Source organism: Varanus komodoensis, unplaced genomic scaffold (assembly GCF_004798865.1).
Source record: "Varanus komodoensis strain SLA01 unplaced genomic scaffold, ASM479886v1 scaffold41, whole genome shotgun sequence".
Taxonomy (NCBI): Eukaryota; Metazoa; Chordata; class Lepidosauria; order Squamata; family Varanidae; genus Varanus; species Varanus komodoensis.
Window position 1 is genome coordinate 3,107,360 of NW_025335954.1, and position 71,075 is coordinate 3,178,434.

The window sequence follows — 71,075 nt, forward strand, 5'->3', positions numbered from 1 at the left end:
TGTCATCCTGCAGCCCCCAGCATCAGGAGTTAGTCAGGAATGGACATGCTGGCTCCTAACAACCCCCTGATGGATGGTGCAGGGGGAGCGATATTGATCAACCCTCATTAGAAAAGCTTTTTCATCACCCAGGCAAAGTGTTTCTCTGCTCCCCTGACAAATAGGGGTGTCACAGGGCACTGACGACATCATATATCCTTTCCTCTCGCAGCCATTCACCCTCCCACCTTAGACAGCCAGGCTTTGGGAAGCAAACAAGGCGCAAGGGGGAAAAATCCAAGTGCATTTGGACAGGTGAAGGCTCAGAGGAGAGGGAACACAGCGAGGAGTGGGGATCCTGCCGGATAGAGGGTGAAACTAAAGCAGTAGCAGAGGAAATCACAGCACAAATTTGGCTTGGCTTGCCATTCAGCAGCGACAGAGGGATGGAAGAAAATCTTCCAGGATTCATTGGAGGACGGATGTGCTGATCTTACTTTGCTTTGGGAAGAGCCTGCAGATGGCCGACTGGAAAGGTGTTAGCGGGGTAGGTGGGGAATAGATGAGATATGAAACAGACAAGCCGCAGTGTAACATCTGCATGGCTGTACGGCTCCGTGTAAACAAAGAAAATGCACTTTTCTCACATGTATTTCTCCACGGGAGTCAATGCAAATGTGCTCCTGGACAGAAGACTATTATGTCAAAGCTGGTCTTTAGAAAGATCTCAAGGGGAGCTCCACATATAAACACAGAAATTAGACAGATGGGGACAAATGGCCAGCCAGTCCGGACATTCCTGTAGGAGCATGCACAGTCCACATTTCAATGTGCCACAGCGCGACAGCAGGTGCCTGCGGGGCTGGATTAAGCGCCGGCATTGTCAGGAATGTGCTCCTGGCCCACCGACAAGCCCCTGGAGTGATTCTCCATCCACGTGCAGACTGCAGCCTGCTCGCTCTCCAGCCTCTTGCTCCGGCTCAGGTGATGGTGAGGGGAGAAATGGGAGATGCCCTGTCCTCCTCGGCTCTGCTCCTGCCAAGTAGGCAGGCGTTAGCAGTGATGGGGAAGAAGAGGCAGCACGAGACCAGCTGGTGGCAACACTGGTGAGAAGAGAGGCTTCCTGAGCCAGTCGGCCACTGGACGTGTCTTGCCCAAGAGCCCACGAACTGCGGAACTGGCACTGCCTGCAGTACCAAGTTCTGGATGTCTCAATCGAACGTGGTTTGTTGTTACGTGCCGTCTTCGACCTATGGCAACCCCATGAATGACAGCCCTCCAAAATGTCCTAAATAAATAAAATAAGTGAGCCAAGTCAAATACTAAAAAGAAAAGTTATCCTCTCATTTTGCCTCATCTCAAGGTTTTATTGGAAGGAAGCTCTTTCTGATTTTAGGAGTAGTGACGAGTGAGGGGCTGTGTTAGTGAGCCCATCCACCTAAAAGTCCAGATAGAACCGTCACTGGGTCAAGAGTCTTGGCTGCCTGGCGATTCTTTGTTTGCGCCAGTTCCAGATGCATCTGTCTGGCCCAGGGAAATTGGAGTGCATTGGCAGAATCGGGCCTCCGCTACATACACAGCAGGATGAGGCACTGGGACACAAAAGGCAACCATCCCAGTGCTGAATGCTCCTTTGTGTTAAAAGGCTCTCTGTGAACAGGAAACCAGCACAGCAGGGGACATACTGGGCTAGAACCGCTTCTCTTGGGGCTCTCACTTTCTGTTTGCAGGGGGTGGCCGTTGTTTGTTTATGCTTTACAGGTGGGGAGCATTCAAAATTGGTCTTATGCTTGTGCCCTGCTCTCAGGGTTCTTCTACTTCCTTTTGTTGCTTGTGCTGATCCAGTCTTCAAATCAGGGGTGCACAACTTGTGGCTCTCCAGGAGTGTTGGCCAACAACCCTCATCATCCCTTACTGTTCCTTGTGCTGGTTAGGGCTGATAGAAATCGTTGGCCAAAATCTGTGGAGGGCCACAAGGCCTCCACTTCAGCTTTAATGGATCTCTCTTTGGGAATATGAATTGGAGGCATGCTTTCTTGATCTGGAGAAGGACTGCAACATGTGGTGGAGGTGGGGGATGCAAAATTAGGACTGTAACTGAAGATTAAGTTAACAAAAATGATGACTACAGAAGAACTGGCAAAACTTTGATGTCAACAATGAAAAAATTGAAATTGTAAAAGATTTTGCATACCTTGGATTGATTATCAATGCAAAGGGAGACTGCAGCCTTTGGAAGGGAGGATGGAAGAAAGGAAGCTTGCAAGGAAGCAAGGACCTAGAAAAGATGATCAAATATATTTTATTTATTTATTTATATTTATTTAAACAACTTATATGTCTCCCCATCGCATGAGCCTCGGGGCGGCTTACAAAATAAAGATGTTTCACTGAAAACCAAGGCCAAGCTTATCCACACTATTGTGTTCTGGGTATGAAAAGTAGACAGTGAAGAAAGCTAAAAAAATTGATGCATTTGAAACATGGTGCTGGAGAAGAGCTTTGCAAACATCTTGGACTAACAGAAAGATGAACATGTGTGTCCTAGATCAAATCAAGCCAGAACTTTCCCTGAAAGCAAAAATGATGAAACCTTTGGGCTCATCATAAGAAGGCAAGAGTCACTGGAGAAGTCAATAATGCCAGGGAAAGTGGAAGGCAGAAGAAGAGGAAGATCAGTTGAGATGGATTCATTGGACTGATTCCATTAAGGAAGCCCCAGTCTTGAGTTCACTAGAACTGAGCAGGGCTCTGAAGGAAAGCCATGAAAAATGGGTCTCTTCTTGGTGGATTTCTTTGTAAAGTCTGGGTGGGGCTCCTGGATCTGTCGGCATGCTGTTGCACTACAGCTCCCATCACCTTGGACCATTGGCCATGCTGGTGAGGGCTGAGGAGTGTTCGAACCGAACAGGATCCAGAGGGCTGATGTCTCCACAGCTCTGCAGTAAAGAGAAATGGCCACGCACTGCAGTTCTGCTGCTTCTAACCCGCTAGCCTACAAGGAAAGGTATTCTCTGAATGCCAAGATCAGGGCAAGGGGGCATTTTTTTTCTAGCATCAACAAGCAGCAACAGAGTTTAACCATATTTATGTTGCATATATACTGGAGAACTAATTTATGTGGCGCTGGCTTCAACCGTACCATGTTTTCACATGGGGAAGTTTGGAATTACCTCTGTGTGGAAACTTTCCAAAATTTTATATCACAGCAAATGTGCATTTTAATGGTTCTCCCCCCCCAACCTTCTGCACACTGAACTCCTATCAATGTGGTAACTTTACAGCATCAAAATAAATGTGAGAATTGGCCCAAGGTACCATAATTTCAACAATAACAACTCTGTCTGGGATAAATTGTCTTTGCTTTCTGCCCAAGAGATACGAGTTCAAACTTTACTTTGAGTTTCCAGTCTAAATGTGCTAGTAGCTAGTTTTCAGATCAGCCCTGATTGTCACAGTCATCTCTGAGCCCACCTCCATTTCTCTGCTTTGCTACTTCCAATGATACCGTTGTTGAAGGCCATCTAAATCCCCATACTTAGCTCCACCCCTCAACAGTCCCAGTACCACCTTATGCATGTCTACTCAGAAGTCAGTCCTAAGTAAATAGATATAGGGTTGCAGATTAAATTCTTCCAGTATTTTCTCCATAGTTTCGGCCATCCGGCTAACTGGTTTAGCTGTTCTTTGTACTTTGTTTAATCTGCTTCTCATTTCTTGAACATGGCCAGTGAAAATTCAACACGGTGCTTCAGATGTGTTCTCACCAGTGCCATGTAAGAGTATATGAATAGCTCCAGTGGAAATGCCTTGGGTTGGAGCCAGCCTTAGCCATGTTCAGAGTGGATCTCTTGAAATCAGTGGAGCCAGTAAGCCATGAATAACAGAGTTGACTCATTGGTTTCAGTGGGATTTCTCTGAACATGATTGGATTGTCAATCCAATCTTTTACATTAAAAAAGAGCACTCATCTTCTTTGTAGCTCACATCTGTGATAAACCTGTCCTCATTCAGGGAATGCATGAGATGACATTCCAGGAATTAGGGGAGCCTAGACTACCAGGTAATTACCAGCACTCAGTTATCTCCAGCAGAAGATGCCACTAGGAAATACAGGTTATTATTGACTTCTAGTATTAGATGCACCAAATTTTAGCTCAGTAACAATTCTCTGACTTCTTTTTTTCTTTCTGATATTTTCTGATCCCAGGACTTATTTCTTATATGTCAGTTTCAGCTGACTCCCTTGCTGCTAACAATTAGATCTGCTAGTAAGCTGCAAATGTGTGTATTTATCAGAGGTGCAGAACAAACATTATTAACTCTTTGTTTCTGATGCTTGCTTTCTGAATTTTGGAAAACCACCTTAGTTGGTTCCAGAAAGGCAATATTGAAATGCAGCAAATAGATACACACCACACACACACACACACACACACTTTTTTTGAACATTCAAACAATGTTATAAACATTATCTCAAGAATCCTTTCAAACACTGCTACGAAGTTAGCCGTTATAGATTTGGGATCTTACAGAAGACGGGAGAAAAGCAGTTTGCTTAAGGCCGCCTTCTTATACTTCCACAACTGGGAATAATCCTATTACATTCAGTGAGACTCACATTTGAGCAGATATGGATAGGATTACACTGTAAGTTTATCAATGCCTTGAGTCAAGGGACTCTTGATTCTCACATCTCACCCTCTGAACCCTGACAATAAAGAAGCAGAAGATCAATTACAACTGAGACATGTGTCATTTATATTTTATATAAAACAAGATATAATTCTATCTATAAGCATAATTGTACATATAGTATTATCAACAAAGAGAGACCAAATATCCATGCATTTATCCATTGGTGTGTTGTACCTAAAAGCCACCTGGTCAAAAATTGAAAGTATTGTTCAGTCCTCAATCTGTTGCAGTTTGGAGGTGCATGATTGACCCGCCAATATTGTAATATCAGTCTTCGAGCAATCGAAAGACCACAGAAAATGTATATCTGTTGCCTTGGAAGTTAACACAAGAAGTTAAGGCTGCTATTTCTCTTACTGATACGGCTGTTACTCTGTTTTTACAGAGTATGAGTATGTGGCCACAATCCAACATTGGTGCTAAGTGTGCCTGAAATCAATAGACTTTGTGGCACCTAAACGCCTTATCTCACCCAGCAAATTTACCCAGTGCTACATTATTATTAAGCTATGTTTCTGTTGTTTATTTTCATACACATTACATATAGATATCTTTATTGAATTCTTGCCACAAAAGGTTCTGCAGTTCAACTGGTCAGGCAGGCTTGTTTTTCTGAGTAGCCCTTTAAAAAAAGCTGGGATCCCACTCTTCGACTTCCCACAAAGCGGGGAGTGTGGGTCCGGATTCACCTCCTGCAGCCATGTCCTCACAAAAATGGGAGATGACCATGCAGCAGGGTGGCCATTTGCAGATCGCCAGAAAAGAGAAAATGCAACACCAGAATGACATAAAGTAGCACAAAAATTGCATTGGCTAATGTATAAATATAGGTGCTCCTTTAGAAGAAATTGCTATATTTGCAAAAAAGACCCCTGTGGGGAAGGCTGTGACCACATGAGCTGGGTCTGCTGCCCTGGTGTTCACTGTGGCTGGGCAGCATCAAGGCCTGCTCTCCTTTCTTAGGTTCTTTCTGTCTCTAAACCAGACTTGCACGAGTGAACGCTTCATATATGGGATATCTTCACATAGAGGACTGTCCTCTGTAAAATAGGACACCAGGCCACTGAGCAATGCCACTCCAGCGGCTTCTTTGCTGGCACAAGAATGGAAACCTGTAGCCATCCAGGCATTGTTAGAGTACAACTTCCATCAGTCCTGACCACTGGCTATGATGGCCGGGGCTCATGGGAGCTGGTGTCAGACAACATTTGACCCTGCAGATTGCTCATGCCTGCAAGTGAGTATTAAGAGAGATGCCTGCCCGAATCATGGGCATTTCAAGATAAAACACACTGACATCAGTGTAAGGGCAGTAGCACATCTAGCAGCTTCTTCTGGTGTTTCATTTGGACAGCACATTTTAAAAGGGACCTGTTGCTCTCCAGGGTCTTTCCCAGAGAGCAAAGTGCAGGGCAGACACTGGTATACAAGAGAGGAACTATGAAAGCATAAGGTGGCCAGGGACCCTCTTTTACAGGGGCACGTCTATTGTTGGAAGGGCTGTCCTAACACCAAGTTAGAGAGAGGGAACCAGAAGAATCTTTGCTCGTTGCCACCCGTTGGTACCTGGTTGATCAACCTGGTTAAAGTCAGTCTCCTGTTCTCAGGGCTTCCATAGCTGGTGAGATACACTGTTTGTATGTCTATTTGAACCGGAAACATCATTCCTGAATTTGCATCTGTGTACAGAAATCAGTGCATGCAAATCTTAGGGAAATCAGTCCTCTGTTCTGCAGATTCATGAGTGGCCACCCTAAAGAAAATCCTGTAAGGGGCTGGTTTGATTTCACCCATCCTAGTCCCCAAAGGTGCGTGTGTGTGCGTTGGGGTCTGCAGTGGGGGTAGACCCAGCCAAGAAGATAGAAACAGAGGAGGGTCTAAGTGGAGCTTGACAAGAAAATTTGGAGCTGATTTATTTTTCAAACCATGGTGCTGATTCCCTGACGAAGCAGAGGAACAGGGATAGCTAAGAGGCAGGCTAGGCTGAGCTTCCCCGCATGGAAGTCACTGCCATTTGCTTGCACAAGATTTTGTTTTAATCTGGTGCACCCAATGCTTTCATGCATCCCCTTGTTCCTTATCTCACCACCTTAGCCCAGCAGCACTGAGCCAGGCCCACCATCCCCTGCTTGAACCCTCTATAGTTCAGCACCTGGTCTCTTTTAAGCCGAGTGCCCCTCCCGCTCTGCTGCGTTTCCATCTTATTCACCCTGGATAATTGCAGCAGCCGTGCGTCAGGTTGTATTAATGATCTATAGATCCCAGGTCACCCATTGCGCTTAAGACTTGGATTGCAACACTCCATTACTATTGGCTATACAAGGGCAAAGCCTCCATCCGTACAGCCGTAAATCCGGCCTCGTTGGGCCATCACTCAGCACTGCTCCGCCTGTCCATCTTCACCTGCCTGCAGGTCTTTTGTATTTTACATTTCTAATTAAATAAAATTACACACACAGACACCCGAGACATACACACACTGGGAGAGAAAGAGAGAAGGGGGGGAATAATGAATTCCTCAATGATTTGCTGTTATATTTTAAAGGGTCCATAAAAGCCAAGGGTGATAAAAATTGATTTTGTCGTTATCTGCTCTAGTGCTGGAACAGGGAGAGCGATTCTCTCCTTCCCAGGCACGCTGGCTTCCCCAGCTTGGGTTTGGGCTTGCTGGGGTGGTTCCATGGGATGGGACGGGGCGTGAAAGAACGGGGGGACCTGGAGGCTGAAAGAAGCACGTGTGACCACTGGCAGCAGTGCAATTGTTCAGGTGACTTCCTTGCCCCATGTGCCAGTTGAGACGATGGGACTCAATGCCACTGTTTATTTCTGAGATGAAGGGATGGCGTGGCAAAGTTGGCCAAAGCCAATATGCTAGCAAGGTTCCTAAACCTGTCTACTCCTACTAAATGCACCTCTGGCATGTGTCTCAGGGTAAAACCTCACATGGTGCTTACAAATATAAGCAGCACAACAGACGGTTAAAATAAACCCACATCTAAATTAGTAACAGGCTTACTGAAAGCCTTTCCCAGCCTGGAGCCCTCCAGGTAGTTTGCATGAGAACTGCCATCGTTCTCAAAGGTGAGCCATGCTGGCCAGGGCTGCTGGGATAGTCGTGCAGCTTAGCCAAACTGCTGCTTTTGAACAGCGGAAGGAGCGGGACCAGGGCTTGAGGCACACGTTGGCTCCAGATCTTGGGAAGCCCTTCCTTGGGCAAGAGTCCCTCCGTGCTGCCCCACCAACCGCAAGGCGGTGCCCTCGCGTGTCCGCATCACCCTAGCTTGCCTTCTCTCTGTGAGCCCAGCCCACAGTGCGGCCCAGGCGGGGCAGAGCAAATGGAGGCTTGCTTTCGCTGTTGCTTCTGCTCAAGCACCTGAAGACTGCAGGCAGCAAACACAACAGAAGGGCAGAGCAGAGGGCTTGCGGGGTGGGGGTCAGCAGTGGGCCTCCAGATGAGTTGGGGGCTGTGGCAGGCACCCAACAATGCCAGTTCTGATTGTAGGGCAATCCTTCCCTATGTCAAGAATCCGCCGTACGTCGATTTTCTGGGTGTGGAGTGGATGCGGACTAAGGGGATGTAACGGCAGGACCGACTGCACATGCTCAGCTACAAGCTCAGCGGCCCTCCTGTTTGGCAGGAAGTACTTTCATCAGATGCACGGTGAGGAAGCCAGGGGGTCTCAGCCCGGAACGCAGCCCCAAATTTGGACCTTCTTTCTTGAGAAAGTTACTAATAGCTCACGGGTGTTTTGGAGGGGCGCCTCATAGCTGTGGAATGGGACTGCTTCCTTTGGTACAAGCTCACCTTCACCCCATGATGTTCATTCTCTTTGCTTGGTTGGGATATGCAGTAATGGCATCCCCTTTGGAGATGGGGAGAAGAGCAGCCCACATGATTTTCACTATCTATTAGCTGGCAAAGGGACCTTTCCCCTTTCCCTTCAGAATGTAGGGCAGGGTCTCGAACCAATTCCAGCCCCACTCCTATTTTGGAAAAGTCTTCAGGGCACATTCCAGGGGTGGGTGCAAACCGCCAGGACAATTTCACCTCGGGCTCTTACTACCAGTAATGAGGCCTTCAGGGTGGCATTTCAGTTTTTTAGGAGGCGAGGGAATGGATCTCCCTCTGGCCAGTTTGCCCAGGCAGGCCAGTAACAACAGGATGCAATCCTTCGGTTTTCCCTTCACAGCCAAAGGGCTTATTCCGTAGAGAAGAAATGCTCTCCTTTTGCCCCCGTTGCATGTCAACACAGCTTTCCCTTTCTGGAAACCCGGATGTTGTGCAAGATGTAGACCTGAAGATCAGCCCACCGCCTTTGGTCCGGCCACTTGCCTCTCCTGCTCAGACAAACAGATGAAGTCCCTTTCAGCTCCTGCAGCCAGGCGGAGCAGGCCGACTGCAGAGCAGGACAAGGCAGCCGAAGGGATGGCGGGCAGGCGCCTTGTGCCATCACCCCCCACCCCCAGATATTCAAAAGACAGGGAGGCAGGTTGTTGCAGAAAGACTGCTTTTTATTAGAATAGCTGCAACATGTCATATAAATATAAATATAAATATATATATGTACACCCTATACATAGACTTGGGGGCGTGTCAGGATTGGGGAGTGGAAGGAGGATTATTGCTCTGAGCTTGTGTTGCTGACTCGTGTATTCAGTAAAAGTGGGGTTTCGTGGGGTGGGGGGTATAAAGAGACAGGTAAGGTGAACTCAGAACTGCGGCGGCACATGCTGGAAAGTTCCCACGCAAGGAGAGGCGTTGCGGCCTCTCCAAAAGGCACAGTCATTAGAGAGTCAGTCTCTCTCTCTCTCTCTCCCCACACACACACACACACACACTTGCTTAAGCTGAAGGTGGGTCTCACATCCTCCTCTCAGAGCCCAGCAAATACACCAAGAGGCAGAAAAAGAGAACAAGCCGCAACCAAGGGATTGGTTGGAAGCGAGGCCAAAGCTCCATCCAGAGTGGGGGTGCCAGGGATCTGTACAGCAGGGCGTAGGGGTGGGAACGGAAACAGCATGATCGGCCAAGCACAGTGGCAACCCATGTGAGATACGAGGCGAGGCGAAGCGGTCCAAGGGAGAGGCTAGCGGCTGCGGTCGTGGGGTGGGGAGCTGAGGAGGTGGCGACAGATGCAGGAGCATGCTGAGAAAGGGCTACTTTAAAACAACAACAAAACAGGTGAGGCGGGGAACCAAGTCTACTCAAGGAAGTATGGCTGGTAAAGGGCCACCATCTCATTTCCCCCCTTTTCCTTGCCGTGATCACCAAATCATTTGAAAGTGTCAGTCTGCGATCATCGGTCATCACGCAAGGAATCGCCCTTGCCTCTCACGACTCTCAGGGCCCCTTTACCGGTGCAGCAGAACCAAGCCAAGGGAGCTTTTCCCGGATTGGGCCAGGGAGCACTGCAGGAGGGGCATCGCAGGTTCAAGGGCTCCCTCCAGGTCTGCACACATCGCAACCAGTGCATCAGAGGCAAGGCTAGCAAGGAACCCATTCCCTTTCCCGTGTGTGCACACATGTGCACATGCAAGGAGCTCTGTTCATGGAGGAAGCACTTGCACCTGGGACCCACCAGCTGCACCACGAGATCATGCTGCACATGTGGACAGGCTGGCGGGGAATTGCCCAACAATGGGAGCCAGGCTGTCAGAGGAAAAAATAATGAGTGGGCTCCTAGTCCCTAACATTGACTATCGCTGCAACTGGATGTGCAAACACATCTTGAGGTTCACATCCAGGGCAATTCAGCTCCTGCGTCCGCCGAGGCCGAAGGTCCTATGGAATAACCATTGAATCAGCAATGAGGCAACCCACTCCTAGCGGCTCCCCACTGCACTGAAAATACCCCTAACCCCGACAGCAGTAAAGGTGGATATTTGCTGGGTGCACACTGCCAGTCCTGCATTTGTCCTATCCGTGCAGGCTGGTGAGTGTGCACGTGATGTTCATATATCATTAGGGGCCTGTTGCTGGTGCTCAAATATGCCAAGTGACCGAACTGGGTTTGCTCCCTATGAGAAGTTAGAATTAGACCCATTCAATGCGCATCATGGCTGAGCTCACTGTGTATGCTACACAACAGCAGTTCCCAGCTCAACATTATATATCCTCAGGTTTTAAAAAGCAACCAAAAATCAAAAATCTCTCCCTATTTCTAGTCTTTAAGATGCCAACTATGGGGCGAAGAATTTCTTTGGGGCTGGCAAGGGCAACCTTTGGGTCTCAATGGTGGTGGTGGGGAGGTCTGTGCCCTCCACAACTTCTCTCTCCCCTTTGGTTTGTGTCGGCTGAATCCACCCACTCCCAAATATCTCTGCCTGACCTTCTCACCTCTTCCAAAAGATCCTATACAGCTTTGGTGCAATGTTTGCTGAAATGAGCTACATGCTATGAAAATTCATTCTACAGTAAATTAGTTACTAGGGTGCCACAGAACTCTCTCCTTCTCCCTCTCAGTAGTCTAGAGCGTCTCCTCTTGATACGTGCTACACTTCCCTACCCTTCTTTTGGAAGCATACTTCAGTGCTATGTGAACAGTGCTATTCATATCAATGCAGCTTACATAACTCCATGTTATCTTCTCAACAATCGCCCTGTGAGGTAGGTTAGGCTGAGAGGGAGTGGCTCCCAGTGAGCACTATGGCTGAGCGGGGACTAGAACTCAGGTCTCCCAGCTCCCCAGTCCGGCGCTCCAGCCATCACACCATGCTGGCTCTCATAACTGACATGCTTTCTGCATTCATTCTGGAAGCGGCATGTGGGGCCTCTGGGGTGCTGTGTCCACAGTGTGCACACAAGTGCCCATAGCCCTGACCTGGAGCATGTAGACAAGGGGCAAGTCATCTCTAAACTGGAAACACACCATGGTGTATTCTGCACATGTGAGTTCCCGGTTCATGATCCCGCAGCTTCATTTTAACACCACCCTTGCCACGTTGATGCAAAATCAAAATCACAAGTGTGCTTCTAGACCTTATTATGGGGCTGTTAGTATTTAACAGAACTTCTACAGAACTCTCTTTATTGCAATTAGTCTCATCAAACTATTTCTTCCAATATTTATACATACTGCTATTGTATTATTATGGACACAGAATTCTTTCATTGTTTCTGCAAAGTTACAGAATTTGCCTAATTTATTCTGGGCCAAGGGGTGCAGAATACAACCTTGATTAAGAACTGGATTCACTAATAGCCTAAAAACATCTCCCAAAAATGACCTTCCTCATTCTTTTTATTCCTTTCACTACAGATTCTTCTAGCACTCCTGATTTTTCAGGAACTTTAAGTGATATCATTGCAATCTTTTGGAACCTGCATTATTGTGGAATAAATAACCTCAGCTTTTTGCTATTTATGCAAAGGTAACAACTATGTTTAGGAAAGATATTGATCATGTTTAAGGGAAAGGCAAAAAAATTCTTGCCTGCAAATTTGTATAATTTTGTCCCCTGGTGGTGGTGAGACATGCAGGAGGTTTTATTGGATTCTCTCCTCTGCTTTATTCTAATTTACGTGTCTGCTAGTCTGGTTGCTTTAGTTATTAAAAACAACAACAACACACAATGCCATATAATATATAAATGCAAGCAATAAAATCTTTGAGGTTTTGCTGGAGTAAGGGCCTCTAGCTAAAACAATAAATACCCACATCCATTCATTTGCATCTGTCTGTTCTGCTTCTGCTCGCACAGTCAGAATTTAAAAGTTAGATGAACAGAAGCCCCACCGGAGGCATCCGCTGTGGGGTTGTGTTGTTTCAGACTGCAGGGATGGTGGTGGTAACACTTCCTTGGCAGGGAAAACACAAACCTCAAACCTCAATTCCTCTTCTTGTCATGCTAGTTTTGATCGTGCTGGGAAGCATCCTTTGTGGGAGAATACTCAGACTGGATCCTACCCTGATAGCCTGACACAGTACAGCCCAGCAACAGATACATCTGTCTCTTAGCTACGATCCAACCTCTTTTTCCAGGTAAGCATCACGGGCTTAAGAACTGTGGCCAGCTACGACTGTCTGCTGGTGGCTGCAGGGATGGCTTTGGAGGTCTCTGTGAAGGCCGCAGACCTTCTTGGGAGATGTAATCAAGGTAAATTTATTCGATCACTTCATGCCAACCTTCTTTCACAGCCTTTGTTGTACCAGACAGTGGGAAGGGAGTGTTTCAAGGATGAATCTTTCAAACCATATCAACAGATCTGACATGCATGGCCTAAGCATGTCAGTGTCACTGGGAAGCAGCTCTGACTGAGCCGATGGGACTCCTTCCCAGGTAACCATGCTTAGGATTTCAGCCTGTGGAATATGACGCCATGGGGTGCCCTCACTCTGCTATCTGCAGCCGAGATCTTGCCTTTTCTGTCTGAGGCTTTCATTATGACAGGTGTTCTGATCCTCCCTTTTGAGTACTGATGCGCTATTGCATCTGTATCCTGCCTTTTCTTCACCGCTTTTCCAGGAATCTAAGGGCTTTCCATGATTTCCCTCCTCTCCATTTTATCCTCACAAGAAGACTGTGTGGCAGGCCAGGCTGAGAGTCAGTGACTGGTCCAAAGTCACCTAGTGAGCTTCATGGCCACATGAGGTCTTGAACCCAGATCTCCTCAATCTTATTCCTACTCTAACCACTAGGAAACACTGCCTCTCCTTTCCTCTCACCCACACCCTAAATCAGGGATGGAGAGTGCTATTGGACTGCAACCTCCATCAGCTCTCACCTTTGGGCATGCTGGCTGAGACTGATAGGAGCAACATGCTGGTGCACCACCGTGGCTGCACAGTTCTGCTTTACCCAAGAGGCTGCGCTACATAGCGTCACTGCAGTGTACCACCAACACTGGCTCTAATCAGACAAGAGTTCTGATTTCAGTTGTATGAGTGGCAAGATCTCCGGTAGGCCTTGAGTTCTCATGCTTCCTGGCCAGGCCATAAATGGTGAGAGAAATGGAGGAGGGAGCACATGAACCTGAAATCCACTCCTAAACTGACTGCATGCAGGAGCGAGATCAGATGTCCAAGCAGCCCCTTTTCATCTCATTTTCAAGTATCTCCTGTTCCAATGCCAATCAGAACCCACTTCTAGCTTTAAAAAAAATCCTTTTTCTTTGCAATGAGGGTTTCTCTTTTCAATAACTAGCAAGTTTCACAGCATTGTTTCCTTTGGCAGTTGACTAAAGGGAGAGAGGCTGAAGATTCTTAAATGTATTTCTTAAAAAAATTGTTGACTTATGTAATTTTCTATACTGCCAAGAAAGACAATGGCTGAAGCCAACACAGTTTGAGTGAGAAACCCCAACACAGAATGTGTGTGTGGGCATGTGCACAAAAGTGCGCACGTATGACACAAAGCGGTAGTCTGGCTTTTTGTACTGGATTGCTCAGACTAGAATCCTGCAGGCACCCTGTCCAACAAACATGTTCTGGGGCTCGCTCCTTTGTCCCCAACATCCAACAGTGCAGTGCAGCCTTCCCCCGCCTGATGCATTCTAGCTGTTGGCTGGAAAATCTCATGCTTCCCAGCCGGCATAGTCAGTGAAGACTGGGGATGATGGCAGTTGTCAGCCAATACATCTGGAAGGCACCAGCTTGGGGAAAGCTAGTCTAGAATGCTAGAAGCGAGTGTTTCTACGAATGGATTGGTTACAGCATGTTGTCAAGACCTGTGAGGGCATGTTTATCATCTTAGGTTACTCTCACAGGACTAAGAACCAGGACTAAGAACCATCTGCACAAATCGGGCTCTTTGAGCACCATACCCTGGCTGAGCTTATGGTGCTTCACCTCTGAACCATGAGGTGCACCCAGCAAACCGCTGTTTGTGAGCCCTGCTTTTGTACACAGCACCATTTACATGGGGGCAAGAAGATAAGAGTCACAAACCCTTTGGGTTTGCCAAGGATTGTTGACTCTTTTCTTTTAACTCACTTAGCATTACAAAATTACTGTTTATGTCTGAATGCGTCCTCTCACACAACCTGTCAAGAGAAAATAAAAACTCTTTTACTTGATTTCTGAGCCAAGGCTCAGTTTCTGTTTAATGCAGGGGTGGGAAACATGAAGCCCTCTGGATGATGTTGGACTTGACTTCCATTAGTCCCAGCCAGGATGGCTAATGGTCCAGGACAATGGGAATTTTGGTCCAACGGCATCTGGAGGGCCACGGGTGTCTCACTCTCAGTTTAACATCTGTGTGTCTGGGTTTAACTTGCCTTGTTCCTCCCAAAGCAAGTGGGCTCTGACTGCGTTGCCTTAGAGAGGTCCCAGCAAGATGGCAGACTCCTGTTACCACCTAGCTTATCAAGCTACTCTGCTAGGATAATGCCTTCATCTTAGCAAGCTCTCTAGGGAAGGGATGGAAGGTACCCAGCCTGGATCCCAGTGAATGGGGAGGGGGAAACCAAGGGGGCTTGGTGGTGAGGTCTGGGATGGGGGAAAGGAGGGCTCACTCAAAAGCGAAGGGGTCGTGGGTGCTGAAGAAGAAGTGCCCATCAACATGCGTATCCATGGCTTCTTTGTCACTCTCCAGTGGGAAGCGCTCATGGCAGACGGGACACTCCTTCCAAAATGCTGGCGAGGGCAGGTCCAAGGGAGATGCCCCCATCCCACTGGCCCCTGGCTCCGACATCTGCCGCCCTGTTAGTCCACTGTACAAGTAGGGAGACAAAAAGAGAGAAGCAGTGTAAGATGGACTGCTCAGCTCCCGAATTCTGTACTTGAAATCTCATAAAATGGATCCCTGGCTAGCTCATTGGACGTGTTTGGGGGATGAGCACTTTGCCAAGGGCTTCACACGCAAAACATCCAGAGTATTTGTGAAGGCAGGCGATGCACAAGCATCCTGGGGTGTGATGCCACAGTCAATGGGGCCACCAAGCCAGAGACAGGACAGGGTTGGTGCTTGGAAGATCCTGAGCAAAGTGGGCCACCAACAAGTTCTGTGGGACCTTGTGCTGCTTCAGGGAGCAGGTTCCAGATCAGCCAAGGAAAGCCCTTCTTCTCAGAAGACAGGCAGTGAAAGGAAGTGGCAGGCTTGGCACTGACAGCCAGAGAAGTGAATGCAAGGTCAGCAGGAGGCATCTGAGAGACAGGAAAAATCCCGGAGAGAGGATAAGCAGAGCAGAGAGGTGCTCATGCCCTAGTGGGATGGGATCCGTTTCAGAACTGAAATAACCTGGCAGATCTTTGGCTGCAGATCCCCAGAGTCAAGGCTGTGTGCGCTCTGTGCCAAAGCCATTCAAAATCCTGCTGCTGCCCAAATTCCGTACCAAGGGAAGTTAAAAGCGGTGATCCTATTTAATTCTACAATATGCATATGCCTCTGTATTTGCATAATTTATTCTGGGCTTAAAATAAGTTATTATTCTGGCTTTGCTAGAAGGGAAGATTCTGCTCCCACCATTCATGCTTTTCCGGCATCCCAGCACATGCAGAGCTCTGTCTCAGGGTGCTGGCTACTGAGCACCTGCAGTCTTCCTTCCTTGAAGGAAACAGCACCAGCAAAAAGGGGGTCTGGACTGCCCTGCACCCTCACCTGGCCACCTCATAGAAGCCACTGCTCAGTTCTGGAAGGAGCAAGCTGGTCTCTTCGCCACCACTCTGTGCAGCTGCCATCAAAACAGCCTTCTCATCCTCTGCCTCCTAAATATGGGAAAGAAGGAAAGAAAGAAAGAAAGAAAGTGGTCCAAGCATGCCATCTTGTTGCTGCCTCCATGCAGCTCAGCAGTGCGGCAAAGGGGCTCATTCTTTCCCCTCTGTCCCCACGGCAGACTGCCGTGACTGGAGATCAGGTGGCCGTCTCTGTGCCAGTTCTCACTCGGGGTCTCCACTGTGCATGCAAAAGGTCTCGGGTGTCATCTCTGTGGCATGTCACTGGTGACAGGGGACGGGAAACAGCTTTGCCCAAGAGTCTGGAGAGCAGTGGCCAAGCGGAATCAGCATTCCCCAAGTTGGTGCCCTCCAGAGGTTTGGGCTCTAATTCCTATCATTCCAGCTGCATCTCCAGTGGCTGGGGATGCTGGGAGTTGAAGCCCATAGGAAGAGAGCCAGACTGGAGTAAACCATCCGGGGTGGGCAAAGAGTGAGCCACAGAGGGGAGCCTGTGATGAATGAGTCATGAAACCCCAAGACCCGTGTGGGCCTGTGTTTGTGGGGAGCACCTTGGGGGAACCCTGGCCAGTTCCCCACTCTTGATCTAACAGATTCCACTGCTCCAAGATGTGGTAATGGAGAGTTCCCCACTTAAATTGTATTAAAAGTGTGTGTAAAACAGGGATGGATCCAGGTGCCCTCATCGCTCCATGGGGAACGTCAGTGTTCCAGCTTCCTTTCTTGCTGGATCTATCCCAGCACAAAATCCCATTGACCTCCACCAGCAAAGCAATCCTTTGGACCGCAGCTTTAGACCCCTTGGGCAGGCCCCGCCCCCCGCTGCTCTCCTGTCCCTGCACCCCCAGCCTCACCGAATCAGAACTGGAATCCTCTGCTGGCTGCTTGATCTGGTTGGCAATAGGCGCAGGCTGGCTAATCACCACTGCTTGGGCAGGCCCACGGGCACAGGGCGGGGTGGTGCTAGTGGCCCGGTTGTCACACAGGCTGTAGGAGCCCAGCTGGGTGGGCAGACGCATGTCCTCAGGGCATTCGTCCTCCGAGTCAGACAGCGGGGAGTCCAGAGAGCCTGGGAGGCGCACACAGAGAAGGGCAGGAGAAAGAGGTGCATGCTCAGCTGTTCCACAGGGTGTGCACGTGTGCATGTGCATATGTATTCGTATGCACGGTAAATCTTCCCAGAGAGCAAAGATGCAAGTATACTTTTATTAGGATGCCCTATTCCTTCTGTTTGACAAAAGCACGTTCACCTTGCACGGCAAAGTGCAAGGTGAAATCAGACCAGGGGACACTCTGGGATGTGAAATGCACTTGAAAATGTGGAATCAGACCTGGTTTCTTTGGCCGCAGGTGCAAAAATCCTGAAAACATGCCCTGGGAAAAAAAAGCTCTCACTCTCTAGGAACTTAGCAGGGGAAAAATGGACACCTCTAGTGCAGGCCAGTCCATGACCCCACGAGGGAGAATGGGCCAGCGGAGGGTGTGCCGTGCCAAGAGCAAATGGGGCAGTAATGCAGGGCTGCAACAAGCACCAGGGCACAGGCTGGGGACTGACCAGGGGTGTCCAGGACTGTCTCTTCATCCACCAGAACTGATTCACTCCATTTCTCATCAGCTACCTTCTCTAGGCGCTCTTCAAGGCGCCGCACATACACCAGCAGCTCCTGAAGGCAAGGGACAGGGAAGAAGTCAGCACCGGGTCCCAGCAGGAAGGTGGGGGAGAGAGAACACAGCACTCTAGACCAGAGGCAGGAGACCTTGTGCCCTACAGATCTTTGGGAGAGCATCTCCCATCAGCTTCATGGCCAATATTTTGGATTTATGGGACCTGCAGAACAACACAGCTGTTCTTGATACCATCTGTAGCCCCACAAAATTCCTCCCCTTGCATTCCCCACAGCCGTCCATGGCCATTTCTTCCCTAATCCCAAACATGCACTTCCCTGTGGCTGTTCCTTTCGGACTCCCCTCCCTGCAACACTGCACTGACCTGCTTTTCAGCCTGCAACTGCTCCTTCTCCTTCTGGGCAACTTGCAGTGCAGCGCGAAGCTCGCGTAACTCTCGGCGGTTTTCAGACACCTGCACCTGAGGGGGCAAAAGTGAGAGTCTGTGGCCGGAGAGATGGGCTTAAGAGCTCAACAGCAGGGCCTGATGGTTGCCCTCCGCTTCTGGTCCTCTGGGAGCCAGATTGCTTCTTCAGTAACTCCTCAGCATTCCCTCTATTTATGATGTTCAAGCCACAAGTGCTATTGCTTACATAGCAAAAATGGCACCACCAATACCCAAAGGAGAGGGAGCAGCAGGCCTGGAAACCAAGAACATGGCATCTTTAAAGGGAATCCCCCATCTAAAGCGGCCCACTAACTGAGGATTGGGTCTACTCAACACAAAACAATTCTGAATGGCTGTTGAGGGGTGGTGCTGGAGAAACAGATAGAAAGGGGGCAAAGGAACAGAGCACACTGGCCGAAACCCTGAACTGCAGCATCCCACGCTGCAACTTTTTGTTACAGGCCTCCCTTATCCTTGGCCGGTAGACACTGACGCTCGTCTGTAGCCATCCTCCGTGCCTGTGGCCACTTGGCTTCAAAATCTATGCTGGCAACCATCATCGTCTGAGGGAACAGGCAGGGGAAAGGCTGTCTTGCAACCCATCCTCACGGCAACAGCAGAATGCCTTTATTCTTTGGTGGTATTAACAGACAAGCATGCAAGTCATCTTCATTGCTGGGAGAGGCATGGAAGGAAATCAGAAGTCCAAAGGGGACTTCATTTTTCTCCTGCCTGGAGCAACAGGATCCCCTTGCCCTCGACTTACCAGGCTGGAGTCACGCTCTTGCGCCAACTCACTGTGCAGCACCTGGCGCTGTGCCCGCTCTTCTTGCAGGTTCTTCTCAAGGCGCAGCACCTCGGCACTCAGCTTCAGGATCTTGTCCTTCTCTGCCTGCCAAGAGCACAGGGTTGTGTTAATGGTTAGTGCAGCGCGGTGCAATCTGTCATGTCAGAGCTCAGCAGTCAGCGGGCAGGTAGCATGAGACACACCTGGCATTAAGCAGCGGGGAAAATGACGCAGGGCAGGGAAGCTGAAAGCCTGCAGTTGTGTTGATGTTACTTTCAAGCACTCAGCAAAAGTCCAGAATTTGAATCTGAAGGATGATTTCTACAGCTAAAATGGGAAAGGACAGCATTTCCTTCCCATCCATTCCCTACAAATAATGTTTAGTATCGGTGATCCTGTATCAGAGGACCCAGTGAAGTACAACAGGAAATGTTTGTCCATATCTCTGTGCTCCTAATTGTGACCCTAAAATATTATCCAGGAAGTTTGTTTTCGTGATTTAAAATGCAGAACGAGTTCTTTTTAAAGAAAGGACAAAGCCCACACCCTCCGACATTAAGCCTTGTCATCAAAACCTAGCTATTCACACACTGACAAGAGCAGCTAGCATCCATCATCCAAATGGGAAACCCACTCTTGCCGCATGCAAAACCGGCTGAAGAATTTCCTCTGTACTTTAATTGCATCCCGCATAAAGACCCGATGATTCGTTATCATATTGCTCCAGCATACGCGACTTCCCTTCGCTTCCTCTGCTGTGGCTGAATCCCTCCGCACACACACAGGAGCATCCGGAGCAGGCGCAGAGATGGAGGGGCTGCACCACAGGAAGCAGGAGTGGAATGTGAAGCGGGACCAGCGGCTGGTCTGGGTGTGCAAGCATGCGCACCCGCTCACCCCAGTGCATCCCACACACCTCCACATTTTGCAGCAGCGTGGCCTTCTCCTTCCACCACTGGCCCTTGCCTTCTTTCCACTTCAGGGTCATGTCAGCGAGCTTGATGTTTATCTCGGCTGCCTCGAGGCGGCTCTTGTGCAGGTCGGAAATGGTGTGGTCCCGGATGGAGGCCACGCTGGCCAGCTCTTCCCCTAAGAGGGCCACCTTCTGCTGGCTGGCAGCCAGGACATCCTGGGTGGAGCGCAGCTGTTCGCACAAGGACTCCATCTGTGCCTGGGAAGAGGGAGGGCCAGAGAAGTCGTGGGCCGAATGGTGCAAGGGGTGTATGGAGGAGGCATGTGGAGGCCTTCCCACGAGGCCTTATGATGGGCAGGGGCCGTGGTGGGTCCTTTTCCACAGCCTCTGCTACCATGTCACTGAATTTGACTATGGAGCTTTACCAAGGCCTAAATTAACTTGCTTTCTAGCTACTTTTGGCCTGAGGCTCTGTACTGGTTTGCCACCAAATTTTAGTGGCAAACCACAAAGTTTGAGGGGGTGAGCTGTCATTGCAGCTTCATATACAGCCTGGAGTAGTCCAGGAGCTGGAAATTGGGCCCCCGACTGCCTGACAACTCCCACCCTGGCCAGACATCGGGGATGCTGGGAGCTCACAAGGGCTATGGGTTCCTCTGATTCTCTCTCCGTGGCCATCTGGCTCTCGCAAAGCCAAGGCTCCCAGCCATGATCTTTCCCACCAGTGAGAATAAAGATGCCACCCACTCTGCTCCCTAGATACTGGGATTGGAAGAGGAATTGGTTATGATCCTGTAGTGTGGACTTCTCAGCTATGGGGCACATTATGAACACACCACGTATGTTAATAAAGAGAGATGTAATAGTGAAGTATAGCCTTTTTAAAAAGTTATTGCATCTTGGCATGTCTTTCTTCCCATTAGAATTCAAATGGGGGGAAACTTTCTGTACCACAGAGCGAAGGCATTTTCGCCCTGGGCAAAATCAATATGGGGTTTTGGCCAGTGAAGTGTTGCAACCTGGGGCCTGAATGCTCCACCTTGCTTCTTTTTCAGAACTGGATGGAGATGGCACCCTGAAGTCCTGGCTCCCGGACCTGCTTTCTCTCAAGCATGGCTGTGCTGCCTCCTTTCCTGCTGGGGCTTAAGCCAGAAGGACCATGGGAGATCTTCTGGGCATCCCCCGACTGGGACTGTAGGAGGGCCAGATTTGGTGCCTGGGCCTGAGGCCACTGGGGGCCTGGAGCTGAGGACTTACTGTGCGGCGATTAGCGGTGGCCAGCTTCTGCTGCAGCTTGTTGATGTCCTCCTGCAGCACCAGGGTCTGGGAAAGCCTCTCGACGTGGAGGGTCTTGGCTTCCTGCAGATCCGAGGCCAGGCTGCGGCTTTCCTCCTCGGAGGCCTGCAGCTTGACCTGAAGGGGAGCGAGGGAGGGGGTCACCACATGGGGGCTTGTTGTACCCCCTCCTCATCTGCCCACACGTCGACAAAACCCTGCCTTCTCCCTGATTACCTGGAACTGCTCTTTCTCTGCATTCTCCTCTTTGAGCTGATGGTGAATTTGCTCCTGTTCGCGCAGCAGTGACTTGACCGTGTCCTTTGCCCTGTGGTCAAAAGGGGAGTCTGTGCACATGATCCTGGGATCTAGAGGCCCAGCTCTTTGTCAGCCAAGCAATACCACTAGACAATGGTTTGGGGAAGCCCTTTGCTTCAGCCACGGTGTCCTCCCAAGTACAGCAGCACACCTCCAGAAATGTGCTAGGCCTTGCTCTAAGGAATTATCTTGGCGGAGCTTCATTAGCCTCAAGAACGAGCAAAAGCTAGGGTAGGGCCTGTGGCCACGCATGGAGAAGGTCCTGAGAAATGGTGGGCACCAGTCACCCAGTGGCCACCATGCAGCACAGCAGGCTGCAAAAGGCCACTGTGTAATGAACAGAAGGCCACAAAATGGCCACCGTGGAGGCATGGCTGTGGTAGTCACTCATAACTGGTCACGGTCTGTGAGTGGCATTTCCCAAGCAAAATCACTGAGGATGAACAGAGACAATCAGTGCTAAGAACAAGACGGAACTCGCCTCCCCACAATGTGTGAACCTCTTTAAGACACAGATTGGAGGCTGCAGGTTGTCCTTGGCGACCTCCCGTGAGAGTGAAGGCTCCCGTACTCAAGTGGTCATCAATGACGGTGCAACTGTTATGTCGGGGGGCAGGCGTGCAGGGGTGGGGATTGTATTGCACAGAGGGTCACCGTGACACAGCCGTGGGTGGGATGTGCAGCTCTCCTGAGCCTTGCAACCATCTTCCCCAGCTGGCTGCCAAGAGGACGTGGCTGAAGCATGGTGGAACTGTCGACAGACGAGACTTCACCTCTCAGGATAAGGGCCTTCACAACATGGGGGCAGAACCCCCTCCCAAGGCCCAATCCAGCATGCTTGGGGTCCAGTCAGATGGCGGTCTTTGCTTCCCCTGGCACTTTCTCCCAGTTGCCTACAATGTCTTGGTGTCTTGGCTTTTGTGCATTTCCCCTCATTCTAAAGGGTTGAGATTGGCAATGCCTCTCTCCTGAGCATGGCATTTTGGCTGCATAAGGAATCACACTATTAATGTGTGTGTGTGTAAATAAGATGTAGCACCTTCCCCATCCAGGTGCCCTCCAGTTAATGCTGGGCTATACACCATCACTGATGGATGGGGATGATGGGGGTTGCAATCCAACACATCAGGTTAAGGAAGTCTAGGACAGAGCCTTGACCTCGCCACAAGGCCTTTCCCAGTGATACTTGGTGGGGCTCTGCAGCCACAAGCCTCACCTGTCTAGTTCTGTCTCTCTCTGGAGCATCTTCTCACCCATGGCCTGGATATCACCTTCCAGTTGCTGGATTCGTGCCAAATGCATAGTTTCTTGGAGGCTGAGAGTCTCTTTCTGCTTGGACACTTCCGCTAAACAACTTGACAATTCCTGGTGCGGGAGGAAAGAGACAGAGACGTGAACAACCTTCATAGCATGTGAAACTTCCAGCAATTAAAACTGCTAACAACTCATGTGTATGATACAAACTCTTGTCACTCCAAGCACAGGGAGCAAACAGAGCCTGTAAGTACAGTTCGCGCCTGAGGCTGTACATGCCACCCCAGAAATTCCTCTTGCTTCTGACAAGCAACTTGAACCTTACTCTGAAGGGTAGTCCTTCTTTCAATGACTTTTTAGCGCAATTTGGGTGTGTATGCTTATTTGTGTAAACTTCTGCCAGCAGTTTGTATTTTTATTTCCTTCCTCTTCAGAGACATGAGCTTGCGATTGAATTGGCTGGATGGTGAATGGAATTGGCTGGATGGGGTCATTTCACCATCCTGTGGGTCCCTGATAGGCTGTGCTCAACCCTCTGACCAATCCAAGAAGGAAACAAACTCATGAGTTTGTGGGGAAAGGGGTTGGGAAACAGCCAATAGTGTGGGCATCAGGAGGGCAAAGGCAGATGGCCTCTGCCAGACCAACTGAACTATTTCCAAGCGTTGATCTTTCCCTGTCAGAGGTGTTGCAGTGAGCTTCTGGCAAGGGGGGCTTTTCAGTGGCTTTGGAAAACACCCAGAGAAGCTTGTGCAGGATCAGTAGGATATCTTTGCCAAGCAAGGACCTTTTAAGAAAACATTGCCAGGCGTTATAACTTTTGTTGATCTATTTTCCCTAGGTCGTTTACATATGACTCATGTTTCTTTTACAAATCTGCTGGTTTTGGCCTGGTTTCGTTATTTTATGCTGCTTTATTTAAAATATTTTATTGGCAGCCACTCTGATAAAGTACTTGCAGAGCAGTGTGGGAATTTTAATAAATAAAGCAACCATTCCCCAAGCCAGTGCAATATAAGCAGATGTTGGGGAAGTCACTAGTCTCTAGAAAGGGTCAAGAGCATCCTGATTGCTTAGGGGTGTTGAATGGCTTTCCGCCTGTGGGCCAAATTCTATTTTGGAGAAACTTTTTGGGGGGTTGAATCCAAGAGAAGGGCTGGAGGCAAAGGGGGGAAGGGACCAAAGTACTAAGGAGAATAGCATATTTTAACTTACTCCCTGTATCCCAGGAGGGCTGGATTTGCTCTGTGGCTTGTGGCTAAGCTGTGACACCTGGATTTTGCATTTCCATTTGGTTCAGGCTGGAGAGGAGGTTACCTGGCCACCTCAGCCCCCTGAGGGAGGCATCCATCCTCAAATGAGCCTCACAGTGGGAGAAAGCAGCACACTTGCCCCCGCCCAGATCCTTGCCGTCTCTTGCCTTGTATTGCGCAGCCAGCTTGGAATGCTCATCACGCAGGGAGCTGAGCACCTCTTCTAGCTCAGCGATGCGGCTCCGTAGCTCTTGAACCTCCTCCTTCAAGCGGCACGACTCCTGCAACAGGGCCCCTTGCTCCTGACGACTCTCCTCCAGCTGAGTCTGTGAGAGGAGGGGAGAGGTGCCAAAAAGGGGATGACAAAAGCCAGGGAACAAATTCAGCAGGTGCGCTTTGGTATGGAACAAAATCTTGTTGTTCCTGCATTGCTATGATAAGACTGTAATGTTAAGCTTGTTCAGAAGAAACAGCACATGATGCAGCCCTTTGAGGCTGTAGCACTTCAGAGGTTGAATAGCTGAGTGCTCCCCCATTTGATTTAATTCCACCCCGCAGCAACCCTGCAAATGGTAAGCGAGGATATCAGGGGAAGAGCTTCAGCTTAGTCTTTCCTCAGATGTATTCGGGCTCCATGGGCAGATTCAAACATGCAATTCTCCACCTACAGTCAAATATGGTACAGGCCTACAGGAATGGCTGGGAGAAGGGCTTTCTCCATCGTGGCCCCGCTTGTGGAATGCTTCCCTACAGAAATGCGCTTGGTACCTTTAAGATTTAGTCTTCGTCATCTGGTTTGGACTCTTTTTTAATTCAACACTTGTTTTTACTAGCTACACTGGTTTTATTCCACTATTTTTGTTGCCTGTTTATTATGTTTTCCTGTCTGGTAAATTACTTTGGATTATTTTTGCTCAGCTGATTTTATAGTTTTAATTCTTATGCTGGTTGCTTATGGTTCTTTTTGTAAGCCACCCAGAGAGCCCTCGGGCTATAGGGTAGCATATTAATATAATATGTAAATAAATAAGATTAATAAGTCAAAGCCAAGCCATGGCTCCAGGAACCCATAGTTGGTCTAAGGCCTGGAGCAAGTATTCTCCAGTTCTTTGCAAATCAATAACTAGATCTGAAGCAGAAGCCCGAGTCGCAGGGGAGAGGTCCTGCTGCACTGAGCCAGCAAAAGGAGAAGGCCGAGCTTCTAGCATTTCTACCAAGCTAGCCATTCACAGACTGTGAATCGCATGTGCCCATATATTTTGCTGGGTGTGCAGGAAGGCACTGGGGTATCAGCTGAGCACAATGTGGCAGATCAAGAGTTTCAGCGACTGGGTGCAATATACATCTAAACACATGTATAATTATACAAGTGAGGTGGAAAATCTGTGGGCCTCCAGATACTCGTGGATTGCAACCCCCACCATCCCCCAACCATGCTGTCTAGGGCTGATGGGGGTTGGAAGAACCCAACTCTTCTAGGGGCCACCATTTTCCCATGCCTAACTTTGCACGTCCTGCCTAGCTCGGTAGGGTAAGGCCTGAAACTCGGCCTCCCAGTTCACTAGGCTCCTGGTTTGCACCTCAACTTCTACCTGCATGATTTCTGCGCACTTGAAGGGCTGAGGTGGAGTGGAGTGGAGTGGAGTGGAGTGGAGTGGAGTGGAGTGGAGAAAGCGAATGGAAATACGATGTGAACTCAGAGGTCACAAGCATTATATTCTTCCACTGAGCACAATCACACTTGAATTCATCACACTCTCTACTTTTTTGCATTTCAGTTTCCTCTGATGTTTCTGCTCCCACCCCTGAACCATGCGCATATAAATCTGCCAGTTTGAAGGTAACACTTCATATATCTGATGAAGTCGACACTGTCTGAGAAAGCTAATGCTAGAATAAATTTGTTAGTCTTTAAGGTACCATAGCAGCCTTTGTTCTTTTTGCTTCAAGAGCCTAATATAATCTACAGACAAGGCAGGCATGAGAGAATGATCAGAAATCACCACGAATGCTGTTGCAAGGCGCAGAGAATTTCCATCACCCTCATTTTTGTCACATTTGTTCCCCAAGGCATTTAGAGAGGTATATGAAGGACTTGCCTTCCAGTTCATCCTCACAGCAATCTAATGAAATAAGCTGGACTTAGGAGCTGGTCCAAGGCTGGTTATTCAGAGCGCTTCATGGTTAAGTGCACCCATGTGTTTCTGGGCTGGGACAATGCTAGCAAAGTGATGAGGCAGAAAACACAAGAACCAGCATGAAAAGGAAGGAGACAGTAAGGGGAAAGGGACATGAGATGGGGGCAAGCTCTCCAGATTTTTTTTTTTAGATTGCAAGTCCCATCATTCCCTGCCAGAAAGGCTAACGATGTTCCCCACAATATCTGGAGGGCCGCAGTCTCTGCACCTCTGTTTCAAACTCATGCTGAACCATCAGAATACATGTGGCATAGCCTTAGCCAGGATTAGTGGCTTAAAATGGGAGCTACTGAGCTGCAGGACGTTGCTTTGAGCACCTTACCTCTAGCAGAGTGGCCTTGGGAACCACTAGCAACATGTCGGTGTCCCCATTGTCATCACTGGCTTCCTCCAGGGTGACAAGCTCATCCATGGGCTGTGGCTCGCTGAACTGGAAAGGAGGGCTTTGACCACGCACCTCTCCATGGCGATCCACATAACGGAACTGGTATTGCTGGGGTCCTGGCTTAGGCAGGTAGCTGGCTGTAAATGGAACACAGGCGTTTGCCTTATATCTCATAGCCGTTTATATATGAGGCTTAAGGAAATAAAAAATGTTTACACCGAACATAAAAGGAAAACCAAAGTCAAGAAATTAGGCTCTTGATTTCAGCTGGCTGTCCCTTTTATGCTGCAGGCAAGCTGCTAGGAGGTTTTTCATTTCCCAGGGCTTTCACTGTTACATTAATGTGCTGGCTCCTTGCTTTTATGATGAATTGTTTTATCTTGCTCTTGCTTGTACTGCATGAAATTAATTTGAGTAATTTGAGCAGTTTTTATTATGTTTTATGTATCTCATGACCCTTTTTGGAAAACACTTGGAATTTATTTTGTAAAGAAAAGTGGAGTATCAGTTCTTAAAATAAACAAATAAAAGTCAGCATTCCATCAGTGGCTACAATGCCCATGGATGTTCCTTGCTATCGCAGCAGCTGAGCTCATGGCTGTAGGAAATGCTTGCAGGTAGATTCAAAGCTTGATTTCACTTATGTGCTTAGCATAAGACAACTGTCCCTATCATCCCCAGCCAACACTGCCAATGACCAGGAATGCTGGAAGTTGCCATCCAAAATATCTGGAGGGCACCCAGTCAGGAAGGCTGGTATAAGAAGTTTGTGCGTGCAAATTTGCACACTCAGACACCTCTTACGGGGTTGAAGCACTGGCCAAGAAAGTTGCTCAGGCCAGCTGCGGCAAAATCGACGGCTGCCCACCCGTCTCCTCCTTCCTGTTGTGTTCTCCATTTCCTGGGAATGAACCTTTCCAACTTGGACAGAAAACCTCAGTTCAAATGCTATCCAACAGCTAAGCCTGATTATCCTGCTGAGGACCGTATGATTTTATACACACACCTTGGAACTGCACACTACAGTGAAGAAGGGCTCTTGCCGAAGCTCCGCCATCTGGCACTGTGCACCACACAAAGGTGTAATAATCACGCACTGAGGAAGCTTCCACCTTGGAGAGGAAACAGGAAGAGAATATCAGAGTCATGTGCATCTCTGCTGGTCTCCTGAGGCACCGCTGGAAGGGATGCAGGGCTGGGGGGGTTTGGTTTGGGAAGAAAAGGGCTATCAGGAATACTCATCCATCTTTGCTGCCCCCGTTCTAAGCCTGGCAGGAGCTGCAGTGGGGCAGCAGGCAGGGTCGGCCGCAAGGAACACAACCCGGATTGCTTGTTTGAGTCTCAAGATCAGGCTTGTCCACAGATTCCAACAAACCCTCTTTTAGGCCTGATCTCTATACATGACAGAATGAGATGTCTGTCTGGGTTGAACCCTTTTCGACTTCAGGGCATGGTACCACTCCCCATATAGGCAATTCACATGTTTATATAATTCATATAAAATCTCAGTGGCCAGAAAATTAGCAGCTCAAGGAGAAAGGTTCTAGCTCAGCTTATTTTCTAGTTTTCTGCTTGCAGGGAGGTTTTATTTTCTACATGCAAGAACCTTTTTTTAATATGAACGTGGGAATGTCAAGCCCCTGATCTTCCCCCCTGCAGACTGAAATAATCAGTCAATCCTACCACCTTGGGAGTATTCAGTCTAGTTCCAAGGACAATGCCAAGCTGGACCATGGCCAGAGAAGGGTGGCCAGGACAGTTGAAGGCATATGGAAACACGTTAGCCTGGAGAAGAGAAGACTATAGGGAGACATGATAGGGTCCTTCAAATTTTTGAAAGGCTTCTATGCAGAAAGTGGGATAGATTTGTTCTCTGTTGCTCCAATGTGTCTAGCTAGAACCAATTGGATGGAAAGGGCAAGAAAGTGGATTTCAGCTAAATAGTAGGAGAAAGTTCCCAACAGGCTGCTTTGGGAGATGGTAGGTCTTCCTTCACTGAAGCTATTTAAGAGGTGGGCAGGCACCTGTCAGGAATGCTGCGCTTGCACTGAGCTGGAAATTGGACGAGATGACATGTCTAAATCTAACCTTCCGTGATTCAATGACTCCTCGGTCTGCTGTAATTGTGGAGCAGGCCACAGTGATTACTCGAAGTAGGTTTCACCTCACATAAGTGACGTGGCTAAAGAACAGGTGTGATGTAGCAGGTACAGTGTGGGGTTATGGCTAGCATGTCGGAGTCGGACCTGGGAGATTCAGGTGTAGTCCCCACTTGCTTATGAAGCTCACTGGTTAACTTTGGGCCAGTCATTCCTTTTCAGCCTAACCTACCTCACAGGGTTGTTGTTGTGGGGATAAGATTGAGAGCAGCAGGAGGAGTTCTTTGTAAAAAAAACAAAAACGGTGGGATATAAATCTAATGAAAATAAATAAATACATCAAAAACCAGTGTGGTGTGGAGGTCAGAGTGTTGGACGGGGGACGCAAGAGATCCAGGCTCTAGTCCCCATTCCACCATAATGCTCCCTGGTGACTTTGGGCCAGCCACCCCCTTTCAGCCTAACCTACCTCACAGAGTTGTTGTGAGGACCAAACGTAGCTATGGAAGTCACCTTGGGTGCCTCACAAGTGGAAAAAAGGCAGGATAGCGATGCAATGTAATGTGGTGGCGGTGATGCTGATGACGTGGTTACAGCGAATGGAAATAACACTTGATTAGATCCTGAAGCTTCAATTCCCACTGAGTGTGCCATGTAACTGCCAGCTTACTCCTTATCGCCCTCTGCTACTTCTGTGTGTCTCCCCATCTCCCCCACTACTACCTTGGGTGGACTCTGTAAAAGATGGGAATAAATATCAATGAGTGGGCATAAAAGTGGTAGGGGACAGTGGGATGTACAGCAATTTGAAGCTTTGGAAAAAAATGGGGAGGGGGATGAAAACATGCTTAAAAAAAGTTTTTCCCCCCACATTTCCTCCAGATTCCAAGTTTTTCCACATTTGTCTGTACCCCTTTTCTGTTTTCCCCTCTTTCTCATCTCTAGAACCACTATTTTTATTTCTGTTCTATACATAAGACCTACTGCAATAAAAAAGAAAGCATTGGAATATTATTAAGACACAGTCAGCTTCTCACTACATGAGATTTTTAATTGTTTTTTCCATAATACAGAAAAGCATTTTTAATTGGATGACCCTCTGCCCCACAGAGATACCCGTAGAGACACCCATGCATGTATGGATGGGGCCTGGTCAATGTGGACCAAGGGCGTCGTTAATAGCCTTTGGAAATGAACAGCATCACAATGATCAGTGACAGAAATAATTGTTGAGGGAAATTGCAGAGGTTTGTCATTCTGGCCTCTCAGGAGTTACTGGCCTGCAGCTCCCATCATCCATCACCACTGGCTATGCTGGCTAGGGCTGATGGAAATTGCAGTCCATCCTCTGGAGGGCCATGAGCTGTCCGCCCTGTTGAAAGATGGAGCAGCAGTTGACAAACCCAAAGTCTCCATCATTCTGCCCCAAACACACTTGCTGCCGCTCCCGCGCCCCCTTTGTAATACCTTAAAGATCCCAATCCAATCTCTGGGTGAGGGCTTCAGGCCAGATGGGAGGGTATAGTAACACTCCACTTTGGTGTGGGGCACGTAACTTGAGGCCACATTTAGGAAAGCCACACCAGGATGGGACTGCCCCTCTTCCATCTTGGTAGCTTGGGCTGCAAGGCAAAGAGAAGGCGGCTGGTCAGCAGGGCAAGAACTGCAGCGTGGGGTGTGCTGGTGCCAAGCGAGCTCTGCTGTCCGGACAAGCTGGCACTGTCTTGATGGGCACACGGCGCATGCTGGTCTGAGCCACGATCAACAGCAGGGGCCAGGGAAAAAGCATGTGTGCCTTACAGGCAGATGGGTCAGTCGCACCACCACCCCATGAAAGGCTTTTGGGTAACAGTGCTGGGAAAGGATGTTTGTCACCCACGAGCCACTGCCTGCCAACATGGGCCATTCGGGGCACATGGAGCCACAGGCCTAATTCAGCACGAGGAAGCTTCAGGCAGGCCTCTGGGGCCAAGCAGAAGGTTGCGCTCAACTTTCTGCAGCAAGAAAAGCCGAGTTCAGTGACTTTTGAAGGGCCGCGTGCCAAATGTGGATGTATTTCTAATTCTCTTTCACAGCATTTATTGGATTTCAGCTAGGGCACCAGCTCTCTCTGTGTGCTGGCTCTCTGTGGAGGCTTGCTTTTGCCACCTGTCCATCTTAACCTTTCACAAGGCATTGCCCACACACTTACAAGCCTTTCCTGTCTTCACCTTAAATAGAAACTCAACCTCCATATGTGTGAAAACTGCATCTGCTCATGTGCATCCTTTCTGAATCTTGCTCTCTCTTTCCTCCCCCCGCCCCATACCCTCCAGCTCTTCTCAAGAGGTCGCCTCTGTTGAAATCTAGTTTGTAAGCTCCTTCAGGCTGAGGCCAGTCTTTTCTTTGGCAGAGACATTATGCTGACGGTACAAAGATCTGGTTTCCAGAGACACTCGCTTAAAAACACCACCATCACAATTCTCAGGACACAGAATGTCGTGCTGCACTTCTGTTTCTACATTTGGATGTCATGCTTGCAGAATGCCTCCGCTTTGGTGGGTCAAGCCTGGGCAAATCAATAAAATATGCTTCATGGACCCATGGACCTGACCCATGGACTTCACTCTAAAACTGAAAGTCAAGTGTCCCCCCCCCCCCCCACCCGCTTCTGGATAATCCAGGAAAGTTTTGGCAAGGTGCGGCCTATGGGCAGGAAAGGAGATCTGAATAAGCAACGCGCATACAGGCTGTGCAGGAAGGAAGCTGCCACGCAGGACACAGAACTAGCACCTCCTTAATCTTCTGCAGATTGTATTTCCCCAGCCATGAGAACCACTCAATTATTCATTATTATGCTTTATTTATGCCGCACCATCGGTTTGCACAGGTTTGCATTTTTTATACGCTCTATCTATCTACTTCTTTAACCGCACAAGTCTCTGCCTCAGGGTAGCAATAACCTATAGCGTAAGAGTGTGCGAAGAGACGGGTGGGAAAGTACAGGCAAGGATTCTGTTCGCATCCTCGCCTGCCGTTTGCAACTCTTCCTTTCAGGCAGGAGGTGGGCTGTGAGATGAAGCCAAAGGCATGGTAGAAGAGATGGCACTTCGCTTTGGGGTTGCGGGGACTTGAAGGGAAGGTGGGAGAGGTGCTACCGTGAAGGTCTTTTGGGAGGAGATGATACAGCAGATGGAATCCTCTGGATTCCACTTTTTGCATGGAGTCCTGGATTCTGCACAGGATTCTGGATGTAGAATCCCAGAGGTAAACTAGTGCTGGGCACAGGCGGGCTGAGAGAAAGGCATCCTTCCTCAGATGGATGACAATATTCTACACAGTGCAAAGTTGTGGGAAGAGGGGAGGGTGACCACACCCAGACAGGTTTACCGCCTGATCGTGACTCAGCTGTCACATGTATAATTGGGGGCAACCATTGCTGTAGCACCTTCACTGTGTGGGGATCTTCACTGCACGCCACCCCAGCCTCACCCAGAGAGGGGAAGGATGGGCCAAGGGAGAGATTTCCCCCAAGGCCACACAGCAGGTTTCACAGATGATGGGGAAGGAATCTGAACCACTTGGCTACAGCTCACAGCCAAGTTGGAGGCCCAGGGGGCTTTAATGGCTGAAATGAAATTGGATTTCATGGTTTGCCCGAAATTGCACTTGAAAATCAGCAATGAATTTGGTGCAACATCTTGCTGTAACTTCCATAGTGTGTCATCCTCTCCACAATCCTATCTATTCATGTCCACTTCATCTTGAAGGGCGACAGCACAGCCATAGGATCCGGCTGTCCAGAGGGGAGAAAGTTAACCCAGACAAGTATAACTTGTTCTACATAAGGGATCAGGAGCCTATGGCCCTCCAGAGGGTTTTGGACTACAATATCCATCTGCCCCAGGAGTTGGCATTTAGCATCTGGAAGGCTACAGCTCCTTAACTTCAGTTCTGTACCTCAACTTATACACCATTTTTTCAAACACACAAAACTCTGAAAGGAACCCAGGGCTTTCCTTGGGAATGCGCAACCCTGGACTTCCTTAGTGAAGTCTATAGTGGGTTCTTCATGAAGAAGGTGGAGGTGAGATGAATTCCGTGGCACATGCCATTTGTGTGGGGAGGGAGCATCAGCAGCTGGATCCAATGGGCTGAACCAGCACCCCCGCCATGTACCCTCAGAGGCCATCCCAGAATCCTTTGCAAAGCTTAGGGGGTTCTATGGCAGATGAGTAGGCTTTTCTCAGCACTCCAGTCAACAGGGAAAGGATGCCCTGGGCAATGCCTGAAAGCTGCCAAATTAATTTAAGGAAACAAGCAGCAGAAATTTTCTTTGAGTGTCAGTTGTTGATGGGTGGCATTCTGAAGCTCTGGGCAGAGCAGGCTGGTTCTTCCCACCCAAACCTGCCTGTCACTTACAATCTGCCCTCAGAGGCCCTCTGAGTCCCTGCAGCAGCCAAAGTGAGGCGGAAGGTAACCAGAGACAGGGCTTTCTTGGCTGAAGTGCCTCATGGATTTGGAATGCTTTCTCCGGAGCACCTCCCTGGGTACCAGTGCTGAGGTCATTTTGGTGCCTGAGACTGCTGGTTGCTTGCCCATGTTGTCAAGCTGGTTTGAAATGTTTGCAATGCCCTTTGTCAGCTTTTTCCACCTGGTTATGACCTACAACTTTTGCAATTTTACTGTTTAAGTGTGTGTGTGTTTGCTTCACTGGAAATAAAATGCTTTTCCAGCAACCTCCAGTTGAAGGGCAACTTATCTATAAAACAAAGCAAGTTCAGCCACATGCAGCTGAGCTGAGGCCCAAGCACAAGGGCATCATAACATGAGAACGGTAGGATGAGAAGCCTTCCTTGGCATCAGGATAAGGCCCTAGTTGCCCACACTGAAATGTAGCCCAGACGGCAGGTTGCTATTTGCTTTTTTTCTTACAAGAATACAAGATGCACAACAACAAGTTTGGCTTTAAGACTCTGAAACTACCCAGCACACTTCCTGATTACATAACCATCTCTAATGCTCCTCCTTTCCACAACCCAGAAGACTGGGGGAACAAAGATCTCTAATGTGGCAATTTGCCATACTGCAACAAGTGTTCTTAGTGCCTTTGCTTTTGGGGTGGGGGTTGCTGGGCAGGTTAAAGCGTATAGCCTCCATGGTAGTAGAAAAGAGCCGTTTCTTTTTAGAACACAGACTTGGAGGAGGCTCTTGTGGCCAACAGCAGGTGGACTTCAGGCCTGCAGGACCTACTTTGTTCTGCTGCTGGAACTTCAAGGTCCAACACCTGGAACAAGGTGCAAAACAGTGGTGTTGGTGGGCCTGAAATGCAGAGAATTGGGATGCCTCTGAGCATGGGCTCAGCCCAGGTATTTGGTTTTGTTTCAGAACTGAGTCCACAGCCCCCTTTACACAAAAAAGTCTCTTGTTGTGCCCCTGCTGCATAATTTAGGGTAGGCAGGTTGGTCTTTTTGTTGTTACTATTCTTCAACTATAGGCACAGCATTTGACCATGCGGCTATCAACAGCTCACAGTGATGAAGGCGAAATTGAACCAGAGTAAGATATCCAAAGGCAGCTTACTCTGCAAACAGAGAATTGCCACCCTCTTTGCTCCTGCAGTCCCTGGCAGGAGTGATGGGAGCTGTAGTCCAAAACCCTGGGAGGGCACAGACTGGGGAAGGTGGCTTCAGAGCACATGAGCAGCTCCAGTCCATCTAACCCAGCAACTGCATTTGGCAGCAATGCAGCATGCCTCAAAACTTGTAGACAACATATGGCCACCAGGACTAGAAACCACGGATAGTTCAGTCCTCCATGAATTGTTCCAAAAGCCCACTTTTAAAGCCTATTGCTGGAGACCACCACACTTTTGGTAGTGAATTATTCCATACTTTATGCCATGTGAAGGAGAGCATTTTCTATGTCCTGAATTTCTCAACATTGAGCTTCACTGGGCTATAATGTAAGACAGGAAGAAAAATCTATCCCGAGTTTTCCCACTCCTATCATGTCCTCCTTACCTGCCGTTTGCTAAAGTAAAAAGGCCCACGCATTGTATATTTTCCTCATGGAAAGGCCTGTTACAAAACCTTGTACTGGATATCTTTGAATCTACAGACTGAGCCAAGGCAGCTTATCCCAAAATGCCCCGTGTGACCCAGGCTGCGGCTGAGCCAAGCCATGTGGTTGATGACGCCCTGGCAGCTCCCTGCCCTGCTGGCCAAATTCCCTTCTCCAGGAGCATCTGGGGTGGAGGGTGGGGGGAAGCAGCGACTGGGTTGCATTTCTCTAGGCAGAACACCAATCAGAGCCCCAGAAAGCGCCCGGGCATGTCTGTGCTGGGCACAGCAAAACAAACTAGCAATCAGATCTGTTCATGTAAGAGGCAGAAACATGGGAAGGATCAAGGAGAAGACTGAGCATCTCTGCTGGCCTGGTGCCAGGCTTACACAAGGAACCCACCATCCCGGTTTGCAAGAGGGTGGTGACACCGCGTGCTTTTTGGGAAATGAGGCAGCTCTTACATCTCCACCTTGTTTTGGAAAAGGCTGTGATTCTCCTGCAGAAGTGCCCTCCTCTCAGTCTTGCATTTGAACTCAGCAGCTCGAAACCAAACAAAGGAAACCAGGTTTTCAAGAAACCACAAGCTCTGTCATGTTCTCTGTCTCCAGCCAGCCACAAGCCAGCTCTCAAACAGACCTCACGCATCTTGTTGTTATGCTTTTGGGTAGGCCCCAGAGGCAGAAATAATATGCAGGACTGACACAGCAAAGGGAAGGGGAACTTAGCTACATAACATCTCAGGCCCATTCAGGAGGAAGAGAAGATTTTTGGTGCCTCAAAACTCAGAGTTTGGAAGCGTGTGTCCAAGTGTATTCGTGGTAATGGTGGTGGGAATCAGAAGTGGAAGTAGTCAGGAAAGAACAATCTCCTTAAGCAGCAATCCTATACACAGTCACCTGGGAGAAAACTCTGTTGAAAACAATCGAGCTTACTTCCGAGTACATATGCATGGAATTGCATTGTTACTCGTCTGCCTGCACTCCCCGACCTCGTCCCTTTAGTGCTGCAAGCTCAGAGCAGAAGGCCCGCGGAAGCCTTTGGTACAGTTTCCTTCCCCACTCCCGACCACTTTTTTTTTAAAGAGAGGAGAGAGCGAGAATCGATGCAAATCGCGCCCCCCCCCCGCTTTTTTGTTTATGCTCACAGCACTGACAAGAAGTGTAGGTGATTGCATACTCCAGAACTAGAGGGGGGAACGGAGATCATCCCTCATACACCCCCAATCCACTCCTTCCATCCCTTCAAAGCAGAAGCAGCAGCAAAGGCGGGCGAGGAGGAGAAAAAGCAGAAAGAGTCCCCCTACCCAATACAGAAGACGTCTCTTACCCAGAGAGCAACCAGCTGTTCCACTAACCTTTTAGCAACAACAATAACAGCCTTCAAGCCAGCTGGGGGAGGCGGAGGCAGGCGAGACTCCCAGGTGTTGCTGGGAATTGTAGTGCTCGTCTCCAGCTCGTAAAGGAGCGAGAGTGCAGTGGCGAGACTGCAGCTCCCGAAGAGCTGCACGAGGCTGGCAGGGCCGCCGGGGATTATGGGTTTGGTAGTTCCGGGGCCCAGGAGCTCCGCTGGGGGCGAACAGTGGGACTGTGAAGCGCAGGCGGTCGCCTTGGCCGGGGGATATTGAAGTCGCTTCTTGGAGGAGGAGCGTCAATAATTCAGACGGGGTTCGAGTTGCCACAGTGGGCAACCCAATACCCTCTGGGCCCCTGTCGCGGGGCAAAGGCCCTGCCTCTAACTTGCGGAGGCGCTTTTAGTTAGCGTGACCAGCAAGTTGCACGCAGACGGAAACGAGATAAAACGGAGGGGCAAAGCCGACCGACGACAGCGCAGGGATGCGACCGGAAGGCACAGAGGAAAAGTGCAACCAGGGAGTGTAAACAAAAGTGCGCAGTGTTGCACTTAATGGGGCGCAGATACACACAGAGATATCCAGAGAGAAATAGACAAGCAGCCAGAGAAGAGATAGGATGCTTGCTAATTTCACCACCACGTTCTCAAAGAGGCCGAAATAAACAGCTGCGTATGTAGGAGATAAAATTAGGCTAGGCAAGCAATCTCAGGTAGACACGTACATGGCGTGAGGAAAATCATGCACCAAATGTGCACAGAAAGGCAGTGACATTTGGTGATGCACCATCACAAAAGCCAGACTGCACCCATGTAGGTGTAAGCGACAGGAAAAGACGTGCTGTGCAAAGCAAAACAGCTTGTCATGCAAAAATTATCCTATTCTCATTTTCCTGCCTTCTGTTTTTCTGATTCTTGTGCCTCAAAATTCCTAGGAATGGCAGGTCTTAGTATTTTCATAGCCACTCCGAACTCTATTTCAAGTATTTCAGCCTCCGCACCCCTCCACTCATTTATGCATCAACCTTTGCAAGCCCAACAGTTGACCTACATTTATCTAAATTTACTTGCAAAGCAACCAAAGACTTATCTGGGCCCCTTGTTTGCTGTAGCAGCTCAGGTTTTGCAACATTTAAGGGTGCAATCCTATTCATGTTTCGACAGGATCCCCCCACCCCCAATTCCAGCGTTCAATGCATAACATGGTGCCCTTGCTTTAATCTGTAGATGAGCTGAGCTCTTGTACGGTTCTATTTTGATACAAACGAGATCAGCCCTTCCAGTAGTTATGGAAACTTCAGTGAAGCTATTCTCCAAGTAACACAAAAAGCAAAGAAAGCTGTTTTGAGAGAAAAAATCCAAAATCCGTATGAATCTCGTATTTGATTAGGTCAAAAGACCTCCAAAAATGAGCTTTCAAGATCTTCAAAACTCTTCATCAGGCAAGATGTTACACAAAACAGTGGGATGGAAACAGTAGAAAAACACAAGTGTTGCTTCAACTTTGAAGTCAGTGACCTCATGTTCATCGTCCTACCATGAAGTGCAGAAGGGAGGGTCAAATTAGGCTGTATGGCTCACTACACATCTACGAAAAGGTTGCACAGAGCTGACTCCTCTGGCCATTACAACTACATTGCAACGACTAGATTACCGTATTTTTCGCTCTATAAGACGCACCTGGCCATAAGACGCACCTGGCCATAAGACGCACCTAGTTTTTAGAGGAGGAAAACAAGAAAAAATATTCTGAATCAAATGATTTACTAAACTATTTAATAAACTATAACAGAATACAGTAATACCGTATTTCAACCTTGTAAAGTGAACAGCAGTCAACAGTGGCATTAAGAACCATCATCACCGTCATTAACAAAAGAGAGACTTTAAAGTCTGAGTACTCTTCTAGTGTTCGTTGAACCCATAGAACTCATCATCACTAGAGTCAGAATTTATGAAGCTCTGTTGCTCACAATCACTGACATCACTTTCTTAGGCAGTAGTGGAATTATTGAAGGAATTCACAATCTACACCAGTTATACAAGAGCTGCTGCAGACAATTCAATAACAAATCTAAAAAAGCCAGTAATGTTCACGCTGCCTACTAGTAAATAATAGAAAAAAACTTCTGACAAAAAATGAGATATTATACGGTAAATCAAACACCCAGCGGCCTAAGTAGCCTTTGAAGAATAAACTTCATACATGAAGGTAATGCTGTTCAAATATCCACTGATCCTTAAAAAAATGTGTCTGATCAACTAACAGATAACTGATCCATGGAAAGCTTCCTGATAATCACAGGCACATTCCCCATCACTTCCCCATGGGCTTCATTAAAAGACGGGTTGCCATTTGAAAACACACACCGACCTGTGATTAACAGCTCTCACCTACGCCGGAGGAGGGGGGCGGAGCAGGGCGCGCCGAGCGCGTGGTGGCCAGGTGTGGTGTAGCCGGGCCGGCAGCGTGCCGGCAGTGGTCTTCTGGGCGGCGCAGCAGCGGCAGCAGGTCTTCCTGGGCGGTGGGGGTGAGCAGTCCGTCTCTCCGTGCGGCCGGCGGGTTAAAGCCTGCGGCTCCTCCTCCTCCGCACCACTCCCCCTGAGCGGCACAGCTCTCAACTGCGCCAGAGCAGGGGGCGGAGCAGGGCACGCCAAGCATGTGCCGGCCAGGTGGTGCCACGTGGTGCAGGCGGGCCGGCAGCGTCCTGGGCATCGGGCACACACACATTCGCTCTATAAGACGCACAGACATTTCCCCTTTTGAGGGGGAAAAATTGCGTCTTATAGAGCGGAAAATACGGTACTTAATTTGTAAATTGTTCTGATAGCTAATGTGGCTAACGGAATGCGTTATAAAAACCATAAATACAGGTAGTCCATCTTCTAGCTGGATCAGGAGACTAGCTTACTTGGGACTTTCAGATGGAAGCATCTTGAAGGATTGATTGCAGCTATTCCATCTTTCCCTGCTTAATGGATGCTCTGTAGAAAGACAGTTAAAAAAAGACAGAACAACAGAATAAATGTAGAAGGGACACAAATGGAGCCTGCCTGCTGCTCCCAGCCCCAACTTTCATGAAACAACTGCACAATTAAAGCCTTGTCTGGAAGCAGACCCTTTCTGTCCTGAATATTCCTGAAGCAACTTTCAGCCAAGGTATTGAAGGACGTGGATGTTCAGTGGATCTTTTACATTTGCTTGTTCAAGCATCTGGGAATGGCAACCATCAGGGCTTGATAGGTTGTTTGAGTACACACAATTCCAAAAGGGGAGGCCACCTGGTATCCTCCACGTGTTTTATTATTATGTATTTGTATTTCTAGCCTACCTTTTTTCTCTTACAAGGATGGAAGGCATTTTACATAATGCTCCTCTCCATGTGATCCTTGCATTAGCCTTGTGTGGTCGTAGTTAGTCTGACAGTGCTTGGCTAGCCTAAAGTCGCCTAGTGAGCCTAGTGAGCCGCATGGCGGAGTGGGCAGTAGAAGCCGGATCACCTGTGTCCTGGCCCTGAAATTACTGCATCCCAGCCAGCAAGATCAATGGGAGCTGTATTCCAAGACATCTGGAGGATCAGGTTCCCTACCGCTGTGCTTCTTCCTTGCTTTGTCTTCTGTGAAGGTGAGTTACCATCACAACTAACCCATTCTGGGTGAGGGGCAGACTGTGTTCCTGTGCTAACACCAGCCTGGCATACAGATAGGCCAAGCCGTCCTGGGTCTTCCAATATGGAGGAATCGTCCACCGTCCCTCTCCAAGAGCTCTGATTCCTCAGAGGAGGATTCCTCCAGTAGGGTAGATAATGATTTGACAGAAACAATCATGTATCTTAATGATCCACAAAGGATAACTCTCTATGGGAGCTAATGGTTAGAAGATGGTTCCTTGAGCCAGAAGACTCTTGCTTTTTCAGAAGAGGAAAATCACCTGGAATCGGGAGGTGACATAGCTGCCCTGCTTTGGCTGAAGGCAATGGGCAGGGGCACATGTATTCAGGCTTCCCTAACATGGAGCCTTTCACATGCATTGGACTTCAACTCTCCTCTGGATGACAATGAAAGACATTGTAGCCAAACACATCTGGAGGACATCCTGGTGGGGAAGGCTGGAACCAAAGCAGCAGGTTTTTTTGATAGAAGAAATTGGCAGCAGAAACTAGGCATGAGAGGGCCCTGGGTTGAAACAGCCATATGCTCGAAGAGAGACAGAACTGTGTGTTGAAGAATCTTGGGGAAGCTGAGTTCACCTTCCTGGTGACCTGATGCGAGTCTAGGGCTCTGCTGCATGGACGGAAGCTGCACACTGCTTGTCTCAACTTTTAATCTCCTTGGACACTGGTAAACTTATCAGAGATATTAGAATAGCTGGCACCAGCCCAGTGTGTTTCAGATGTGGTGGACTACAACACCCATCTTTCCTATTTAGTGGTCATGCAGAGGGAAGGCTGCATTGGAAAAACACTCTAAGCCTAGGAGCTATCTCTTCCCAAAGAAATTGCAGACTTGCCCCAGAAATTCTCCAGAACTTCTTGAGGACCAACAAGCAGCATGGCTGGCCAGATAGCAGCTTCCTTTGCTCCTAGCTAGATATTTTTCACTCCCCAAGCACCAGGTTTGCAGAATCACTTGGGGTGTAGAAGAGCCATACCTTCAGTATTGACAATAGAATTTAGCTTCTTTGGGATCTCAGGTTTCTAGCCTCTATAGTTGAAAAGATATACTTGGAAGTTTATCTGGTAGACTCTCAAAGCTTAAGACTTAGTCGAAAACAAATTTTCAGTTGTTATGAGGCATGTCGTCCTGTATCCTGGCATACTAGTTAAAATGACAGAATTATGCAGCTCATGCAACTAAGTTTAACATTCCTAATTTTTGCCAGTTGTGGACTCCATCGTTTTCTTGCCTAATTTGGGCTAGCTGGCTACAGAATTGTGATGCTTTTCTTTTCTTTTCTTTTCTTTTCTTTTCTTTTCTTTTCTTTTCTTTTCTGAAGCACTGTGTACAGGCCAGCCTGTCATGCTTTCAGGCCTGGATATTGCTGGATATGGCAGAGGAGTACCATGCTGCTTTCTGGCAGCCGATGTGGATCGCCAGGAACGAAAGCACCTGTGCATCTGACCCTGTGGAACGGCAGCTCTGATACGACACTTCTGTTCCCTGCAAGAAGAGCTTCCTGGAAGGAGCATCCTGAGGTGATACGGCAGGGAGAGTGTCTACTTCGGGACACTGGGAGAGGGGCAAAACACTTGGGGCTCGGATAGCCTGCCAGATCTCCACATGACAGAACCCTGCTCACGTGTTGCGCTGGAGTTATCCCGATGTACTTAGCACAGCAGGTTGGCGAGACGGCAGAGAAGCATAGTGAGAAATATCTGCTGTGACAAGCCTTTACTTTTACAGCTACTTGGGGCTTCATCCCATAAAAAGCAACAAGAGTCTTGTTGGGTTTTAAGCAGGAGCGGAAGTACCTTGAGAGAGTGCTTTTAAGATCCCACAGAGCCCCGTGTCAGCAGCTTTCTCACCAGCACGCTGCTCCCGTCTCCGTATGATGAGCGTGTGTGAGTGTGTACATGCTGGCTGGAGGGCTGGGGCTGAGAGCATCGTTACTCGGACATAAAAATGTTTTCTGTGCCCCAGCATGCCATAGACGGGGCAGCCATTTGGAGGACGCCGCCACAGTGCTAAAAAGCAGAGACCACTGCTTGATAGGGACCTAATTAAGTCTTTGATCCGGCTGGCTCATCTGCTGCTCATTAGTGCCTCTGATGCCAGGCCTGGCACTAAAACGAACAGAAGGGGCCGTTGGCTCAGCATTCCGTGGCCGGCCCCGCTCCGCATGCCAGCCCGCCTGGTTGCGCCAGGCTGCGCTTCTTCCTCCCCTGTAGCCTGCCAATCACTGGGTTTAAAGTGAACCTGCTCCTCAGAAGTGCGTTCGGAGAGAAACACTTCGCCGTACGTGTTGTCATGTCCTTCAGGAGAGGAGGAGCGCGGGAGGTGACGAGCACGCTTCTGCAGAACATCACAAGGTGAAAGTGAAATGAACGAAGGATAAGGATGCGCTTGGTGAGTTGCCACAGGGGCTTGTCCGGCCCAGTGATCTGTTTCCATCAGAGGACAGCCAGATGCAGTGCATGAGCAAATAGAGCATGAGCTCGAGCATCTGGTGCTCAGAGATACTCCGTTCATGAACATACATAGTGATGTCACAAAGGGTTGAAGTCAGGATGGAGCTGACTAGGGGGTCCATGAAGCTTACAGTGGCCTTAAGCCAGAGGTGGGGAACCAGTAACCTTCCAGATTCTGTTGGGCTTCTGTTCCCAGCCAACAGGACCAAAGGACAGGGCTAATGGGTTACCTGGAGGCCCCTCCTAACCACCCCCAGATGTAAGCAGCATTTTTGAATTCTCCAGTTCTTTCCACATTTATAAGAAATGTGCAAACGTTGGTGAGTTTTTAATTTAAAGTACCACTCCAGAAAATTCTACACTGGCCAGATTTGACAGCATAGAGAGTACCAGCTTGTACTTGTCTATGTGTAACTTTTAAAGACGAGGAGCCCATCAGAAAAAAGAGGTGGCAACCTCAGATCAGCACCACAAAGATGGCTGAATATGTTGGAATTGAAACCTGGACTTCTAAGAGATAAACACTCAAAGCCCTGAACCTGGATGGAGGAATATGTCTTATTTTGCTTTCTGCCATTTTTCCTTTTCTAAATTTTCAAGATATTGCCTTCCTGTTTATGAAGAAATTTTCAGATTTTGGTATGTTCTTATGCAAAAAACAAACTGAACAAAATTCTCACCCATTCATGTTCTCTGCCTTTATGAGAGCTGCATTTTGGGTTGGAATGTTTTTTCTGTGTCTGCACCCAGGTTATATAACTCTCTCCCAAGAGATTTGCCTGGGGCCTCCTTAATTATTTTTCACCAGGTCTGAAAACAAAACAAACCCTGATTATTTCAGCAGGTGTTTAAAGAAATTATCTGCCTGACTTGATTGGTGATTTTCCCCATCTCTCCAATCACATTTAATGTGTATGTGATTGTTCAAAAAGGTTCAGATACTATTTTATATTTTTACAATTTTGGGCATCCTGCATGGAAAGGTGGAATATACACTTACTCAGGTCATAAAGAATCAAAAAGCAATTCTTGATTCTATGGCTTTGCAAGGCAAACATACATGTTCAGAATGCTTCTTCAGAAATGCTCAGTTCAGCATTAACTGCAATCAGAAGTGTACTTTCAGTAGCACCAAAGAGGCGCAAAATGGATTTAAGCCTCACATGTGAGAAAGACCTAAACTAAGGCAAAGTTTGGAAACAACCCTAATTTACAAAAATAAGTTGTAGCACTAGGCTCCAGGTGAGAAACACATTCACATTATAGGGAAATGTAAAGATATCAGGTAGAAACAAGAGCTTCTTATTGGCTTTATTCTTCAGTTCATGCAATGGAGCATTAGATAACTCTCCTCTTTGCTACTCCATGTATGTGATGGTTGAATTTCTCTCCTATGCGTGTGGCAGGATGGAAGAGGCTCGCTGTTCTGCCATTATGCACTCTCTCGCTCTAGTCTGTTGCTGGCAACCTGCCACAGCAGTGTGGGGTCCTAGTTTTTGTGCGACCCCATGTTAAGATTTGAAATATGCCCTTATATTTTTTTGTTCTGATTTAGATCCCACCCAGGAGCTCACGCTGGATAGCAGAATGTTTCAGAGCAGCCTTGAGAGGGAGGGTAGTGATATTCCCATTTTATAGGTGGGAAAAATAAAGGTGAAGATGAGGACTTGTTTATACCACAAGCACATCACATGGTGAAGCTGTTCTTGAAGTGCATCATGTGACCATATGCTTCTAGCTGCCTTTCTCTTTGTCCGCAGGTGCTGGATCAAGGATAGGCAACCTTCTGGGGAGTTTGACACATTTGGTGATTTGAGGCCCTCTTGTGAGCACTGCCACAAAATGGCTGCCATGGTGGTGTAGCAGAGGACAAGTAACTTGCCCAGGAGACTGAATACAAGGCAGAGATAGAATCTGAGCCCCAACACACTTAATTGAACCTACACTTTTCAGCACCAACTGAAAACTATTGCAGGGATCCCAGCTGCCAATAAGAAAATGGGTTAATTTTTATTCAGAGAGGGAGGGGCTGGGCAGCTTGGCAAAAGGTATCCAGGGACGTATGCCTGCCTCTCGTACTAGAGATTAAAAACATAAATTCTTCTCTGGTGGCTTACTAACACACTCATTTTGGATTAGGGAGTGTTCAACACAAGCCTCCCCCACCCCCATCAATCTCTGGTAGTGCGACTCGGGCCCACAGTCACCAGAGAATCGCCCAGACGACTTGCTCAGGGAGGCGGTGGCTGGACGTGACGGGCAGCGCTTCCCTGTCTGAGCCATACCTCTCTCCTTGACCACGTCGATATTCTTGGCTGGGCTCACCAAAGGCATCTGCGCAAAAGTTCAGAGGGCTCTGTCATAGCAGCGCATTGCTGGAACATGCCTGTTCCGTCCAGCTGGTCTGAGCAGACGGTCCCACAGCATCCCCAGTGTTGGCTGGGCCGCCTCACGAGCATGGCGAGAGCCAAATGGGGCCCGTGCCATGATGAGCCAGGCTTCACAGCAGCGGGAGATGCTGCTGGTGATGGCCGTGGTGCGCGCATGTGTGTCTCAGCTTGCTTGTTTGGGATGTGATGTCCCTCCCACTCGTCTCAAGTCACAGATCCCAAAGACGGGTCAAATCAGGTGATCAGGGAAATGCACTGGAGTGGGGGCAAAATGTATTTCTGCAGCAGATGGCTTCTTCGAATGATAGCTCTGTTGGGTGATCTCATGGCTGTGTGGACCGCAGGTAGGTTAGAACCTTTCTTCTCTAGCAGAGGTGCAGGAATCAGGCTAAGAGGCTGATCCAGCTGCCTGAGGTTCCCCAGATGGCCACCCCCTCCTTCCCTGGCCTTTTGTCCAGGCTGACCAGTTTCCCCAACCACTGATAGTTTGGAAGCTTCCTGGCTTTTGTGCAGTCTGTCCATGCCCGTGTTCTTCAGCCTGGAGAAAAGGAGACGCCGAGGGGACCTATTGGCAACATATAGGGTAGAGACCTGTTCTCCCCTGCAGAGGAAGGTAGGACACACTCCAACGGAACCAAGCTCAAGGAACCAAGGTTCAATTTGGATGTCAGGAAATATTTCCTGATAGTTAGGACCCTGAGGGTATGGAATGGGCTTCCACGGGAGGTGGTTGAAGCCCCAACGGTGAGGGTTTTTAAGGATAGGCTGGACATGTACCTGGTAGGCATGTCATGAGCAGAGCTGGCTGGAGCCGGGGGTCAGACTAGATGGCCCGGGAGATCCCTTCTGACTCACTCAGTTTCTATGTATCTATGTTCTAAAAGGTGGAAAAGTCTCTCTTAAGGCTTATTTATGGGTATCGAGACCTTTAAGCAAAACTATGCTGGTAGCTGGTCCCACCTCTTTTGTCTTCAGTCCCTACCCCTCAGAATGGGTCCCCTGAGAGCTGTGCCGAAATGGAGTTTGGTCTTTGGGCAGAAAGAATTTCAGCGCCTCGGCCCTGCAGAATTAACCGATCCTACTATTAAAGATCGTAGGATAGCCTGGTGAGCGCTGCATCCTGAGCTGGTGTGGCAGGATAATGCTTGCTGGCCAGGGCTATGGACGTGCTAGTACCTCTCCTCTGGCTAAGGCCTGCGCAGCTCAGCCGCCTTGCAGCACGTGCGGATTAGAGTTGCTCAGAGTATTGGCAAAGCATGCTCCTTCTTTCATGGCAATTTCCTGCAAACTATATTGCTGGCAATGTAAGAGGAAGTAAAGTAAGCTTTGCAAGATCTGAGCTATGAGATACTTCGGTGGCGTTTTAACTTTATTTAATCCAACAGTAGATAAGAGAAGTGACACCCATTAATGAAGGTTTGTGAACTCTGTAGGATAAAAATCTGCCTTTCACTTGTTTCTGTGGATGGTTCCAGCTCCTAGAGCTACCAATCAAAAGACATTGATCCTCATTCTGACTTTTCTTCTTTAACAGAGTGTGTGTGTGTGTGTGTGTGTGTGAAAAACATGGGAGAAATGAGGCATGCAGGAGAGTTACTAGTTGAAGACAATGTTGTTTGTACCCTGAGTAAAAGTCAATGGTTGAGGCAAGGTGATTGCAGGATAAAAAAATCTAGTCTGGAAAAGGGCCTCATGTTTTTTGTTGTTGAGATCAACAATTTAAAATGCTGCACATATATTTATCTGGTATATATTTTTACTGTGTGCCCTTTAAGGGATGTAGTCACTTCTATACATCTCAGATCTGCTACTGTGAGTGGGATATAAATCAGAATGAACAAACCACTAAATAAAATATGGCAACATGAGAATGCTCTGGCTTTTTTGGACAGGATGATAAGAATGAAACAAATTCTTTGGCACGAGTATCGATCCTTCTTTTCAGCACCAAGGATTGAGGAAGCAGCCCAGACAACAGTCTAAAACCATCTTTTCTAGGCTGGTGACTTCTTGCTCTGTTGACACACAAATCTTTTCACCCCTAGCCATTACAGTCAATGGCCAGGATGATGGGAGTCGTAGTGCAGAGTGGTTCTATTACAGAAACTAAACAGGCTTGATCTCAAGGTGTTAAATAAGTGTAAGTGGCTCTTTTCTGAAGGAATCCCCACTGAGTTCACTGGAGCTTACTCCCAGGTAAGTGACACAGGATTGCAGCCTAAAGCTGCTTATGGCTGCTTTACTGTATAGTGCCCCCAGGAATGTTGGGCTACAATTTCCATCACCCCCCAGACAGTTGGGTGAGGAAGTTCAAAGCTGTAGCCCAGCACAACTTTAGGGGATGTTGCTGTGTATCCCAGATGTTGAACCTCAGGCCTGGGGGGGACCAAATCCTGCCCCCTGGGTCTCCTTAGATAGCCATGGCCCTTGCCCCTAACCTCAGGTTGTTTGTTTCCTGGCTTTTGTGCAGTTTTTCCTCAATTCTGCATTGCTTTTCCTAAGCAGATTGACTTGCAGCAGGAGCTTTATGCTAAAATAGGCCAGTATTGTTTGTATTTTTGGCTCTGCACCCCCGAAATTCTTTTCAATTGGCCCAGAGTATGGTCTGAAGGTGCATAAGGCATCCACCATGTTGAAGCTAAGCAGATCTGCAGCTGGCCCAAGCTTGGAGGGGAGACCCTTGGGGAATTGCATGTAACCACCTTGATTTCCACGGCGGGAGAAAGGTGGGATATCAGATTTGGCCCCCAAGGTGAAAAACGCTCCCCAGCCCTGCTGCACTCATTAGATCCAGCAGGACAGCCTTTTAAGCAAACATGCACAGGATCAAACTGCTCCTTGGGTATACACAGTGCAACAGACATCATATGAAGAGACACCTTTATTCTTGTGGTAGTCCCTGTCCGTGGGTGGCCGGCACAGATCAAGGAGAACCTGCCACTTGCAAACGGAAGGAGCATTTCCCTCCTACGCAGACACGCTCACCTTCAGTGCCGAGTGCCAGGTGGCTAGGTCATGCCTGGGCTGGGGGTTCCTTCCTTGCTAGTAGCCATGATCAAGGCTCCACAGAGCGCTTCTCAGCCCTCGGAGCTCTCCATGTTGTTGGGCAGCTGGAGATTAAGCAAGCCACTGACTGGATAATTGCTGAATGCTTGTGGTGGCTGCTGTCGCTGGGACTTGGTGTGTTATTGCAGAACTGCTGTGGCGGGTAATGACTCTTCACTGCAGCTGAGCGAACACACTAATTATCTGGAGAGAACACGCTCCCCCTCAGCATCCCCTCGAATGGCAGGACTAGTGAGATGCTGAAGTCCAGCTCGCCTCCAAGCTCTCCTGGGTTGGTTTCACAGGCGAGGCGGGCTTTATTCCCTGCCTTTGCATATTGATATCCTCCCGCAGGTCATGTGGCTCTCCAGATGTTGTTGGGCTGTGACTCCCACCAGCTCTAGCTGGCCTAGTCAATGGTGGGGGCTGATGGGCATTGCCGTCCAGCTACATCTCTGCAGGGCCGCCCATCCCAGTCCCACTAGATTGGAAACATTTGTATAGGATTGATACCACTCTTTGGTCAGCCAAAGATCTCTCTCCCTCTCTCTTGCACATGCAAGCTTTTGAGAACTCCAGATCTCTTCAGAAGATGAGACATTGCAAAAAGAAGCATTGAATGGGTGGTGGGGAGAGAGGCAAAATAAAAGAAAGCTGCCTTGCTGTTGAAGACATGGTGTATCTTGATCACAGTGTTGAGATGAAGACCTTCCTCCCCCATGTCAGCTCAAGACTGTGGTCATGCAGACACTGTGACTTCAACATTGACTCCTGTCCTGTCCTGTCCTGTCCTGTCCTGTCCTGTCCTGTCCTGTCCTGTGCTTTCCTCCCCACTCTCAACCCATTTCTTGTAATGTCTTTTTATAAAAGATGGAGAGCTCTGGAATTCTCTGTTGCAGGGCAAGTACAAACAGACTTCAGGCTTGGATCTATTCCCTCTCCTCTCCCACACAATTTATTGGTCAGAGCTTGATACAAAAGACAGATCCCCTTGGAATAAAAGCACTCTTAACCCAGACATTTGTTTTGAGGGACAGAACTGAATGGCGCTCACAGTCCTGCCACACAAAAATCTACTCCCGATTACTCAACTTTTTCATTTCATAGGGTGGGTGGGGAGTCATTTTATTGCTGCTGCTGTTAAACAATTGGGTGTTAGAAATCACCTGGCATTCTACCAATAGATCAGGGTGGTCAACTGTTTTGTTGACCACCCCATAGGTAGGGAGAAACTGGCCAGGACACCACCACAAAATGGCTGCCATAGGAGGCATGGCTACTCACAGTGGACTAGTAACTTGCCCAAAAGGCTTGAGTACAAGGCAGAGGGAGTGGGCTGAGGCCCAATATACTAAACAACTCATTTGAACCCACAGTTCTCATAAGAAATAGAAGCTGATTTCACAGAAGACCATTTCCCCCTCTTCCGTCCCTCTGCCAGTCAACTCATTCCTCCATCTCGTTCCAGCAACTCATTCTTACAACACAAGTGTTAAGTTATAACATAACAGTGTGTGTGTGTGTGGGGGGGGGGGGGTGTAGAGTGCCTCAGCAGACACCAGGAAAGTTGCCCAAGGGTGTGCTGATCCCCACGGACTCCACACTGCTTACCCTGTGAAAAATCCTTATTTACCTCTTCTGCCTACCCATGCCATCATGCACCACGATGGCAGTCTATCATACTCTGGATTGGAACTGTGGCACACTGGCCAGAATGGTGGTCACCCTGACCCCCTGGGGTGGAGGGGGGGGAGGGAATTAGGGCAGGAGAGTCCTGAAGAAAATGTGTGGTTCATTTAGCCCATGGCTTCCCTTGACTGGATCAAAGGAGCCACTCCACAAAGTTCTCACCGTCCTCTTAGTGATGGACCGTAGCACACTCTTGGTTGTTGCTATGTGCCACCAACTCTATGCCGTCCAACTCAATGGAAATCTGATGAGCAAAAACCCTCCAAAAGGTCCCGACAGCCCCACTCATCTCTGGTAACTCCAAGGCAGTGGCTTCCTTTATGGAGTCGATCCATATTTGGTCTGCCTCATTTTCTTCCGTCTTCAACTTTCCCTAACATGACTGTCCTCTCCAGGGATTCTTGTCTTCTCAGGATGTGCCCAAAGTACAACAGCGTCAGTTTTGTCATTTTTGCTTCCAGGGAAAGTTCTGGCTTGATTTGATCCAGAACCCACTTACTCATGTTTCTTTTGATCCAGGGCATTTGCAAAGCTCTTGTCCAGCATCAATGGAACAGATCAATTTTCTTCCTGTCAGCTTTCTCCACTGTCCAGCTTTTGCACACTTTTTAACAAACTTTATTCAACATAAGTTTTTACTCCTTGTCACAGGAACCCCCCCTTCTTTTCTCCATCAGGTTTTGACATGTGTTGAAGTAATATTATGCCATTCCCAAATAGGGCCTTTCCATCTGTCACATGGAGGCAAGGGGCAAAGGACCAGATCTTGGCAGCTCAGAGCAGAGGGCAGCTGGGGGCTGGGGGGGAGGCAGAAAGAATCTTGCCCGCAGTGATAAATCTGAGAAAAGGTTGTTGGCCTTGCCCAGTTGGCAGCTCTTTGCCAGCTGGAGAAATGAAATCTTGGTGCTTTCTCGGGGGTTAATGGTTTTCTGATTCTAGCCAGTAGCGTGCCAATCTTGGGAAAGTCTCTCCCATCTGTCACAGGAAGTCAAGGGGGCAAAGTGCCGAATCTTGGCAGCTCAGACTGGGGAGGTCCTGCTCCAGCTTACACCAAAGAAGAAAGGTTGTTGGCCCTGTCCATCTGGAACCCTGTTGCCAGCTGGAGAAATTAAATCTTTACCGTGGAGACCAGAGGGCAGGGCTCTGAGCAAAGCGCAAGCCATCAACCTGCAATTGTTTTCCTGGAACTGGCTCCATCAATCTGTAGCCCATGTGAAGTTCTTCTATCGATCCTTGCCTCTGGCAAGGACCAGAAGAAGTTTCTTCAGGAGAGATTCTCTGACCAGAGATTCGTGAGGCTTTCCCATTCCCACCAGCTGCACACAAACAAGGCCAGGTCTGGGTTTAGGGTGGGTGATCCAAATGAGCACCATGGCGCCAGACTAGAGGAGACACCCTCGTGCTCCGATCTGTGATCAGCTCATCAGCTGAAATAGTTCACCTTCCCTTGCAAGGCCAACAACACTGCATGGACTCCATGGTGTGAGCACTCCGGGTTTTGATTCATCGTGCTCACATCCACTCGATACACGGAGTGCATGTGAGAGCAGCTGTGACCAGACCAGTGCATGGAAATTTGTTCCCTTTGAGACAGTGGGAGAAATCATGCCTGCAAACTGGGTGTTCTCAGCTTGGTGAAATGAGCTACAAGTGAAATGATAATAAGAATATATTCAGATTGAACTTCTTAAATGCCACCGCAGTGTATTGGTTAAGAGCAAGGGATGGGGACCCAGGTGATCTGGGTTCTAGTTCCTGCTCAGCCGTGGAGCCAGCTGGGTGACTATGGGCCAGTCACAGACTCTCAGCCCAACCTGCCTCACAGGGTTGTTGTTGTGGGGATAAGATGGAGAGCAGCAGGAGGAGAATGCTGTAAGCTGCCTTGAGTTCTTTTAAAAAAGAAAAGGTCAGGATATAAATCAAATACATAGATAGATAGATAGATAGATAGATAGATAGATAGATAGATAGATAGATAGCAGCCATACAACCACCTGTACAAGGGGGAACCCAAAAAACCCCAGGTATTTATTTACAAAAATCTGTATATTTATTTTTACGCATTCAAACTTCAGTCACCTTCAAAGTACTCTCCATCTGATGCAATACACCTATCGAGATGTTTTTCCACTGCTCAAAATAGGTTTTGAATGCGGCAGTTTTGATGCTGTTTAGTGATTCTGCCTTTTTTTGTTTGTTTGTTTTACCTCTTCTACATTGGCGAAATGTTTCCCTTTGAGGGCTTTTTTCATCTAGGGAAACAAAAAAAAGTTGCATGGGTGAGACTGGGTGACTAGGGAGGGTGGGGCACAAGGGTCATGCCGTTTTTGGTCAAAAATTGCTGGACACTCAGCTGAACAAAATTTCACTTCAACCCTCACTGAAGTTGAATGCAGCCTCTCACAACCCAGCTGGGTACACTGACGCAGATACTGCAAGGGGCCCACCCTCTGGAAGATAATTCCTGGCTTTTTTGGAGGTCCCCCCCTTGTATACCTTCCTCTCTTGAGAGAGAATTTCACAGTGGTAGGGGGCACCACTGAGAAGGCTGGATGATTGCATGGGGACATAGAAAGTTGCCTTATACTGAGAGCATTTTTACACAAGGCTGTTAAACAGCTGTTCATTGGCTGTATCTACTTTTGCTGCTGTTGCAGAATTGGGATCTAGGTACAGCCCAAGGAGAATTTCCTTTCTGGCTACATAACCTCTAGGTGGCACTGTGGGATAGTGGAACAGCATAAATGTCCAAGAGAAAAAGCAGTTTCTTTGGCTTTCAGTGTCAAATGATGCATTTTGCCTACTCTTTGACGATGGGCCCAAGTGCTCTTTGACACATACGTGAAACTAGAAGATCATGGCATCAAAAAGCACCTGTAAACAGCTGGGATAGGGATGCATGATGAATGCCTCATCAGGTCAGGCCCTTGGTTCATCCAGCCTGGTGCTGGTGACAGTTTCAGAGGGAACAGTTTTGGAGCAAGGGGGAGGCTTGCACAAGCCATCGTGCATGGGGGCACCCTTGCTGATGCTTCCAATGAAGAACAAGATTTGCCAGGCATTAGCTTTGCTTGGTACAGAAAGCTCTTTTCTCTCTCCTCAAAATACGGCAAGGTTATTTGCAACTATTCAGCAGTGAGGAATACAGGCCCTGCGCAGACCCTTAAATTATGACTGGATGTATTTTGCAGGATGGGCTTCTGCCTCTGCCCCACCCCACCCCACCCTTGCAAACCGGGGCAATCACTGAAGACTTGAAATGATGCCCTGAGATACCACTGCTGTTGGTCTGCCTCACTGATCTCCTTTTAACCTTCTCCATGCAGTCCCAGTGCAGCTGGGCAACATTGCCATGGGTAGTGAAGGCATACTTCAAGGCACGAGCTTGCAGACAAATGCCTCATCTCTCCAGTGGGTAGCATAATGCGGCTTGGTGAGCTGCTGCCCATTTCCATGGGAAATACCAATGATGCTTTTTAGTAGTCAAAAACTGTAGCATCGCTATTATTCCTTTCAATGGTACATATGCTTCTGTTGATTGTCCCATTAAAGCAGCTGCATTAATTGCTGGGAAGCTCTCGTGTTATGTTTACATTGTGAAGGCAACAGCACTGGGTGACCTTGCCACGTCTTCTTTCCACATCCCTTCTCCTACAACAGCATCTCAATCAAGGCATGTGGCTGTAAGAAGCAAAGCATGGAGCTTTGCAGGCAGCAAGAGAAAGAGAGAAACTGAAGATTTTGCTCACACAAGAGGCCCTTGCAAGGGAATGCCCAATTTGGGTGGATGTTACATTTCCACTTCATCCTTGGCCTTCCTAGCTCGGGCAAGAGCAAAGCTTCCCTTGAGCTAGGGTAACCACTGACAAATTGTGCAAGAAAGGGAATGCATCAGCCAAAAAGAGGACAAAAAAGGATACATTTGCATATGTTTAGAGGTAAATTTAGAAATAATAATTCTTTAGAACAGAAATACTCGACACAATGGTTGATGGTATCGGAAACTGTGGAGAGGTCCAGGAGAATCAACAGGGTCACACTTCCCCTGTTTCTTTCCCAGCAAAGGGTTGGGCTGATCAAGGCAGTCTCTGTTCTGAAGCCAGGCCTGAAGCCCAGTGGAAATGGATCCAGATGGTTAGTTTCATCCAAGAATGCTTGGAGATGCTTGGGCACCGCCTGCTCAAGCACCTTGCCCAGGAAGGGAATGTTGGTAACAGGCCTATAATTATTTGCATCCTCTGGGTTCTAGTTAGGTTTTTTAAAGGGTGTGGTTTTATCACAACCTTATTTAAAGAGTCTGGCACCACACCCTCTTTCAAGGAGGCATTTATAACCTTCTGGACCCAGGTGTGTCTCTCCTTTAGATCTGACAATAAGCCATGATGGGTAAGCGTCAAGCATTCAGGTGGTGGGCCGAACCTTGTCCACATCCTTAGGCCTCCATTACTGAAACTCATCCAACAACAGTGGATCAGATGGTGCTCTAGACACCTTTGCTAAGGGGACTACATTCAATGTGGCATCCAACTTGTACTCAGCTGGATGGCATTAAGTGGACACGATGCTGGTGGAAAAGAACCGCCTCATTGCCACGCTCACTGCCACATAATAGCCTCGATAAAGGACTTGAAGCTGTGTCCGGTCAGATTCATCGTGAGTTTTCCTCCAGCCGCCTCCCTTCCTGCTTCATTGCTCTCAGCTCCGGTGGGTGCCAAGGAGCTGGCCGGGCTCTGCCCAAGGCAAGAGGGCGCTTGGGTGCCGTTGTGTCAACCGCCCGCCTGCATTCCACAGAGTGACCTGAGCTTCGACAGGCGCACCAGCCATATCGGCCGGAAATTCCCCCAGAGCCCTCTGGGTATCCTCAGGGCCCATCAGTCTCTGGGGGTGGACCGTTCCAATAGGTCCCCCACCTTTGCAGAGGGAGAAACAGGCTAGAAGCCTAAACCTCAGAAGGACGTGATCTGACCATGCCAAGGGGGTTGATGTTAGTCCCCCCCTTCCAGCTCACCATCCTCCTGCCCAGTTGAGAAAACCAGACTGAGAGTGCATCCTCTTATGTGTGTTGGGCCACTCACATGTTCAGACAGCCCTGTGGTTGTCATGGCGTCCATGAATTCCTGATCCAGCTGGGATAATGTAGCCTCAGCATGGAAGTTCAGAAACATGGCATCATTCCCACAATTTCGAGGGGAATGAGCACATGTATGGGAACTAGATTTGGACAGTATGTGTGTAAATGTGGGTTGGGGGAATATGTGGCCCAGGGCAAAATCCAGCCTTCCTGGGTTCCAGCTGGGCTCTCTGGCATTCCCAAGATGGCTACATTCTCTTCCCATAGCCTCACTTTCAGATTGCTAGGTGGTGTCCCAACTTCTGTGCAGTATCCCTCCCTCTCTAAAAGATCAGAATGTCTCTCCAAAGGCTTAGTTACTGGCAGCAACAGCTTTAAGCAGCAGAATGCTGGCATTTTGGCCCCAATCCTTTGCCGTTGCTCATGCCCAACATTGGAATGTGGCTCCAAGAACTTCTCCTGAGTGGACCTTGTACTGAAACAGGTTCCCTTCCCTACTCCTGGTGGAAGTGCATGAAGGAGCTTCAAGTAGATACACTGAGACACCATTTCTGGCTTCGAACTTCTCATGCATCCTGCCTGATGCTTTTGCTATGTGCGGTTTGCTCTGTGCTGAGGATGGTTTATTTATTTATTTATTTATTTATTTATTTATTTATTTAGAAAGCTTCTATGCTGCCCCATTCGCTGAAGCCTTGGGGCGGCTTACAACAATAAATAAATAATAACAATATAAAACAATATAATTGGACACATCCTGGCCATAAAAATAAAATCAATAAATAATATTAACAATTAAAATGGCGTTTAAATGAAAAGGCCTTCTCCTGGTGTCGAAAAACAAATAATGATAGTGCCAGGCGGACCTTTCTGGGGAGCACATTCCATAGATTGGGTGCCACCACAGAGAAAGCCCTCCTCCGAGTACACACCCTCCTAATATCCTTCACAGAGTGTTCCCAGAGAAGGGCCTCTCCCACTGATCTCAAAGGGCGGGCGGGCACATATGGATGTAAGCGCTCCTTCAGGTAGCCAGGGCCCAAGCCGTTTAGGGCTTTATAGGTCATAACCAACACCTTGAATTGGGCCCGGACGTCAATGGGGAGCCAGTGAAGCTGATGGAGAACTGGAGTCATGTGAACATAACGCCTAGTCCAGCCTTCCTCAAGCTGGGCCCTTCCTCATGGTTTGGACTACAATTCTCATTAGCCTTGACCAGGGACCAGGCAGGCTGGGGCTGATGGGAGTTGTAGAACAGGACCCAAGGTGGAGGCAGCTGCCTTAGACACTGACTTTGGCTTGGCCTTTTGTAGGCCTTGCTGAGACCACTGGACACCTGTGGCTCCAGTGTCCTTGAGATGGTGTATTCACACTGGGTGGAGTCAGAACTTTTAAGGTGCTATCCGAGGTGCTGAAACATAGAAACACAGAAACAGAGCGGGTCAGAAGGGGCCTCCCGGGCCATCTAGTCTGACCTCCGGCACCAGCCGGCTCCACTCACGACATGCCCACCATGTGGACATCCAGCCTATCCTTGAACACCTGCACCGATGGGGCCTCAACGACCTCTCGTGGAAGCCCATTCCACACCCTCGGGGTCCTCACTGTCAGGAAGTGCTTCCTGGCATACAAACGAAACCTTGGCTCCCTGAGATTTGCTCCGTTGGAGCGTGTCCTGCCTTCCTCTGCGGGGGAGAACAGGTCTCTACCCATCTCCATGTGACATCCCCTCACATACCTGTATGTCGCCAATGTATCCCCTCTGAGTCTCCTCTTCTCCAGGCTGAAGAGACCCAGTTCCCTCAGTCTCGCCTCATACGGCATCCCCTGCAAACCGGCCACCAACTTTGTGGCCCTACACTGCACTGACTCCAACCTTGCTATAGCCTTTCTGTAATGAAGGGCCCAAAACTGAACACAATATTCCAATTGCGGGCGCACCAGAGTCGTGTAGAGTGGAAGTAATACCTCTCTTGATCTAGAAGCCACACTTCTGGCTATGCAACCAAGGGTGGCATTCGCCCTCTTGACCACCGCATCACACTGCTGACTCATGTTTAGCCTGCAGTCAACCAGCACCTCAAGGTCCCTTTCATAAGTGCTGCTCTCCAGCCTCTTGTCACCTAACCTGTACTTATGACACCTATTCCTATGCCCCAAGTGCAAGACCTTGCACTTATCCACATTGAACGCCATCCTGTTGTCTCCTGCCCACTTCCATAGTCTGTCCAGATCCCTTTGGATCTGGAGTACCTGCTCCTCAGTTGTGGCCACTGCTCCAGTTTTAGTGTCGTCTGCGAATTTGATCAGCAGACTGTTCACCCCTTCTTCCATGTCGTTAATGAAAAGATTAAACAGGATCGGCCCCAGGACAGAGCCCTGGGGGACCCCGCTTGTTACTGGCCGCCATCCCGATGATTTCCTGCTAATGGTTACCTTCTGCTTTCAGTCAGTCAACCATGCCCTAATCCACCGGACAGTGCTTTGGTGTATCCCAACATTCCTCAGTTTCTCCACCAGGATATCATGGGGCACTTTGTCAAAGGCCTTACTGAAATCCAGGTATACCGCATCCACTGCATCCTCTCCATCTAGCCATCTCAAAACCTTGTCATAGAATTCCACAAGGTTTGTCTGGCAGGACCTGTTTTTGCGGAAGCCGTGTTGTGTGGCTGTCAGCCTCCCTTCCCTATCTAGCATCACTAGATCTCTCTCTATTATGAGCCTTTCCATTGTTTTTCCTACAATGGACGTAAGGCTAACAGGTCTGTAATTCCCCATGTCCCTTCTACTACCCTTTTTGAAAATTGGGACGACTGATGCCACTCTCCAGTCCTCTGGAACTTCACCTGTTCTCCACAAGTTCTCAAAAATGGAGGCCAGCAGGCGTGAGAGAACCCCTGCCAACTCTCTAAGTATTCTTGGGTGTAACCTGTCAGGGCCTGGTGCCTTTGTAATGTCCAATGTCCTGAGGAGCCCCTCGACTTCAAGGGGGGTGACTCTAATCTGTGCCCCTAAGTCCCCAGCCTCATCTAATCTCCTATGCAGATATCCCCTGTCCTGCTTTGGGGAGAACACAGAGGCAAAACAGTCATTTAGCATCTGTGCCTGTTCCCTCATATCAGTCACTGGCTCTCCTTCCTCCTTATTTAGTGGTCCCACCACTTGTCTCCCCTTCCTCTTCCTATTTACATGCTGAAAGAAGCCCTTTTTGTTGCTCTTGATATTCTTGGCAAGTCTCAGCTCGTAATCAGCCTTAGCCTTGCAAAGAATCCTTCTACAACGGGCCTCCTCCTCCCTCTCGGTATACCCTTTTGTCTATTTCCCCCAGTACCCATTTCCTACAGAGGTTCCTCTTTCGTCTAATCCCTTTAACCACCTCCTTTCACATCTATGGCGGCACTCTCCTCCGCCTCCCCACCTTACTGACTAGAGGTCTCGTCAAGGCTTGCGCCTGCAAAACCTCCCTTTTGAGTGCCATCCACCCCTCCTCAACTCGCTTACCTTCCAGTAACCTATCCCAGGAGACTTTCCCCAATCTGGCCTTCAGTTGGCCAAAGTTGGCCCTCTTGAAGTCCCAGCTTCTAGTGCTCGACCTGCTGCACGTCCCCAGTCCCCTGATCTCAAAGCAAAGGATGGAGTGATCACTCACATTCAGAGCTCCCCTAATCTATAATTCATCTATCAGCTCCTCCCTATTGGTCAAGATCAAGTCTAGGATGTTTTCCCCCCTCGTTGCCTCTCGGACCCTCTGTGTGAAAAACCCTCCCTCTATAGCTTCTAGGAAGCGACGTGACCTGGCTGTCACCGCCGAGTGAGTCTCCCAAGTAATATCCGGGAGACTGAAATCTCCCATAATTACTGTGTCTCTCCCCTGAGATAGCCTTAGAATCTGGTCTGTCAGGACATCGTCCAGGGTCTCAAGTTGACCTGGAGGGCGATAACATACCCAATGGACTTCTGGCAAGGGACAGGTTACACCTCACAAGGATGGGGAAAAGGTCCTTTGGAGATGCTCTAGCGAGCTTCGTCCGGAAGACTTTAAACTGAGCCGGGGGGGGGGGCAGGGGTGGTTCAGGCCCCCCAGAAACGTGTCTGTACTGGACAAGTGTGGAGAGAGGATCAGGGCTCTGGGAGCAGGGTTTTAGAGGTACTGCAGGGACTGACAGGGCTCCTACAGAGAGGGGCCAAGTATCAGGGAGGATGGGAGGAAGGAGGAGGCTGGGGACTCCAAGGAAAGGAAGTGGTCGGAAGGAGTTGAGGTGCATGTACACCAATGCTAGGAGCTTGGGTAATAAGCAGGAAGAGCTTGAAGCTCTCCTGCCCGGTATCCCTTCTGAGACCTTACCTTGGTCCCCTGCCTTGTTTCTCCTGCAGTTCCTCTCACTTGCCCAGTTCTCCCAGACAAAAACCCACTCGCACACACACTCAAGGATAAAATAAATTTAAATTGGAAGAAAAACAAAGCACAGCACAGCACAGCACAAACAAACAAACAATCAAACCTCTGTGTCTCAGGGAAGGGAGTCTCCGGACAGCCCAGGTCGCAGACAAGGGACGCAGACAAGGGACAACGCCCCTCCTCTCTGCTGCTCCTGGCCCTCTGCTCCCCTGCCCAGCTCCTCCCTTGCCTTCGCCAGTCCCCTGGCCACTCAGCCTTCTTGCCCAGCCTGTGTCTCTGCTGCTCTGCCAAGAGGCCAGAGCCAAAAGCAATGGTAACAGAGTGTAGCCCTGATCTTTAGATGCTTTCCTATCTTATTTGCTATACCTTGATCACTATCACATTTTGTATCCTTGCTTTCCACTGAATGGTTGTCATCTTCCCACCACGCCATTAACAAGAATCAGCTGATGAGAAGAAAGGCATGTTTATTATGTGTGGGCTGATTTGTCTGGGCATTAAAAGCAAACAGACAAATGAACAAAGAGGTGATTATTAAAAGTGCAATACAAATTTGCACAAATTTGAAATTCCATTCAAGTTCAGCATTCAGATTGGCTTATTAAAATATGCTCATTTCCCAAGTTTCTTTTGACTTTGGAGAGATATTAAAAATAAACCCAGAACCATCTGAATTCTTGTTGACAAACTTTAAGGAAATCCTTTTGTAATAGATACTTCTGGGAAGTCCCTCCCTCACCCCCATCTGTTCCAGCTTTAGCTGTTACCATTTGGATTAATTTCATGGCTAGTGTGCACATGATACTGGAGAACTGAATGATGGCCCCCATTGGTCCCTGGCCATTTTTTGTCATATTCACTATTTCTCGTTGCTCCAGAATGCCCCTTTGAAATGCCAGCCAATCAGATCTATGAGAAAGCTAAAAATCATGCAACAGGAAGAGGCTGTATTATCATTATCATTATTTAGCATTTATATTCTGCCTTTCTTCCTCTGGCAGGGAATCCAAGTGGCTTACAATGTTCTCCTCCTCCCCCATTTGGTGGAGGGTAGGTTACAATACAAGTTTGTGCCTGGCCCAAAGTCATCCAGCAGGTTCCATGACTGAGTAGGGACTAGAACCCGGATCTCATGAGTCCACACTTTTAGCCATTACACCACACTGGCTCTGTTTTACCTCCTGTTTCACCGCAGCCCCTCCAAATTTGGGCAGAACTTTTGGCAGAGTGGCAGTTCATCCCAGCCAAAGGTCCTGGACTTCCAAGAGGGCACAGAGTTCTACAGAGAAGCAGGGATCGGAAGCTAAAGCACAGCTTGACTAACAACTGACACTCACATTTTCCATTGTCCCAGGTACTGATGTGTGAATGAAGTCTTTTGAGAAAAATGCTGTCCTCTTCAAATGTTTTAGCCAAGCATCTTGACTTTTTATTTTGTTTTGGTACTCACTCCAATGCGATTAGTCACCTTAGACATGTGCTGGAGAATTCAGAAGGCTGATCAGCAAATGAAAGCCTCCCGTGGGGTGGTGCCATGGTTTGGTGGCTCTCATGGGGTCTTCCCCTGTTGAGCATCCTTCACTTGTGCCTAATCCCAGAAGCCCAGCTAGTCTTACTACTCAATCAGCTGGTTGGTGAGAGAGCAGCAGAGAATGCCTGGCTGCTTCAAAGCTGCCCCTGCCCAGACCTGCAATTGGCTTAGAATGTAAGGAGTGCCCTGGGGCTGGATCAGACCGAGTCCATCTAGCCCAGCATTCTGTCCACACAGTGGCCAACCAGCTGCCCCAAAGGGGAACCCAAAGCCAGGACACGAATGCAGCAACGGGGGCAAGATCATAGCCGTACTGCCTCTGATCTGGAGGTAGCACATCGCCATGGATAGCCACCTCCTCCATGAATTTTAAAGCTGTCCAAGGTGGTAGCAAATTCCATATTGTATCTAGGCACTATGTAAAAGAAGGCTTTCATCCATCCTGAATCTTGCACCAATCAGCTTCATGCGATGACCCCACGACGTTTCTAGTAATACGAGGGAAGGAAAAATGTCTCCATCTCCACTTTCTCCACACCAGGCATAATTCTGAACACCCTTCTCATGTCTCCCTTCACTCTTATTTTCTTGAAGCTAAACATTCCCGATGGGTGTAACTTTTCTTTCTTTATAAGGAGTTGCCCTTTTCCACACTTTGAACATCCTCCTTTAGGTGCTCGTTCAGAACTTAGCACATAATTTTTACATTTCTCTCATGTCTCCTCTCACGCTCCTTTTCTCTAAGCTAAACAGCACTTCAAGATGTTGGCATTCCTCATAAGGGAGTTAATTGTTGATCATGTCTCTTTTGTGCAATGCAAACACCTAATCTACCTATTTTCAGAGAAAAAGATGAAAAATATTTTTTTGGTCATTTTAATTGTATTTTTATCATTTGCTTTTATGGATTGGGTAGACCACCCAAACAGCTTTGGCTGGGGGCCAGTATACAAATGAAATTCTTCATCGTTGTTGTTGTCTCCCTCTCCCTCTCCTCCTCCTCCTCCATCATCATCATCATCAACATCATCCACTACTCTTGGGGCCTTCGCGTACTAGCACTGTGCCCCTAAGGGGGGACAGAGGCAAAGCATAGGCCTGTTCCAAGCATAGGCCTGGAACAGATTTTTCCCCTTCTTTTTTCCAGGGAAATTTGGAAAATTGTGGGGAGCAGCTTTGGGGGAATTTTTGTCTCTGCATTCCTCTTGCTCTTCATCTAGGTGGGGCAGTCCTTAACACAAAGCAGGGGCCAAATACAAAATTGTCCTATAAAGTGATCCAGCATCTTTCCTACCTGCAGGGCTCCCCCCCACCCCAGAGCCTGACTTCCATCCTGCTCTCCCCATGAATTTCTAGCTGTGTTGGCAGAGAGACAACAAGTTCATGTTAAGGCTCTCCTGGGTCTTCCCCGTTAGACTACTTTGCTGTAACTAAATAGACCACCCTCCTTCCAATTACTAAGGAACCATGCTGTTAAAAACAGCAGCCAAATGCCCTCTATGGCAGCAGTGCTGAGGCCCCACGGGCTCGTTTCACGAGTGACCTTACCCAGGATTTGAACCCAGTCTCTCCCGAGGCAAATAGCGGAGTACATTAGCGCACGGTGCCACCAGAGCCCAATAAGAAAGCAAAGACAATTTGTAATGGGCACAACATTTTCGCGAAAGCTTTATGCCTGGCAATTATTTTTTACGATTACACCTTTAACGTGACTTATCCTTAAGGACAAATTGAAAAAAAAACAACCTTGTAGCTAAATGCCCCTTCCACCCACCCAGACAAACAAGGATTCCCCCCAGAGGATTCGCAAAGAGGGCGATGTGACGGAGTCTCTCACGGCCAGCCCTAGAACTGAAGAAGCATGGGAGAAGGAAAGCCACAGGAATTGTTTAAGATTTTTTTAAGGCAAAGTAAAAAAAAGGTGAGACAATTAGGAATAATAAAATTCTACATAAAGCGGAGATCTACATGTTCTAACACTCGGTAATTGCTAAATTGCTGAACCATCTGCTGACTTGCTTTACGTAAATTACCAGCTATATATAAGTCTCTGTGCATCGCAGCCTTTCGGCGGCAGAGACCCGATGACTTTGAATGGAGCTCGGGGACCCATCAAACCTCTTTTACGAAATTTTAATTGTTTTCTTTCTTAGTCAGGGAAGGCGGGGATTCAGGTGAAGTTCGTTCACTCTTTCCTTTGCAAAAATAAAAAAATAAAAGAAGATACAAACCCTTCCACAGTCAGATCAAACTTCTTTTGGATCTATTTGTTTCAGAGGAAGAGGGGTGTTTTGGATAAGGAGAGAGAATTTATTTTGCATATCTTGCAGCTCTCTCCACCCTCTTCTCCTCTAAGATGGTGTCCACAGAGAACCATCTTTTTTCATCAATACAGCAGAGAGAAAGAGAGGATGCTTCTCAAGTTCTGTAAAGACTTCCTTCCATTGGGTCCAAAGGATATATTAACATGAATGCACACTCCTGATCTTGCCAGGCAAAGAAGGGTTAAACATGATGTCATATGTGATGTCATTGCCCCATTCATTGTTTCACGAAGGGTGGGGCATCATGTCACATGTCTTCCTTAACCGAACATGAGCAGGGGGTGATGGCGCTGATTTGGATTGGGTGCAGCTACAATAATGATAATGGTAATTCAGCCCGAATACCAAATAACAGTGCAACAGAAATCAGGGAAGGACAAATTGATATGCATGAGTTGCTTTCTCGTGCATTTGAATGTCTTTTAAATCTCAAGTTTTTTTCCTTGAGGCATATGCAGACTTTTCAAAGTTGGGTCATTTGAAAAAAAAACTCATCCAAAACAAAATTCTTACCCATCTACACCAGTCGAATTCAGTAGGCATAGCTATTTCCAGTGTAGAGAAGATTGTTCTACATGCCATTGCCATTCTCAGCCACCAGACAGTGTGACTGTAGAAAAAAATGAATAAAGCTCTTAAATGCAAAGAATCTGTTATAAAAAAGGAGACAGAAACCCAGTTTTAGCATTGACATCTATTGGACAGATCCATCTGTTTTTCTTTCTTGCGTATAGGAATTTTTCAAAATCTCAACTTCTTTCCATCTTGCATATGAATACATTTGTGAATTTTAGTAAATTCTTATCAAAAAACAAAACCAAACAAAACAAAGTTCTTGCCCATCCCTAACAGGGCCTTAAAATAAATAAATTTAGAAAAGACTCTGGAGAAGCCAAGAAGCTGTTTCAATTAGTGCTCAAATTACAGAGGACTTGAAAGTAGAGTCATCTTACTTTTTCTGATGGCCCCTTTAATTAGTAGCTACTGATTTTAGTAGAATATAGGAAGGTACTTGCTAGATTAAAATCGGGGGAAGTCAGGGGTAGGCACTGTGCTTTTTCTTAAGGGCCCCTCTTACCCTTCCCACAATCATTCAAACAGTGATTTTGACCCATTTTAATGCTACCGAGCCTCTAACCTTTCACTGTTCTCCCCAAGCACAGGCAACAAAAGAGGTTGTCCCCTTCTCCATTCTGTGCAACTGAAAAATCAGACTAAAAGTCTGGGAGCATCCTGACACTACAACATCGTTGAATACAAGCATTTGTGGACCGTGATCTTGGCCTGGAAGAGAGATTATTAGGAGCTTCACGTAGACTCCCTTCGAGCTTTCTTGGTTATGTAAGTGCACTAAAGCCAGAATCCTATGCATGCTTACAGGTCCTACAAATTGCAGCATGCCCCAGCCAGTACGGCAGGTTAGAGGGATGCCGGAAGTTTATTTATTATTAAATTTATTTACTGTAACGTTTAGCTCAATTTTGGGCTCTCCAAGCAGTGTAGGCCTTTGTTCTGCTTAAACATGCATAGCACTGCACAGGAAATAAATAAAAATGATAAATAAATTTCTTCTCAGCCACACTGGGGAAGTTGGCAGGGACTTACCAAATGGTCAGTTGTGCTTATTGACAAATGTTTTCATAGGATGGTCCTGTGTCCCTCTTTACACATTTAAAATGTTTCATTTTCCAGTAAATGGGGTGCAATTTAAATATTTTAAGCTTTAAATTTAAGAAGTCTGCCTCTTTGGATTACTTTGGTCAGGATGTGACTCTCCTGTCATGTGGGATGCACAACCCCAGGAAATGCTGTTTGTTCCATCAAAATCCATTTTGCTGTCCAGAAAATTCTTTGCGTGCTTTGTCTATACAGGCATCCTCAAATTGCCTACACAGTTTTGCTTTACAGGAAATTTAAGAAGCATCCCACAATGTTGGCAGGGGTTGGGTTGGAGAGGCAGTTCCTTAAGCTCCCTTGAAATCACAACAGTCACAACCGAACCAGTCTTATCACCACCTCCCACAAACACAGTACCGGCTCCAAGCTTTGTTGTGGCCTTGGGCAAGAGGCCCTCTATTATTCTGCCTTCCTCCCATCCTGCTCCTGACCACCAGTTGCCTTCTTTCTTTCCCTCTGTTAAAGTCAGTGTGGTGTAGTGGTGAAGAGCATGGGGCTGGGGCTCAGACGATCTGGGTTCTAGTCCCCTCTTAGCCATGGAGCCAACTGGGTGACTTTGGGCCAGTCGCAGACTCTCAGCCCAACCTACCTCACAGGGTTGTTGTGGGGATAAGATGGAGGAGGAGAATGATATAAGCTGCCTTGAGCCCTTTGTAGGAAAAAGGCAGGATATAAATTGGAAAAAAAATGTCTTGCATTAGCGGTCCAGGTCAGAGAAGGCTTAGTGTTTAGGCTTAGTCAGGTTCATGCTTATTGTTCCAAGCTTCCATGATGCAGAAGGAGCATCATCTTTTGATTTCTACATTCACATCATCTGGAGCTGGTATGGCAAGAAACAAAGTGATTTGATGGATGGATCTGGGGACGACTGTGACAGGGGCTATCTAAACCACAGACTTAAACTGGATTTGCAGCTGCTCCCTGCCTCCGAGTATGAGGGGAACTTTGGTTCTATGAGCAGGCCGGGGAAGGCTTGCAATCTTTGACTGCAGAGTCTCAGCACCTTCACCAAACTACATTTCCCAGGAATCCTTTAAGGAGGGGAAGAATCACAACCGTTAAAATTGATTTACATGTACATGTACTCAGAAGGACAGAGGTACTTCTGAGTACAGTATATATTAGCAACTTTGTCCCTTCCTGCTATCCAGCTCCAGGCCCTTTACTCCCCATTTTTTTCCTCCACTGACACAAGTCCCACCGTGGCCGACTACTATGGGTGTAGAAGAGCTTGGAATTCCGGCAGTTTATAAACTTCCCTTTCCCACCAAGGAAAAGAATAAATCCTGCTTAGGGCAGCTAGTCAGCCCTGTAAACAAAGACATGCACTCCACCTGAAAGAGAAGAGCTTTGCATACATAAATGTGCATGTGTTAATTTATATGTTAAAATGCAACTGTGGAAGTAACCCTTATAATGTAAATAGAAATAAAAGTCATTGCACCCTAGTGGGGAAGTGAGCTGTATGTCCACTTTAGCTCCTGTCCAGTCTGCTGCCCAAGGGCTAAATGCTGATGGGTAACTTCAGCGACCACCTCCCTCTCCTCTCTCAGCGTCTTTCTTTTTAAGCCCACATGGATGCTGGATGGCTCTTCAGACATGGGACACCTTCAACCAAAGGAACACCTTCTGAGAGCCCTTCAAATGGCAGCCTGTCTTCTGCAAAGAGGCCAGTCTAAGTCCTTGCTCCTCCAGACCTACCCCAAGTGTGCCCAGTCTCCAGCTGTCCCTTGAGCACCCAAGGTCTCTTGGTTAAGCTCAAGGGCTGGATGTTTTCCATCCTTGGCTTCAACCTTTTCAGTTTGCAATCCTTCTCCCAAAGCAGCCTTTATATCCTTTGCAACCCCCCACCCTCCAGCCCTCAGTATTTCCTCTTTCTGATTACAAATTGACTCAGTTTTCCAATAAGACGACCCGTCAAAAGCGGGCCTCATGCAGGAAGGATGAGTTTGAAGTGTGGTGGGCAAGGATGCCATGGCAGGGAAGGGGAACAAAACGTAATTCTTCCTGATCGACCTCCCAAGGCTAGTGTTGTTATCTGGCCTAGTTTCAACTGGCCCGACAGGTTTTGTTTTCGTTTCTCCGCCACCTGTTTCCGTCCTCTATTTTTAAAGCCTCGCCATACAGTTTTTGTATCTGTCTGCATTTGGGTGACTTAACCTCTGCAAATGACCCAGTGACCGCCTTGTTCGGGGTGCAGTGGTGAGCGGTGAAGGACGAACGGGAGGGAGAGACATGGGCAAATGAACCCCCTTCATTTGCCTCCCCCTGCCAGAGAACCTTTGGAAAGTTGGTGGGGCGGGCATCTTAACGCGGCCCGACTTCTGAGGACCCCACTAGACTCCCCTGCCCCCGCCCCCCTCCCAGTTCGGCACAGAGGCACGTGGTCGGCCATTTTCCTGTCTGGCAGTAAAGCCGGCAGTAATGTAGGCTCTCCAGAGCAGTCATTTAGTATTCATAGAATAGCAGAAAAGCAGGCACATCTGCTTAGCACAGCAAGTCCTGTCATATAACTGTCTCCCTCACTATCTGTCCATAAAGAATGTCCCGGAATTGGTGTAATTCAGAGAAATTAATGATAGCTTTATGTGGGAGTGCACCCCCGAGGCAGCTTAACACTTCATAGTCCATCTGATCAGTTACACGCACGGCACCATAGCAACAATTTGGACCCCAGCCAGCTGCATTAAAGGTTATTACTGAAAACATGACCTGAAAACCGGATCCGCATTACGGTGCCCAATGAAAGGAGAAGGGGGGGAGAAAGAGGCAAAGAGCCGGGGGTGGCGGGGAGAAAGAGAAGAGCAAAGGCATAGGGGAGAAGATAGGAGCAAACTAGGAAATAAAAGTTTCAACCGACATATCGCCTTTTCTCCCCTCAGTCCCTGTTCTAACAACCAGTAGTTAAAGATGGAAATCATGCATGATTGCAAGGCAAGAAAGACATCAAGATAGAAATCAATGCTCCCCTATCCTTTTTTGCACCCAGGGTACTGATGGGGCAAATTGTTCTGGAGGAAGGGGTGGGAGGAAACACGAAGTTGGACAAAACAAATGTGGTGTGACATGTGTGTCGATCCCATAAGGAAGGCCAAGATTGCCGTCTTGAAGAAAGAGGTTCCCACTTTACCCCTTTCCTCTCCTCTGGTTCACCACTCCTCGTTTAGATGGAAAATATTAAATGACCCTTTGGTTAGCATTGAGGCTAAGCTCTGGAAGAAGAAGGAAAGCAGGCGCACTGGCAGAAGGGCAGTGAGACTAGGAAAACAAGGAAGCCTCGTGGAGCTTGTGGCTTTCAAAGGGCACCCGGGTTCAAGACAGAGTAGGGCTCCTAGGCTGCTAGTACTGAGATGGAGCAGTCTGTCTGCAAGTCTGTGCTTGCAGAGCCAGTGTCGAAGAGAGGCATGTTTGTGTCCGGGGCTCACACGCCAGCGGGAGCTCGTTGGACTTGCTCCCCTCTTCCCACTGCAGCCTGCGTGTTCACTTGCCTCTCACTCTGGCCCAGACAATGGTGGTGAGGAGGAGGAGCTGGACGCCGTGAGCCCGACCCTTCCCTTCTTGCCCTAGGCGCCAAATCACCGGACAGTCCTTTGCAGTGCAGATCTTCATTGGCACTTCACAGGGAACAAGACCGTGCAACTCTGAAAGCCCCCCAGCAAGCTGCGTGATAGCCTCTGCTCATGTAAAGAGTATGCCAGAGTTGAACCCATACTGGAAACTCCCCCCCCCCCCGTCCTTCACTTTCAGTAGTGCTGTGGCTGCACCCTCAGGGTGGCTCCTGCTGGTGGAGAGCTGGTCTGCGAGAGCCACACAAGCCCTCTACCTGGGTAGCTCTTCTCTCCCGCTGCCTTGTCACAAGGTCAGGCAAGGAAAAGGCTCCCCCTCCACTTCTGGCTCCCCTCCGGTCTCTCCAAAACGTGCCTGCGCTCACGGTGGGCCTGGGAAACCGCAGGCAATGACCTCGATGGAGCGTCATAGGCTCCTGCCCCTCTCGTCTCCTCCTGCCCTCCCATCGCCTCTTCCGTGGTGTCCTCCACTTCAGAATCCAATAATGGAAAGTTGGCAAAGAGTGAGTGTCTGGCCACATGCTACACAGGAGCTGTGCCGGCCTCCTTCCTTGCTGGCTCTTTGCCAGCCTAGGAAGAGCCAGACCAACTGGTGAGAGTGGCAATGAGAAGGTAGATGCCCTGAGAGGTAGTGCAACATTATGCGTGCTTTGCCCCAAAGCCTTCAAAAACCAGGAGGGGGTCACCGGGCTGCCAGGTCACCACCTGGATAACGGCTCTGCTTCTTCAGTTTGCGAAAAAGGCTGTCCCCGCAGCTTGTTCCACGCTTCTCCTCCTCCCTGTTTCATGACCCACCTTCTGGCCACCCCCTGCCTATGGTGGGGGATCGTGAGACTCTTGTTTGTGCAAATAGTTGAGCAGGAAGGGTGGGCGGTGGGACCAAGCGAGGAGCAGTGCAGGAGAGACGCGGGCTGGAACTCTTTTTGTGGCTGTGGTTCCATCGAGAGACGTCAGGGCTCTCCTGGCTGTGAGCGGGCAACCTTATTACACGCCACTTGCCATCTCACAGTGCTGCCGAGGGGGCTGAACGGAGCTGCCTTATCTCGAAATTCCACCTCTGTGCAAGTACAGGAGGGACACAGGGCCCCGGTGCATCGACTTACGCTGGCAAGATGGAGTCCACCCATCCACTGGGCAAACACAGCCGCTATTCATGCCCAGGGGAGGCCAGGATCCTGCCTACAGTGGCTCAGCAACTACAGTGTGGTGAATGAGCCACCTCCCCTGGGTGCAAGGCAGTGATTAAGGGCCCTGCTGGGATGGTGCAAACTTCATGTGGGGAGCCCACTGTGGGCCCCCGAATGTGCCCCTGGGTGTTGCATGCAGCAATGCCAACTTGAAGCAAGCAGGAGAGGACTGTGGTCTGGTATTAGTCCAGAATGTCATCATGTTCAGAACTGGTCATAGGCTAAGTGGCCATATTTTGGAAATTCCAGAACCTAAACTGCAACTTTGGACCCAGTAAAATTTGGTAATTATTCTTGAAGTGGTCATGTAGGCATCATTTAAAAGGAGGACGAAGGAGGACACAGTTTTGCATAAAATGAGCCTCTGCTAATTTATACTAGAGTTACAAACTTCAAAGGAGTTGCTATGACAGAAAGACAATCTATGTCACCAGCATGGGAAAGACTTTGACAAGGGTCTCAGTGGGCTTCCCTGTTTAATCCGCTGTCCATGTATTAGCCATTGATGGCAATTCCCCTTCTTGCAGATCTTTCCCTTCGAACCAGAGTTGAATAGAGAATACCTTCAAACAGTCCTCTGAAAAGTAGCCACGGCCACCCTACTTGAATTTGATAGTATATTCACTGCTGTTTGGAATGTGTTTGGATAGGGCAGGTAGGTTCCTCTGAGATATTTTCTGTGCTTCCATTAGCTAGGCAGTACCACTGCCAACGGAAGGAGTACTGACCTTAAGTAGCCCAGCGGGCATGCCTTGTCCTAGGGAACTCTGGGACTTGTAGTTTGCAGAACTGCATAGTTCCCATGAGTCTTTGGGGAAGAAGCCATAGCTGTTAACGTGGAGTGCAGATGGCCTTCTGTCTGCTGTACTTGTGCACTAGCTGAGTTGTGTACCGGCTGAGTACTTTTAAAAGGAAGGAATCCATAAAAAGCAACCTGAATGTGACCAAAACAGCCAGAGCACCTTTTTCCAGGAAAAAGGCCCAGCTGGAGCTGTGGAAAGGCATTCATTTTTCAAGGGACCCATGGGACAAATGTTTGCAAATGAATTCATCCTGGAGTTATTTCTGTCTTTGAACAAACTAGTCTGCTTGCGGGCTCTAATTCCATCAAACCTGGTTACCCGGGAAGATTTTGGCCAACACGACCTGCTCTGCCTTTCAGAAATGAAAAGATGATGAACGTCGTGCAGCTTGGGAAGGAGATTTATAGATGAACAGTCCTCTCTTTGAAAGAGATCCATCCACTCTTTGACCGTATCCTCTCTTTGAAGGTGTCCTCTGTCCAATTGCAGTTTAAAGAAAAAGGACCAAAGGAAGCGCAGCCCATCGCTTGTCTACTTGGACAGCAGAGTGAACAGTAAAAGTTGCAGCTCATCTGGTCAAATGGCCCCACATTTTGGTAAGATTTCTATTTAAGTTATGATTGCTGTTTCTCACTTTGCATCTATGCATCTATATACCCTAGGCAAATTTTAGAAGGAGATCACAGTCCTCTTTTTTGGTGATGCATTCCCTGCATTTTTGTGTTTCCACAAATGGATGCCTTACCCAACACCAGTTCCTCCAGTTAGAATGAAAAAGCATCCTTGGTGCCACCTCAGGAACTAGCTGCTTTAGGAAGGCATCAGCTTTAGTGGGTTGCAGACTTCTTCAGTGGTTGCCACAGCCTCGGCATGGCTCCACTTCCAGAAATCTTTCAGCCCGGGGGGTGCACATTCAGAAGTCCTTGCTTCTTAATGCAAGGTACTCAGGTCTAACCATGCACCATCTTACTTCTCTGCAATAGGCAGGTGCCACTGCTTTTTTCCTTGCCCAAGGGTCACTTCCATTCTTTTGAAGTCTTTTGCTT

General features: G+C 48.4%; 1 protein-coding gene across 2 annotated transcripts; it reads right to left on the bottom strand.

The window, feature by feature from the left end:
* Positions 1-9,171: 9,171 nt before the first annotated feature.
* Positions 9,172-36,547, bottom strand: CALCOCO1 (calcium binding and coiled-coil domain 1). Of its 2 annotated transcripts, none has more exons than XM_044443202.1 (15): positions 36,224-36,547; positions 30,292-30,446; positions 27,732-27,837; positions 26,663-26,862; positions 24,310-24,468; positions 22,852-23,000; positions 21,555-21,645; positions 21,300-21,455; positions 20,046-20,300; positions 19,109-19,234; positions 18,280-18,375; positions 17,845-17,953; positions 17,144-17,358; positions 16,216-16,322; positions 9,172-15,328 (listed from the first exon to the last, which is right to left on the bottom strand). In XM_044443202.1, exons 2-15 carry the CDS (start codon positions 30,430-30,432, stop codon positions 15,127-15,129), a joined length of 2,112 nt encoding a protein of 703 aa, XP_044299137.1. In that variant the 5' UTR covers positions 30,433-30,446; positions 36,224-36,547; the 3' UTR covers positions 9,172-15,126. The 2 variants fall into 2 exon arrangements, with proteins under 2 accessions (XP_044299137.1, XP_044299138.1); XM_044443203.1 differs by lacking the exon at positions 36,224-36,547 and adding an exon at positions 36,196-36,217.
* Positions 36,548-71,075: the final 34,528 nt, after the last annotated feature.

Excerpts from the sequence above, each read along its gene's own strand:
- CALCOCO1 (XM_044443202.1), bottom strand. The coding sequence starts at position 30,432 with ATGGAAGAGGGGCAGTCCCATCCTGGTGTGGCTTTCCTAAATGTGGCC. Across the intron at positions 27,838-30,291 it reads ATTGGATTGGGATCTTTAAG|GTGGAAGCTTCCTCAGTGCG; the intron begins GTATTACAAAGG and ends TTCCTCTCCAAG. Across the intron at positions 20,301-21,299 it reads CCACCGCTAATCGCCGCACA|GCACAGATGGAGTCCTTGTG; the intron begins GTAAGTCCTCAG and ends CCCTCTTCCCAG.